The sequence below is a fragment of the Pelecanus crispus genome, chromosome 3 (genome assembly GCF_030463565.1).
Source record: "Pelecanus crispus isolate bPelCri1 chromosome 3, bPelCri1.pri, whole genome shotgun sequence".
NCBI lineage: Eukaryota > Metazoa > Chordata > Aves > Pelecaniformes > Pelecanidae > Pelecanus > Pelecanus crispus.
The window spans coordinates 11,445,355-11,517,443 of record NC_134645.1 but is presented as its reverse complement, the minus strand read 5'-3'; the positions used below and the strand labels follow the sequence as shown (position 1 = coordinate 11,517,443).

The 72,089-nt window shown below is 40.3% G+C and overlaps 1 protein-coding gene across 5 annotated transcripts; it reads left to right on the top strand.

Moving 5' to 3' along the window:
- Window positions 1-12,903: 12,903 nt before the first annotated feature.
- Window positions 12,904-60,507, top strand: AFTPH (aftiphilin). 5 transcript variants are annotated; one of them, XM_075706951.1, is made up of 11 exons: window positions 12,904-12,937; window positions 24,674-26,477; window positions 37,467-37,618; window positions 38,158-38,284; window positions 38,596-38,652; window positions 41,025-41,147; window positions 47,546-47,606; window positions 49,266-49,349; window positions 53,315-53,435; window positions 58,357-58,359; window positions 59,303-60,507. In XM_075706951.1, exons 2-11 carry the CDS (start codon window positions 24,705-24,707, stop codon window positions 59,445-59,447), a joined length of 2,646 nt encoding a protein of 881 aa, XP_075563066.1. In that variant the 5' UTR covers window positions 12,904-12,937; window positions 24,674-24,704; the 3' UTR covers window positions 59,448-60,507. The 5 variants fall into 5 exon arrangements, with proteins under 5 accessions (XP_075563066.1, XP_075563065.1, XP_075563067.1 ...); XM_075706950.1 differs by lacking the exon at window positions 58,357-58,359; XM_075706952.1 differs by lacking the exons at window positions 49,266-49,349; window positions 58,357-58,359.
- Window positions 60,508-72,089: the final 11,582 nt, after the last annotated feature.

Sequence of the window (72,089 nt, the reverse complement as noted above, 5' to 3'; positions counted from 1 at the left end):
AGGTTACAGCAGCAAACAAATCTGACCTGAGCTGTTTTGGGTTGCCAGTTTTGTGCATAGCTTACATTTTATCACTCCAAAACGGCTGAATGCCAGAGATGGGTGAATGATCACTGGCTACACAAAGCCCAAGTCAGCCTGACAGGTGTTTCGGAGTGCTTTACCAAAAGGTATAAACACCAGGTATTAATTATTAAGTGACCACCCCTGGGGGAATGGGACAGAAACATTTTGTTGAGCTCAGTCTCAGCTAGCAACAACGCTATGATGTATGTGAACATGCTCACCCTCCCATAAGGCTGCAGCCTCTACAAAGGAGAGGGAATGGGCAAAGTGCCTGAAAACAGAAAGGGAACAGGCCCGTGCCTCTGCACAGAGATAACAGCCCTCCAGCTGCTTATTTAGCCACAGTCAGAATGCATCCCATTTTGTGAATCTGCCAGCATGCAGGAAAAAAACATGGGCATGAAACCCCTTGCTCAGCAGATGCAGGACACAGGCTTTTCATTTTCTAAGACAATATTATTCTTATATGCAGTCTTAGCTAAACTCAGGAGTCCTGATGTGTTCTTACTCACTTCAAATTCCTTGTCTACTTTGCCCAACTAAAGATTGAGCAAAGATTTGGGGCTAAACACTCTGATGGACTGCAGAAACAGAGGGACAATGATATGTTCATCTATTTTGTTAAAGCTGAAGACTTTGGAGATACAAGACTTTGCATTTACAGGCATTTTTTATTGCCAGTGGGGTTCAGGATGGTGAGGTCTTTGGAGCTTAGAGATTCAGAGCCTGATTTTTTTTTTTTTTTTTTTTTTTTTACTTCTGCCTATTTTATACTCTTCATATTAAGATAATCCACCTTAACACACCCCAAGAAAATGAGGGGAAAACTCTCAGATTCCTAACTAGGTTAGGGCTATACTAACCATTCCACAAGCAAAGATCTAGGCAAGGGAGGTCCTACTCTGCAGAGTGACAGCGCTAAGGATGTAATTTAAAGATAGTAGAAGTCAAAGAAGGAGATGTCAAAGAAGGATTGGGACACAGTCTTTTGCGTTTTAATTGTAGTTGGCTCCTCTGGAGTATCCTCTGAAGGAATTTTGCACAGGAACAGCCCCTTAGCTGTAAAAGGCCACACGCAAAAACCTCAGAGAAAACAATCTTCATGCAGACAACCACCCACCAAAAATGCAAGTATCACTTTCTTTTCTTTTTGTCCTTTGCAAGAAAAGTGTAAATACATACAGCAGTCACACAGATTTATTCCTGACCTTCAAAACATTTTTAATTCTAATGAGTCCAAAGCCTACATATGTGTGTTAGGTAGATATCGCTGCAGCTTGTTGCATTCTACCAATACAGCAACTTACAACCTATAATCCCTTGGGAGACCCCTCTCTTCGAGCAACCATTGCCTTGGCAAAACAGTGATTCTGTTTTTCCATAGCTGAGTGATACCAGTGCAATGGGATACGCAAACAGCACCTTCGTGCACCAAAGAAGGTCTTGTGGTGGTGATGTTTGCTTCTTGGAATGTGAAATGGTTGAATTCAACATCAAGGTATTAGATCAGCCAAAAAGAATCACAGGAATAAAACCGGTACGTAAAAGCTCACAGAAATGCCATGTATTTTCCACACACTAGCACTAGTTGCCACAACTGCAGAGATTATTTCCTGTTCTTTATGGGACTCACTCATTCACCATGATATTTACTCTAACCAAATTATGACTCCCAAGGGAAACCTGGAGACTGCTGTGGAGCCTTACCTAGGGCCAGCATTAGACTGGGGTCCAACACAGCTCTGACCTACTGCTATCTGCTCCCTCATATCAGTCCCAGTGCAGAAAAAGAAATGGTCATCTTTCAGCTCAGGGTGTAACGGTCCAGCCTATCCCACAGAAAGCCAGGCTTGACACTTTTCGCACATGAAGCTTTCCCACAGGCAAGAATGAGCCTCGAGAAGCTGTAGAGATAAGTTTATAATGCCGTGATGACTCCTCCTGTACAATCGGGAAAGAAAAATACACCATGGATACTTACTGCACCAGGCTCCGGGGCATGCTTGTAGCGGTGCAACGCTACCAGAATACACATTAACAAACAGAGCAATAACAAGGTAATAATTGCAAAGGGGGAAGAAACCTATGTGATCCACTCTTAAACTGAATTAAAGGCACCACAGTAGCTTGCACATAACAGAATCTGACTCAGAAGAAACTGGTCCAGCTCTGTAAAAGCAAACCAGTCCCAAGGCAAACTTGAGCACAAAGTGACTCTTTGTCATGCTTTGTATGGGGTTATCACCCTTGGTTTTTTTAGGTAGCATGGAGTTGTAGCTCTATCTGCCTGCATCGCATCTCTGTCAGATTGAGAACGGGGGCCTCTCCAGAGAAGTGGCCTAGCTAGTAAAGGCGTATAAATTGTCAGCCAGAAACAGAGATGTGCAAGTAACACAGGCCTCTCTGAAGACGCAGCCTGTAGGGTAATTTAAGCACATCTTGATGGTGTAGAACTGCAGAGTGGCAAAATCTTCTCAGCATAACCTACTGTCAAACTGCATCTGAAGACATTTACATGGGAAAAAAGATCAGAAGACTCGTGGCCCTGCAGCCATGAAGTGGATGCACCATCCATCCCTGACTGGCTGGCTATGAGCAAGAAAAGAATAGGTCAGCTTGCAACAGCTTCTGCAGCAGGTTCAGTTTACATCTTCCTCATCCCTGAACTGACCCTGCAAAGGGCCATCTGATAGCAGTCGAGCTCCATCAGCACAATTCAGATAAAATTATTCAGAAGGTACAATAGGACATGCTAGAGGCGGAGCAGTCATGTGCTAAAATGTCTACGTTATTTTTGAACGAAAGCTGGTTCGCATCCCACCATCTCTTTGAATAAGCAGAACAAGCATCTGAATGGTGAGAGATCTCTGCAGTGCTCCTGAAACTCCCTCCTGCTCCGCCATGTGATGATATGCACAGGAGTCTTTGTTCCTTGAAAAATCCAGGCTATTGCCAACAGGTTTTGTATCAAGAATTAGTTGCTGCTGAGAAAACTGTGAATGACCTCATAAGCTACAACATTTCCTAAGTGAGACAGGCTGCTGAGGAGACAGAGTTTTGATTTTGGGAGATAGCTGCTTCACTAGCAAAGGTCATGCATCTTGGCTCCTCCACAGAGAAGGATTTGTTGGACACCCAACCCAGTATGGGGTAAACAGTGAGTTACTGAGAATATGCTCTGTGCCCAGGGGATTTCTTGCTGAAGGAGACAAGCCCCTTTGCAGCAAAATATGGATAAATATGGATAAATATGGATAAAATATGGATTGTGGCCAAATTTGGAAATAATTATATCTGCTCTGCTCACATAACATTCCAAACCGGGCAGCTGGACCAATGCCACTTCCATGCAAACTGATTGTAAGTCACCACTAGTCTTTCTAAATCCACTGAACTGCTGACTTTTGCCTCTGACCAAGCAGACAGCAAATACCCTGTGGCCTACATTATAAACAATTCCATAAATGCAAGGAAATCGAGACAAAGTTGCTCCTTTGAAACATCGGGCAATCAGCTTGTGCTGGGAAGATAGGTCTTTGTGCTTTTGGTGCTGTTTGGAGCCATGTTTCCAACTCACTAGAGCTGTGTATGTGGAAAAATGGGCGTATGAGAATTCCTCAACATCTAGAGTTGATCTCAGATTCCTCTTTGGCCAGATGAGGGTACAGAGCCCAAGCTGGTGCTCTGAAAATAGGTCTCTCTCAGCTATGCTGGGAATCGAGGCTCCTTGCAACAAGCACTAGACCCTATAAATTGATAGGTTTATTGTGCTTATTAAACTTTTTTCTAGTTTGGTGGTTAAAAACTGAAAATCATGAGCCAAATTCTCCACTAATGCACATCCCTTGAGTTCAATCTCCCTTGAAATGACACAGGCTGCAATTAGACTGTACGGTTGGTGCAGACACGTGGGGAACGGCAAGGGGAAGCGCTCCCCGGCAAGGGCTCCTGCAGAGCACATCAGTGACACCACATAAGCCTGCTGTGATCATATTTGCTTACTAGAACCAAGGAGCTGGCTCAGAGACAGCACCCTTTTCCTAGCACTGAAACCCAGTTAGCCATGATTTAGAGAGAGGGTTCCTACTTAGAGCCTGGTGAATTTAAACAGATTGCTCAGGCACCTGGATTTACCTAACCTCATCTTTCCTAGCTCTCCTTGTGGCAACAGGGCTGGTTCGGCTGATCTCAAGAGATCTCTGACTGATCCCAGATATTGAAGGGGTGGAGGTTGGACCTCATCTCGTCTGTCCCACTGTCTTTGTCATCCTGCTATTTCCCTCTCTGACCAGCTCCCCATGGTCCCTTCTGCCTGCTCCTTCCCACATTCCCCCTACTCTTGGTACAAATGTCAGGGGTTCAGTCTTGCTTCTTTCTGCTTGTGAGGTAACAGCAAGGGACCACACGGAGACCAACACACCCCTCTGTCTCAGGGCCTCATCCTGGCTGCTGGTACAGCCAAAGACCATTGCATGGCAGGTCTGCAGGGCAGCTGGGGCAGACAGTACTTCTGTTAGCATTGAAAAACATTTGGGCTATTTGGAGCATGGTATTGTCTCTCTGGATTCTGTCTTGTTATTTATAATTTACCTATGACAACAACCCTGTCAACTAGTTTAGGACCAGATATGGCCAATCTCACATATTTCTCATATAAGAGCTTTCCAGAAAGCAGTCCTGTTTTTCTGAGATCTACCCTTGCTATATGCCTACATCCCAGATGCTTTGCCATCACAATGAACATAGATCAAGAAAGCAAACCCATTGCAGAAAAATATGACAGGATAAAATTGACATATTGTCCTGGTTTCGGCTGGGATAGAGTTAATTTTCTTCCTAACAGCAGGCATAGTGCTGTGTTTTGGATTTAGTAGGAGAAGAATGTTGATAACAGGCTGATGTTTGTAGTTGTTGCTGAGTACTGCTTATGCTAGTCAAGGACTTTTTCAGCTTCCCATGCTCTGCCAGGCGCACAAGAAACTGGGAGGGGGCACAGCCAGAATAGTTGATCCAAACTGACCAAAGGGCTATTCCATACCATATGACGTCATGCTCAGTATATAAACTGGGGGGGGGGTTGGCCGGGGAGCAGCGATCGCTGCTCGGGAACTGTCTGAGTATCGGTCGGCGGGTGGTGAGCAATTGCATTGTGCATCACTTGTTTCGTGTATCATTATTATTATTATCATTATTATACTGTTACTATTAGCATTACTATTTTACTTTATTTCAATTATTAAACTGTTCTTATCTCAGCCCAGGAGTGTTTCTCACTCTTACTCCTCCAATTCTCTCCCCCATCCCATCGGGGTAGGGGGAGTGAGCGAGCGGCTGCGTGGTGCTTAGTTGCTGGCTGGGGCTAAACCACGACACATATGTACTGAAGACAGGCATCAGGTATGAGTCTGAAAGACAATGAGAAGGATTTTGGCAAATATCTGCAAAAGGAACCACTTTCCTTGCATGGCAGTTGCATTTGAGACAGAAGTTGTCATTAACCCAGAAAAACCTCAGCCATTTCCATTTTAAAACCTGGAACTGAACACTACTTTCACTTACGTTTAATGGACATTTTGCCATTCACTGTAAAGAGAAAAGGGCATGATCTTTGGAAAAAAATTTCTCAAATTATTTTTATTGATACGCATCACTGCCAGTCACACAACATTGGTTCGTGAGGAAAACTCGTCCAAAACATCTGAACCAGGCACCTGAGTTTCACTGACTGTGTTGACATATACATGTGAAACGAACTTGTGCAATTGCAACAGGATATTGCAGGTCATCTTATATATATAAAAAACCAGCTCTAGAGGTAAGTTTCAATGCTCCTAAACCTCAACCGCCCTGCTCTGAAATGCCTTAGAAATGAAAAAGCCTTAAAATAGATGTTAATAGAGATTACAAGCATATACCTTATCCTGAACAGCTCAGTATGCAAGAGACTCCTGTAATAGTGCCCATCACATACACAGAGTTAGTAGTTTGTGCCTTAGAATTTCCTGCCAGCTGATCTACAAGAGCATTTGGAGGCTCTTGACTCCTGTCATCACAGAGAGGAGCTGACGCACAAGGAAGAAGGATGGCTATGGAAATCAATTCACCTTTGTCCGACAAACAAACTGGATCATTAAAACAGAGTAATGGTTTTCAACCATTTTTAGTACTTTTCATCTTAAATGTACCAAACTCACAAGTCATGCCTCTTAAAGGCAAGGGACTGTCTTTAAATGAATAATTTTGATTTCTTTCTCATTGGCTTTCTGCATTTACAGGCTGTATTGAAAAAAACAATTAGTCACACTGGAAAGCTTTGCTCTGCTACTAAAAGAGCCAGAAATCTTGCCTTCCTGATGACAGTTTAAGTACTCACGCAATACCATCGTCTAGGAGAAGGAAGTATTGTCAGACCAGGCAGGAAATAGTACATGTTGCCTGTACATCATTTTGGCTGTCCACAGCTTGCTGGGCCGCTACACTTGTCAGCTGTTTTTTCCTCTCAGCTTGCCTGAGTAACACAGTTAAATTAGGGCTGAAGTCAGATTGTTTTCAGTCTGCACTCATCTTAAAGTTTGTTATATCTCCTTCATACCTGAACATGCTAGCACTGCCAACAGCTTGCCAGGTTCTGCCAGCCACATTGGTTTGTCTATTGCCTCTTCTGACAAGCCTTGCTGTCATTAAAATGCACAAACACTAAAATACACTTTGCACATGCTGCTGATGAGTTATGTATAAAAATATGTCGAGGCCAGGTGTACGCATAGTATTGCCACACTGAAGTCATTAACTTCTGCCACTTCGAGGATGTGGTCTAGGCCACAGCAGGAAAAATGAGGCTGTTTTGATATTCATGAGCTGGTTAACCCACTCGGTAGCCCTCATATGGCAAGAATGTGAGAATGCATGTTCATTAGAGTCTCCAAATCAGCTGCAGACACAGTTGGGACTCAGAAGGGAGTTCCTTAGAGGAAAAAAAAAAAAAAAACTAAAACCAGACAAAACAAACCAAAAACCCGTCCCAACAGTGTTCAGTGTCAGCAACCCTATCCTTGCCCAAATAAGCCTGAACCAAAAATCAAAGAACCTATATGCCCTTCAGATATAGGAGATTTCTAAGACACATGTAAAATAACTGCCATTTCATCCATTTTCTGTAACTACATAGGGTTCTTTGTAGTTCACACATTTAGGATTGTTCAAGGACAATTCTGGGATTCTTAATGGCTTGTGAATCACAAGAGAATGGGCTGCTGATACAGTAGAGCCTTCTAGCCTTCACAACTATGACTCCAGTAAAGATAGCTAGGGATATTTGTATAAAACAGTAACAAACTTGCACTCCAAACACAAGGCTTATATGCTGCATCTAAAACATACGTTACAATGTTTTACGTTTTATGCCATTGCAACTAGAACAGATGGAGATAGTCCCTTCCTTGAAGAGCTGAGAAAAGCTAAGACACCTTTGTTGGATCCCCAAAACAAGAGAAACCAGTGCCTGGTCATTCTGCATGCCCAGAGGTCAATGCTAATGGAAGCAGCAGTGATGCAGAAGATGTGGGCATTTGAGACATTCAGTACCTCAGTGCCTCCGAACAGATTTGAGAGGAAACAGGGACCACCACATAGGGTTTATCGTAACGGCTAACACCTAGCACAGGGAGGCCAGGCTCAGCAAGTTTCTTTCATGGCCAGCAGAGAGACATGTGAAGACCACATGGAGCAGGAATTAATTCAGACACTGAACTGCAGGGAATGGGGATCCTCAGGATCTTTGCTGCACAGCTAGCTTACAGACCCAGAGGGGCTCTTCACAAGGGGGTCCCTTAGGGAATGCCCCGGGGGCCAAGAGGCACTCCTGGCTCCCTCAACTCCAACAGATACAAGAGCTCTGCAGTGCCCTGTGGAAGAGCCAGGCAGTCTGCACTGGTTCTGGATGGAAGAGCCAGGCAGTCTGCACTGGTTCTGGATGGAGCTCAGGGCACCAACCACTGCTCAAAGAAACACGCATCAGCTACTCATAGATCTGTTTTACCACCTTGTGATGCCAAAGGACAGATCAGCAGTGGACCTTAGTAACAGGCTTAGTAACAGGCTGCTTAGTTCATTCTTTGCTCAGCTGCAGCTTTGTTTAACTTAACTAACAGCAACTACACAATTTTTCTTTTACTAACTGTTGCCCATTTAAAAGCCAGCAGAAAGTGTGTGTTATTTATTCAGCTAGCTTTGAAATGCCCACCTTAAGAAACCACAGCCACAAACAACTTCCATGTAAAGCTTTTGAGGTTGATTGGTGAATTCAGTCAGACAAGCTCTTTCTGCTTGATAATGCCACAGTAGGGGTTATTTCAGCTATAATGTTCCAAGACAAATGTAGTTTTACAGAATTAAAAACATTTCAGAGAAATGTGCCAATTCAGTTTCATGTCAGGATGGGAAAAAGTCAAAACATTCTGTGAAGATAAATTGCAATGGCTTGATTTCCTGTTTTCAATTTGCTTTTTTTTTTTTTAATATTTCATTTCCACAGAAAATTTTAAATTAGTTAGCATTGCATTGACAATAGCACAAATGAAAGCCTTTGGCATTAGTGAAATGAAATGATCTGGTAGGTCCAAAGACCATTTAAAATTCATTCTATGGATAATTTCAAGTCTTCAAATCTCCAATTCAATTGTGGATTAAAAAAAAAAAAAAGAAAGAAAGAAAAATCAAGCATCACAGTTTCTCAGGAAACAGGCTATCTAGTCTCTGATCAGCAATGTTGCCAGACTCAGTAGAGAGGGAAGCAAACTGCCTGAAGTTTGAAGATTTGTCTAGTCTTTGATTACAGCAAGTTTCTTCCCCACACACTGAGCAGAGAAAGCTTGCACTGCCAGGAGCCATGTTGTACTGTACATATTTTTTAAATTGAAAAAAAAGAGAAAAAGAAAAAAAGAACTGCACTATCCGCTGCTAGTGATGCAACATCTTTCAGAAGATATTCTGCATTACACTACTCAATATATGGTACATCTTATCGTACAACTAAAAGTTACATTCAGGAACCATGTTGTAAACTCCAAAATGAGAAATAAAAAGCTAAATTGTTTCCCTATAAATGATCAATTTTCTTGAGAATTATGAATGACTAAGTTTTATGAAGGACATGGATGTAGACCATAACAAGTTCTCCCTGCAACCCTCAATTCCCAACCCAGAAGGAGTGTCTGAGCCTCCAAACCATGCGGGTTTTTGGGAGACAGGCTTTCTGAATCACCTTGACACACCACGATACCTTTTTTCATTTGAGACTTCTAGGAAGGCTGCGCCCTCTCCTGACAGTTCAGGACTCAGCAGCAGTGACTGATAAAGCTGCTTTGCTGCAGCTAACAAGTCAAGCCTTGACCTCAGTTACCAAGACCAGTCCCGCTTGACTTAAAACCTCTGTTGCACTATGCAGAGGGGCTGCACATTGAGATGGATATCTCAAAATTACAACGTTTTTTCACCATGCTGTAAGAAAAGAAATTGCTTGGAAGTATACGCTTTAAAAAACAAAAACCAGGTGTTTGAAAATGGATAGAACTCTACTCTAGAATAACCTCCAAATAACATATGGTGCTTACAATCCATTCAATTTTTTAAAGGAAACTTTCATATGTTGAAAAAATAACCTTGAAATTAGTGTTGTAGCCCATGGATTCCATTTCACAGCACTAATACATAATAAGGCTAATGCTATTATAGTCAGTATGCCTTCGTAAGCAAATGTAATCTCCTTCAAGCAGCAAAGCTTACACAGGAGTGACTAAAGAAATCCCACACATCTTGTCAGTCATTCACACTATGCCTAAGTGAAGATCACCTTTGTTTTTTTATGGGGAACGCTTACCTCTTGTCTGATCCTGCATTCAAGTTAAAATGAATTTTACAGACTTACAACTGCATACTGATTAAAGATTCTGGTCCTAGAAACTACTGAATACCACCAAGGTGGAGAACGAAATTTCCCTCTGGTCAAACTGGCAGGGACCATTTGGAGGGATTTTCTGCCTTTCTTTGTAGCTTAGGATATGAGTCAGTTCCTCAAATCATCTGGGAATTTTATTTAACAAATTTCCTTCTATTCTAGGACCTAATTACTGACACCATCAATCTTTTTGGCTCTCTTCCTGCGGTACATTGTTGTGCTTGTGGCTTTGGTCTTTTCCACAGAAGGGCCTTACCTTTTTTTTTTTTTTTTTTGGGGTGCTGGGGCTCAGGCTGCTGCCTGGGGAGTTTACGGGCAGTGCGTTTATTCCATATGTTCATTCAAATTACTGATACATCAGCTATATAAGATAATTATTAAATTACCTCCTCTAATTATATGATTTACAATGCTGCCACAAGGATGATTAACATTCACGGCCAATGACCATCAACTAAACAGCTGGAATGAGAAATGATTCTTCATGGACTAACACTACACACTGAGGTGTATTTTGGGCCTCTGGAACTTAATGGCTACTGCCAGATATGGGAAGAAACAATCTCGTTTGTCCGTTGCTTTACAACAAAGTATTTCACTGCTTTTATAGATTCTTCTCTGCATCCTTACGATTTGTAAAACACGTTGTTGTACATTGGGCGAAGGTCAAAGATCTTTGACTGCTAAATTGCCCTACCTTCTAGTTCCCTCACTGCTTCTCCTTCTGCTCTGCCAGGTCAGCACAAGCTTTATGCTGCATTTCTGACACTAAGCTGAAAAAAAGAAAACAGCCACCAGGCGGCGAAATGTAATACTTATACAGCCTCATTAATAGTCACCTGTGATTATCTTCAGCTACTGTAACAGGATTCCTAATGTAACAGAAACATTGTATTAACAATATAATTTCCCAGTGCTTTACAAAGGCCTTATATTGCTTATTAAATTAGCAGATTAATTATAATTACTCTTAAATGCATTTGAGGCATTTTTATTCCACAAACCTCAGACTTGAAAAGTTGTACAAATAGCCTTGTTTTAAGCCTTCATCAGCCAAACTACTGTGTGTTTAAACATATGCTTAAGCCTCCGTAGGAACAAAGCTTTAGTATTACACTTTGATCACTATTTTATTACTGTAATTTGCCAGCATGTTGTAACTGCTGTATAGTGTTCAGTTCACTACTGTCAAAGGATGCCATAGCAGGCTTTGCACATTATTTAAAACCAAGTGATGCATTTTTAAAGACCTAATGTGCTGGTATTTCTGACAATATTCATCAGTACAGTTTAAATAGGTATGAGAAAACAACCAAAAATATTTGAGAAACAGCATGCACATGTTGTTATTTCTTATTATTTCATTTAGTGGTTTTGCTGTAAATGTTCTTTCAGCTATGAGGTCAAACCATTGTCTGCTATGCTCCTTGGGAAAAAGGGCAATTAAAAGAGAGAGAGAAAAAGATTATTTTAAAAATAGAGTATTTCCTTGTATCCCTTTTCAACAGTCTTTCTATTCCTTTTTAAGGAATTTGCACAATCAACAATCAAAACAAAACCGTAAAAAGCCAGTTCAACTAAAGCATGATTTGACGGGTGTTGCACTTAGAACTAGCCTATGCACACACCTTCCCTACGAATCCCTTTTTCCAGAAACAAATTTGTACCAAGCTACTCTTTGAAGGTGGAAACCCCGGCGGACCCTGATGCTTAGGAGCCAAGGTTTCAGCACGATGCAGACAGGCCCTCGGGGATTCCACCTGGACTAAGCGGTTTGCAAACTCTGAAGTTGAAGGAACTTACCCCTTAGTCACAACGAGACATAAAAAGCAGAATAGCGGTACGGCAGCCTGTTCCAGAGGTGCGTTGCGGAATCATAGATACGGGATCAGCCTACTCCTCCCCCTAAACTTCAAAGGGGCGAAACTTTGCAGTAAACAATTTTCCTACGCAGAACTGCTAGCCTAACCCTCAAGACTTGGAAATTAAACCCTCCCACAGCGCGGGCTTAACCACGATCGTGTTCGCGGCCGTGAAGCTTCGCCGGGGTCCTCACCCCCGTGCTACCGGTACCACAGCGGGCCCCCCCGCGAAGCGCAGCTCTCCTCCCGCCACTCCCCCGCACCGCCGGCCAGCTGCGAGAAAGGATTCCCCCCAAACTCCCCATTTCTATTTTCGATGGGTTTTTTTTTATGCCACCGCCAGTTTTCGGCACCTCTCCGCAGGCAATCGCCCGCACGGCCCCGGCCCCCCACACGGCATCCCTAGCACCGAGCGCAGGCAGCCACAGCGCAGGGCTTCACCTGGCGCAGCCCACACGACACCCCTGAGGGGAAACAAATAAATAATGACTGAAAAAGGAAATCAAAACACCTCATACTGTCTACACCAGGGCACGGAAAACACCGCAACCCAGCACTGCCCTCTTCCTCCCGAGCTCAACATGGCGGCCGCGGCGTCCCCCACGGCATCACTTCACCCTTCATCCGAGATGGCTGCCGTGCCGGAGGCGGCTTGCCAGCACTTAAGATGGCGGCCGCGCGGTTAAACCACCGACACCGCACCCGGCGGGGGGCAGGTACCGCCGCAACGGCGTTACTCGCTCGTTTATTTACTGATTTACGTGCCCGCCCCGCCGGCCGCTGCCGCTGGAAGTGACGCGGCTCTGGGGGCGGCGGCGCGGTGCCTGCCGGGAGGCCGAGTGGGCGGTGGCGGGGCAGGAGGCGGTGGCCGCCGGGAGGGGGCCGGGCCGCAGCGACGCGGTTCCTGTTGCCGTGACATGGGTTCCCCCTCGATGGCGGTTGCCGCGGGAGGCCTCAGATAACCGGCCGCGTCCCCTCTCCCCTTACCCTTCCCCTCCCTCCCCGCCCGCCGCCATGCCCGCCCGGGCCCCGCCGCCCCCCGCGCAGCCCGCAGGTAAGAGACGCCGCCGCCGCTACCGCCGGCCAGGGGCGGCTCGTTTCCTCTGGGCCTGGCCGGAGAAGGGCACCCCCTGCCCCGCGGCGGCGGGCGGGGACCCCTCGGGGCTTCACCCGGGGGCCGGCAGCGGCCGGGGCCTGTCAGGGCATCGCGCTCTCCGTCCTTCCCCCTCCATCCTCGGGGGGGGGGCGGCGGGGCCGGGCCGCCCTGGCAGGCGGGAGGGCCGGGCAGGGGGTGAAGCCCCGCAGCGCTCCCCTTGCTGGGGCGCCTCTCCCTCGGCTCGTCCCGCCGCGGCGGGGCCGGCCTGGGAGCCGGGCGGCTTTGTCCTTCGGCGGCGGGCCCCGGGCGGGGGTCGAGCGGTGTTGTGCCGCTGCTCGCAGCGGGCGGGCTCCCGTCGCGGCTCCGGGGCCGGCCCGGGGCGAGTGCCCTGCGTTTTTGTGGGGTTCAGCGGGGCCGCAGCTGGAGGAGAGGGCTCGGTCGCTTGTGGTGTGGTGCAAGAAGTTAAACTGTCCTGTTTTTTCCTGATAAGCTTTCTTTTTTTAAGGGGCGTAAAGTGTGTCAGTTGCTGAACACATCTGAAGACGATGCAGTGAAGCAGAGTTACGATTTTCTCTCTTTTTCAGAAGTAACGCCGTTCTAAAGTGGGACAAAATTGCTGAAATGTTTATTAGGACCTGACACTTCAGTTTGCTATTATAAGTGGCTACCTGATGAACCAAATTATACTTTCTCCTTAGAGAAGACATTTCCTTAAACCAAGGGTTAAACCTTGGGATTCCTTCAAAGTGACAGTAAGTTGGCTTCTTGACGGTGACAGCCCCTTCCTTCCAGCTTTAGCACTGAAATTGAAACCTTCAGAAGTTTGACGCTCCTTTTAAAGCCACCCTCTGTTCATAAATGAAGGGAGCACGTAGAAGAAGCATCGTTGGCAAGAGCTATGCTGTGTTGGTTGTACAAGTTTTGTTTTCATGCATGGTTTACAGTGCGATGTGCTTTGTTAGAACTGATTTTTTCAGCTGTCGAGTTCATGGTAAAGCGAGTTTGCTGGATGCTGGTTTTTAACTGGGCTGGTCCTTGGAGGTTGAACAAAATTAAAAGTATTTCCTCCTTGTTTTATTCTCTGGACATATGAACTAGACTTGGAAAACCAATTAGCCTACTTTAAGCATAAAAATGTTAGGTTGTATTGTCGGTGCACACAGAAGTTTGTATGCATGCTCATACAGCTAATGTGTAGGTAGTGGTTCCTCTTCCTGAAGTTGGAGCTGTACCTAGAGGAATATAACATTAACTGGGAGACGCAGGGGAAGAGGTGAAGTACCTGTGGCTACTGAGGGGTTGTTTGTTTGGTTTGGGTTTTTTTGAAACATTCTTTTCATATCCGTGAAAATAAATAGCATAAACTTGAGGATATAAGAATTTAAACTTAAAAATATGAATTAACTGTATAGTAAAGGGACTTCAGAAAAGCTAATGTAGCTATGGTGTTTCCATTTCACATGTTTGCATAAAGTACACGTTGTATGACCTTCTAGGGTCATGTGAAAGTATGACCTCTTCTTTTTACTTCCTTAATTTGTTTATAAGTAAGCAGTTGAAGGATCTCGGCCTCAATAGATCAGTTCATGCTGTCTGATTTTTTTATATTATTATTATTTATTTTATTTTTATTTTATTTTTGCTCAGGTCATGGTTTTGTTTAGCAAAGGATTTAATAGTCTATAAAATTCAGTTATACACAATGAATCATGTTTATATTTCTGTTGATGAAGGCAGCGTGTGATCTTACATTCATACTTAAAAATTTCTTTAGTAACTTACTAAGTTAATGCAAGCATTTTAACACCCTAATTACATGAAATAGTGTTCTGAAACTTTCAGTACTTTGAAAAGACTTGTCTTTCACAGTGGAAATAATAGAGCAGCTTAGGTGGACTTCTGTCAACTCTTTGCACTTTCCTCTTGAAATATTCATAGAGCTCTCCTTGCAGATACATAGTGGTATCAGTTGGAAACCCAGCAGTAAAGAAATTTATGCTGGATCTGTTTGTTTTCACTATACCCAGTGGCATAATCTTAAGACACTCATTATGTTTTTTGACAAAATGTTCCTTCCTTTCTGTGCTATTGTACTGTTTGACAACTTAAACTATGTCTTTGTGAACGTTTCAGTGCAATGACATGCTAACACTTTCCTGGGGATTCAAAATACTTGTAACTTTTCTGGATAGTCCTCTTAAGAGAAGTGTCTTAGATCCTACTCATTGCTAGGTTTCAGAAATTTTGTCTGTTAATTTTATTTTTCCTTTGTGCAGAAAACACACTGTGTAAGCTGCTTCTATGCACACAAAAAAAGGCCTTGAAATGTGACTTGTTTGAGAACTGACAGTCTCATTTCCAATACACTTTCTTCCATGCTAATGTCTTTAGCAATTAAAGTTGTGGATTTATACTGCAAGGACTGTTTCTGTATTGGTACCAGTTGCAAGGTGATGTAATGAGTCTGCTTCTGTAAGGCAGGTAATTTGGATTTTTCAAATCCAAGAGTCCTGTTTTGGAAGAAGCACAAGGAAGGGCAAATCTTGTATTTGCTTTAGTATGTTTGAAAGTAGACACCGGGGGAAGGCAATGTGAAGCTTCAGGTTCATATGTCTATTGGAAAATGAAGGAAAATAGACTTCATTCTTCGGAGTATTAGGTGTGCCTCCTGTATTGTGTTTTTAATATGAGATGATGTCAGTAGGTGGGATAAATGATGAATAACGTAAGCCTGGTTTTGCTACGTGTGTTTGACTTGCTTAAGTCAGGTTTTTTTTCTTTTTTTCTTCTCACCTACTTGTTCTCTGCATGTTGAAGAAAATATTTTTTCACTTAAAAACAAGCAAAAGTTTGCAGTAATGGAAGGAAGACCTATGGTTGTTCTCCCTATGCAACTGTATTTCCTCTGCCAAGCTGTGGGAGAACCTTTCATATAAGAGTGCACCTCTGGGCAGTTGTAATCTACTCTGTACTGTCTGTGAAGTTTGAAGGGTTTATATGTGGTGGAGAACACACTGCTCTGTAAATAAATCTCTGAGAACAGTTGACCTTAGGTAATCTAGTTCTAATACTTTCTAATCCAGCATCTTTTCATCTTAATTTAGAACAGGTTCCCAGCTAACATATTTGAGGGTAACATCCAGAGGTAGATTTTCTCACTGAGTTGAACACTGTTTTAAAAGGAATTTAAGAAATGGTAAGAATGAAAACATCCCAGTTATGTGTTACTTACGACATCTGTCTTTACACATTGTATGAATGTGTGCTGTACATTGGACACAAATATTGTGTTCCCACAGAGCCAGTTTTTAAACCTGATTGACTTTCCCAGCCAGTTGTGTTTGCCTATATGAGTTAAAAACATGCTTGTTCTTACAACATTTCCCCCACAGTCTGTTTACAGATTTAGGTACAGTGTCTTTATCTGCAGCTGTTAAAGCGAGTCAGTAGATTTGAGTTGAAACATTAAATTTTTTTGCTTATAATAGCTTTATAAAAACAACCTGGTCTTTTGGTTTTGGGGAAGTGATGCTGCTGTTGGTTAAAAAAGTTTCATAAACATAACATTTAGATTCATATTTTTCAAATGTTCCTCTGATTCCACAGCTAAGCCAAAATGAAATAGTAAGTGAAACAGCACAACTACTCAGTATGTGTTTGCTTTTTTATATAATCTAACAAGTAAGATTTAAAGGAAGATATCTATATCCCAGGTCTGTTTAAATTTCACATTGGTACCACCTAACTTAGTCTTCCTGTATTGTCAGTGATGAGGGGAAGAGCAGTGCTGTCAGAGAGGTTTGAATCTTGGATAGGCTGAATTGTCTGAGGATGCCTGGTGTTTACTGCTGGCCTGGGGAGGGCAGGAGGACAGGAAGAAGGAGCTGCCTGAGAAAAGTGCCTGAATCCTGATGGCAGTCTCCTGAGTTTTGTTACTTTAATGTTCATTTTACATACAACACTTCCTACTAGAAGGTGTCTAGCATATTTGGTGTTTATTGAAACCGCAGTAATGTACAGTGGTATTGATGAATTCCAAATGCCGAGTAATGAGGAATAAGGCTTAGATGCATTTGCCTTATTGGAACGGCAGAACATTGTTTTCCTCAACTCATATATGTCCAAGCAAAAAAAAAAGTGCTTTGAAACTCCTGCTTTGGGTAATGGACCTTCTGTCTGTAACAGCATTAGATTCAAAATCGAAAACATTGATTTCTTGGAGGCTTTATGAAGTAAACATTTTCTTGCTGTATTCTGTTTGCTGGTAACTTATTCCAAAAATAAAGGTAAGCTTATTAAACCAATTTAAGAACATATTGACTTCAGTCTGGACAGTGACTCTCTCTCTAGAGTGGATGTGGGTTGTAGAAATGCTATTTTAACAGACAGGCTCTCCTTATTTCTAGAAGGGCTGTTGTAAACAAGTTCTCAGATGCAGAAAGACTGTAAATCTATTTTCCATTGTTCATAAGCCAATGAAAAGGCAAAGTTATAATAGAAGAGACAGCTTTTCCTACTGGAAGCCAACATTTTGCTGTAATGAGAAGTCTAAATCTAGTCCTTACTGCGGTATTTTTGGTATCTGCTTGAGGAATTCCCTTGCAGTAGAAGAGTTAAATGTTCTTGGAAAGATCAGATGCTAGCAGCTAATGACTTGAATCCATCTCTTTGCCACTGCAAGGCTTTTACTGTAGGGCATTTCAGTAACACTGCCATTTCTGTCATGGAGATCTTGATTGTGCCATTTCTGATTTTGTTTTCTTTATGCTTTAAGTGATAGGTTTAGCTTTGCTTTCAGAATAATGCACAGCTGAGAGGTTATCCATTGCTTTGCTAACATTCGTCTTATGTTAAACAGAACATTCTGCTCTACAAGTTGTTTCTTCTTTTGAATGTACGTGCCTCAAGTATTTCTTTAGTGATACTCTTTGTGGCTTCACAGTTTTTTAGGTCTTATGTAAGAGCCAAACACGCTATTTCAAGTTTCTCCTTAGAAGATACGTAGAGAGGGAACTATTTATACCTGCTTTTGTGTATTGTAATTACATTGTTCTCTTTGCTGCCATGTCTTTGTTAGACTGTTACTATTATTCTACAAAAAGGTAATGAACAAGGATGTGATCCATGTATGAGGAAAGCAGATATTGTTCCCTATTTACTGCAAGCAAATAAGATATTCTAGTTTGATAGTAAATGTTTTTGAAACCTAGTTAGTGACTTCAGATAAAAGGAGGGTATGCATTTTGTCTTTCCGAATCCTTGCCCTATCAAAACTTAAGTTATCTACTACTCTCATCTTTTCCAGCATGACTGATTTCTGTTTTCTCTCTTGAGTGTTTTAAATTAACCTGAGTTACATTCTTAAATTCTTGCAACCTTAGAAAAAAGGTTTAAACCAAGAGTTGCAGTAACAGAAATGAATCTCACCAAATTAATGAGCAATTTTTTTTCTTTAAAGTAAAATGTCAATATGTACTTGTAAGTGTATTGGTGATTTACATTTATAGTATGACTTTAACAGTGGTCTCCTATTTATGATACTGAAATTTGTGAAATTCCTTCACAATGAATATCAAAGTATGACTATAAAGAAACACATGGAAGCAAGAAGTTAACTAGTGTTTTCAGTTGTGGTTTGTTTTTTTTTTTTTAAAAGCTAAAAGACTGCAGAAAATGGCATCTGAAGTGAACACAATTTTTTAATACTTTTTTTTCTGGAAAATGTTGGACAACTGCATGTCATGAGCAATTATGGAAATACATCATCAGTCTAATATTAAACTACTGTGATCTGAAAAATTTGCTGACGCTTGTCAACGTAAATTTGTGATTGTGGCTAAAATAATCCAGTCTAAACGTGAACACTTAAACTCTGTCAGATTCTTCACTTCAAGGTGTAAGGTCTGATGCCAGAAACCTGGGTTGTTGCATATTACAAATCACAGAAGTAGCTGCTCTGTTATGTGCAAGTAAAACCTGTTATAATTTCCTTCAAAGAAAAATCCTTGCTATATAGTGTGCTAAAAAGTTGGTGGTTTCCATTTGTTTAAAATTTGCATGTTTCAGGAATGTTTAAATGAACAGATAAGTGCAAAAGTGCATGTTAACTTTAGAGCTGACTTTTAAATTTGGGAGCCAATTCCCTCAAAAATATGGGGAAGATAAATAATCTGCGTATCAGTCATAGATTTTGTTCAAATTCTACTTTGAGTTAAATCATGTTTTGGGTTAATCACTTGAAATACCAGGTTTACAAAATTATATAGCCTAATGTCTTGACCAAGAATATGTCTGAGTTGGGTATAAAGTACTACAAAAGATGAAGCCACAGTTCCAGCTCTTAGCCCCTATTTGAGATGCCAGACAAAGCAGGGATTAACTGAAGGGATTAATGAACAAAGTAGTTGTTCTGTCAGACCTGTGGGTTTTCACCATGTTAATATTCCAGTGGACGATAACGAATTTGGTTTAATAGTTTATGGTTGGCAGGTGGAACACTTTTGAAAGTTGAAAAAAGGGATCAGAATGAAATTCTTTCTGAAGAAAACTACATTAAGGGTAAAAATTCCCATGCTGTTTTTTAATATTTCAAGGAGAATTGGGATTATGCCCCATTTAAAAAAAAAAAAAAAAAACAAACAACAACAAAAAACCAAAACAAAACCAAATTACAACTAACTAGTCAGTCAAGGGGAGGGGGAATACTGGTATGACTTTTTTTCCTTCTGTTACACTTTGAGTATGATACTCTTTTGAGTTCTGTAAACAACAGTTAAATTGTGTTGACATAACAAACTTAACACTTGTATACAATACAGATTCATGTATTTTGGAGCTCTAACTTCAGCTTTTAAAATGCAGCTGAAACATCATCGCAAATAGCTGATATTTTTTTAAAAAAATGTACCCAAGTCCATACAATTGATTATGCAGTTGGTTCTTACGGGTTAAACTGATTAAACATGTAGTAGACTATCAAACCTATGATCAGATTTTTGAATGCGCAGTTAATGTTCCTTGCAGATCCTGTTTTGGCAACTGTTACTGAAACATATCTGGAGCAGAGTATTGTGCGACTGGACTGCTGCTGTGTAAATGATCCCTATGATGTTTTGAAAGTGCTTTGAAATGAAAAATTGAAGGAAGTTTCTTCTTCTCTATGGCAGAAATTGCAGCAGAGAAAATTTTTAGATGGTCAAAGATCTTCCTACATGTTTGATTGGGCTTTGGCAGTCTGCTTCACCCCCCGTGCAGCCTCTCCTCATTATCCTTGTCCTGTGCTTGTCCCTACTATTCTTCTTCCTTGCCTTCCTTTTTTTACGTTAACTGGAAAGGAGTCTTGTAGGTAAATTCTCTTTGACTGTGATGCTTGCTGCTCTCACGTTATTCAGTTTGTTTTCTGAATGCTGCATCTTGGGTTTTTTTTAGATCATTCTTGCCCCTAAGGATTTTCTCAACTCTATTATGATTTATTTTTAGCTGAGGTTAAGATAATCATACAGTAAATAGTCAACAAAAAATATGGGTAGAGTTGTTATGATGGATAATATATGGAAGTATGTCCAGCACAGGTTAAGAATTAATTTTTGTCGGCTTTTCTTGCATGAAATCATCTGATGTCAGGTGATGGAACAGTTACTAATACAGAGCTGAATGTGATATTTCATATAACTCAAGTGAAAGACAACTTATACAAGCCTATAAAACTGAGAAGATTTAAAAATAAAACAAAACATGCATGCTTTTGGTGAAACATAGACAAATTTTCCTTTTAGTGGGAAAGTTCAGAAGTTTTTTTCAAGGCCTCTGATTTGTAGTGTTAGGATATGTCTTTGAGATACAGTAAATAAAAGAAAAAAACACTTAGGCTTCGTTGTTTAGTCTGAGTTGTGATGACTGCAGTTTTGGTATTTAGTTTGTTTGAGTAATATTGTCCTGTATAATGCATAAATTAGGAGGCTCATCAGCATCCTCCTGCATCTAATTCCTATCCATAAAGCTATGATAATCTGGGTAGGCCACCGAGCTGGCAGTGCTTCTTAGCCAAGCAAAAGAGTTGCAGCTGTACTTTCCAAGGTTTCAGAAAACTTTAGGCTGTAGGAGTGCAATATGGATTTGTTTTATTACCGAACCAGCAAAACTATACTTTAATGTCATTCTTTATGTACAGCATTGAAAGTTTATGTATTTGTCAGTTGAAAACAAATTTGAGGTTGCTTCTGTCTTCAGCCTTTTCCTCCCCTTCTCATGACTTCTCATCAATAAAAATAAGCTTTCTGGGAGAGGGGAGGCTGGTCTACCTAGGTTTAATCTCCTTTTTACTTGAATATAATTGCTTGCATGACTTGATTATTCTAAAACCGTTTCAAAAGAAGACAAATCTGATCTGTATCCATTTGGAGTTATTTTATATGTAATATGATACTTTTGTGTTCAACTTGATCTTTATTACTCATACTGCATGGAAAGCTTCAAGACTGGGTCCTGTGGACTTCAGAAATCCTTGGTTTCAAAATCAAATGTGTTAACTTCTGAGCTTTAACTTGTGTCAGCACACAAGCATTTGACTTGCTTAAACGTGATGTTTTATAGACTACCTGTTTGAGAGTAATTGAAATATTTGGGGATTTTAGTTGGGTTTCTGCTTCAAATTTCTGTGAGTTAACTTATATGGCTTTTTCTTTCCAATGTAAATCAACATGCTGTATGTAGAACTGTCATTTTCTATTTAAAATCTTTTTCTAAATGGCTTTAGAGATGTGTTTTAGAGGGCTTGTACATCTCTGCCTAATAAAAAATAAAACATCTAATCATGTGATAAAATTACTGTTGAGGTTGCAATGGCTTCAATCGTTGTACTTGGTCTTGTTCAAGGAGCTGCTCATCCCACCGTCCAGTACTATTCCCCAAAAGCCAATCAGGGGTGTTTTTTTGTAGGACTCATGTTTTCACCTTCCTTCTTTCCAGCCATTTCATTGTTTCTGTTCAAGCTCCTTTTACTTCTGGGATGATGAAGATTTCTATCCAGTCAGTGCTGTCCTTGAAATAATGTTGAGGATTTTGTTTGTTTCAAGAACTAGTTTCTTGCCTTTACAGTCTCTTCAGCTTTTGCCACATGGGGTAGCGTAATAAATACTGTGTCAGCTGAATTTTCCAAATAAGTGTAACAATTCTTGTTAAATTTCAGGAGGTTTAATAATAAATTTATGCTGTTGTCTACTGAGATTCAACTGGAGACTCATGAACTCAAATTTAGTTACATGGGATGATTTGTTATAACCAAATAAACCCACTTTTTTTTTTTAAAAAAAAAAAAAAAAAGAAACCAAGAAATCTTTCCCTTTTCCATGAATTTTTTTTGGGGGGGCCAGTGAGTCCTATCCTGATTGATGCAGTTTTCTCTGTCCTTTCTCCTACATGTCAGTGTGTTCCTAAAGAGCTACTGATTCATGACCCTAGCAGTCATGAATTCCAGACACAATGCCATACACTGTTGAACCAGCTCCCCTCTAGCTTTAAATAGTGCTATCCCCAAGATAAGGTACCTTGAGAAGAGCACAGCTAATATATACCAATATGTACCTAACCAGTCTTTTTGTTGTTGTTGTTGGGTTTTTTTTTTCTACAAAAGAACAGCCAGCACTTCCACCTACCAGGGCATATCTTTGTGTATAGCATATGGATCTTCCTCTGCAGTAAAACATTCAGAAAGCAATTGTAGTCTGGATATGCTGGGTGTTTAATCTTAGTGTTGGTGGTTGACCTCAGTAGATTTGGAAATTTGGATATAAAGAAGGAATGGCTGTTCTGATAGTTACAAAGAAGAAATGCTAATACTGTATTTAGTGGATTGAAAACCCAGAAGCTTGGAAGGTGAACAGGTTGGGGTAATCTCAGTGGGAACTCGAAGTCACACTCTACAGACATCTTGGAAAGGATCTTTACATTCATGTATGGCATTAAACAGCAATTGCTAGACTTTGATATAAAAGGGAGAGTGTTCTCAAGAGATGAGGCCTCTGAGATAAGAGAGTGAAGCTCTTCTCTCAAATACCTTGTTAAGCAGCTGGTGCTGAGTATGTGGGAGCTTGTTGACAACTTAGTCTTTATTCTACACAAAATTCCTTTGCAGTCTTCTTCAGTTTGCATGTGATGTTACAGATTACTTCATGGTTTCATCTGATAAGCGTGATGTTCTTTTATAACTGCAAAATACCCTTTAAAAAAAATTGTAGGTATGTTAGTCACCTTAAAGATGCCAGACTTTCCTGGCAAATACAAAGAGTTGTTTGGCTCAAGTGCTGTGGTATGTAGTGCTTGAACTGCAGAGCTTCGTTTGTTGTTGTTATACCTTTTGTGTGCTGCTGTTCAGGTGCATGTACAAAGTTGTTTGCTAAAGATGTTGGAGTTACGGATTATGTTTTATCTGTGTTTCAGAGCTAGTATTGTAAAGTCTGCGCTTATTCTGGTGGTTAGAAATTCAAATATTTGCTAATATGTATAGGTTGTTTCCACTCTTTTTCTGTAGATAATGCTTAGTACAATTTATTAATGACAAGCATCATTTGAAATGGAAAGAGCTGGGTTGTAGCTCCCCCTTTAAGGGCCTTTAGGCATGAACCGGTTAAGTGATGTGTACAATTGTGAATCTATAAATTGTAGGAGTTATTGCTTCATTAATTGAAATATTGAAAAAAATCAAGATCACTCTTTAGGAAAGAAAATTTTCTATGCATGCCTCACAAGTTCTGTAATGGCTTGCAATGTTAAGATGGAGTCCTTAATCTGTTTCTATCTAGACCGTGGGAATACTTTCTTTTTTTTCCCTCTGATTTAGTGATTTGCATTTAAATATTTTATGGATAATCTTGCTCCATTCTGCTTTTGAGAATAAGCTTTGATGGAGAAGTTTGTTTTGCTCTAGGCTTTGCTGGTGCTCATAATGGCATTTCCCAACTGGCGGTTCGTAAAACAAAAGCAGGCTGGTGGCGGCAGCTGTGGAGACAGCGCACATTGGGTCACAGTTATGAAATCCAAATAACGGGGAGACCTAACAGAAACCCATGAATTGGTAGAAAGAAGTTTAAACTTAAGCAGTAGAGCGGCAGATCATAGCTAGTGATTGTAACAGCAGTTCCTTCCTCCATTTCTTCACTGTTTCAAAGCTTAAGGAAGCATCTTTCAGCGTCTTCGGAGCTACTGTCTGAAGGTGCCTTAAGTACATGACTGTTGAGGCATAGTCCATCAGGTGGCTTAATTCATGTTGCACAGTCAGCTGAGCACACTAATGAGCGTGGGAAAAGGTGGACCAGGGTCACTGGCTGTTTTATGAATTGCTGGTGATGGGAGGTAGAGAACTGATGGGTTAAAACTCAGATTAGTTGTGTTGGCATGTTGCACGACAGCTGCAGACAAACATGATTCCTGTTCTGATGTTTCAGCAGTGTCTGCTGAGAATATGATCATGTAGTAGTTTACAAGAGACTTGAACTGTCCTCAGTAGATTCTTTGTGACTTCTAAAACAAAATAATTGGTTAGAAAATGGGTTTGGGGAATGATCCTTTCTCATATCTGATGTGGACGTTGACCTATACGCACACTTTTAAAATAAAACGTGAAACAGTAAAAATAAAAAATACGAGATAACAAAAGCTAACCAAATTCTAATATACTTCTTTTTTTCCGTATTACAGAAATACATTAACTTTGAAGTGGAACTAAACAATGGAACCAGATATTATTCGAATGTATTCCTCATCCCCTCCACCACTAGACAATGGAGCCGATGATGATGATGAAGATGAATTTGGGGAATTTGGAGGATTTTCTGGTGTAAGCACTGCTGGTGTAGCTTTTGCTGATTTTGATACACCAGACTACAGTCATCCAAAGGAGGAGTTTATACCCACAAATCATTTCATTCCACTTCATGATTATTCTGATAATGTATCTAGCATTGCAACTTTCACATCTGTTAAAAATGTTAAAGATAAAGACTGCATTGCAGAGCTTCCTACTCTTACTAAGGAACTTTCTGATATGTCAGCTACTAGTACCAGCAAAGAAAAATCTAAGTTTAGAACTTCAGGTACTGCTTTAGAAGATGCAAACAAAAGAGGGGAACAAAGAGACAACACTGGGAAATCGGAGGGTTTTTCTTCTCATGTCGTTAGAACTGGTATAGCTGTTGAGAGCCAGGATGAGGAAATAGATGCTTGTAATGGTGAGAAACTTCCATGTCTAGAGATTCTAACAAACGGATTTGCAGCATCAGACCCTGTAAATCCTCAGGGAACAGAAGATCTAGACGGTATCGGTGACTCAAAGGGACTGAAAACTGTTAGCGCCCATAGTACTGAGAAAAATTTGAACTCAATGCCTAGCTCAGGTGAAGACTTCGCAGATTTTGCGACGTTCTCAAACAAAAAAACAATCCATTTAGAGGGAACAGGACCTACGATACGCAGTGTTCTTAATGAAAGAGACTCTCTGAGCATTCAGGAGAACAACAGAATAAACAGAGTAACTTGTATTGAAGAAGAGGTTTGCATTTCAGAAATTAGTTGTGAACAGGGTCCCTCAGCACTGGAAGATAATGAATTTGCAATTTCTCATATGTCTCGAACAACTGGAAGTTCAATATGCACTACTGAAAATGGAGAACGCAGCGGGAGGAGAAGACAACGTGGCACGGAAAATGGCAAAGATTTTACGAGGCCTGATGACTCTTTGGGAACAGAGGACATCAAGGTTGATAAGATCCAAAGCCTAAGCAGTGATCGTGCAGGAGAAAAATTGGGTGATTCTGAAGATCTTAAGAATGGTGGAAGTAGTACTGAAGCTGTAGCTTGCAGTGACACGCATGATGATGATTTTGGGGATTTTGGTTCGGTCAGCAGTGCATCTCCCACCTTCATTAATGCTCAAGAATCGATAAATGCTCTAGATTTAGAAGGAACTTCCAAACAGCCCGCACATATTAGTGAACCTAATGATGAATTTGGTGAATTCAGGGACACAAGTACTGTTTCTCAGCAGCCAGCAAGGTTGGATCAAGCTGAACTAAATCAGACTGCTGACACTTTAGAATGTGATTCTACTAGTAAAACTTCTGACTTAGACTTCCAGCATACTACTGAGGTAGAAAATGGTGATGATAGTGAATTTGGAGACTTTGATTCAGTGCCAAAACCTCAAGATGAGAGTGTTGCTTTTCAGGACTCTGACGATTTTGCGGACTTCAGTTCAGCAGGTTGTAACCAGACTACGGACTGGAATGCTTTTGAAGATGAACAAAAAGACAGCTGTTCTTGGGCTGCCTTTGGAGATGAGCAAGCTGGTGAATCTCATCACAGAAAAGAGACGTGGCAGTCACATAGGACAGATACATCTGCCAGGATTGATGGTCCAGTATTACACAAGACTGACAGTTTTGCTTTAGCATCTTTCCAAGGAACTACTAGTAAGCAATCTCAAGAGCCAGCACCTTCAGTTCAGGTAAGGGTGTTCTTGATTTTGTTCAGTCTTGTTCTGTTCTTGTGCATACACCTCTTCCTGGTTCCTGCTTCTGCGTACAACAAATGTTTGGGTAGTCCTTGTTTGTCTTGTGGGAGAGATTTAATTTGGTGGGTGAGATGGGCTGGTATGAAATAGTATGCTGTGTTTGCATCTTGCATCTTTTGCACCATTACTTCTTGCAGAAAAACGAGCAGGGTATGCTGGAACTTGTATGCATTTGTTTTGAAGATTATATGTGGTCCTTCACATAAACTGATCAAAGGATAAGCCATCATAAATATTTCAGAGCCTGTGATAGTTCTTCTGTTGTTTCATAGTTTATCTGCCTTTGGAGAGGGGCACTCTGATGTTGTCTTTTCATAAAACAGTGGTGTGACTGGAAGCTGAGACTACTGGTTCCCAAAATTTTTCATCACCATTCTCCATCACGTTTTCAAAATCTTATTTAAAATGATGGCTCTATTTGTAAATAGCTGCACTCATTTGCTTGGAGCAGAGAGCATGATAAAATACGACCTATGGAATTCTGTCCTTGGTATTCCAGCTCCTGGGAAGTTAACCATTTAAAAGCTATTTAAAAATAAGTCTCTGTTATACATTAATTGCGGGAAGCTCCACGTTATAGCAACATCACAAAAATAGGACTAATGATTTCTTAAAGCTGCTGCTATATTTAATTAGGAGTTTTGGGGAGGGTGAAGTAGATAGGTTTATTTCTTGCCCCCACCCCCTACTGTTTCTACCTTAGTTGCTAAGTATGTATTAATTCCTGATTAATTCCTTCTTCAGTCTTTTCACCAGTCGTCTTTGAGATCTGTGCCTGTTTATACATAGATAATTTTTTAATATTACTTTTACAAAATTCAGAGCAACAATTTGAGTTTAAAATTGTCTTCAGCACTTCTTTTTAATCATGTCATCCCACATGAGTAGTTCAGAGTATGCTCTGTCTTTTTTGAAACATGCAGCGACACCAGCAATAAAGGGTGTTAGTGGTAATATGTGTCTAAAAGGTTTGGATCTTCTCTGGCAGTCAGAGGAAATGAGGTAAGTCCTTTCTTCCAGGACCTTGCGTAGTCTTGGTGACAGCCCTGCCTCTTTCTGTTTCCTACCAGTGACAGGTGAAATGGCTTTTCAGAAGAAAGTTGTGCCAGCCGGAGCTTTGCAAGTGTTAGCAAATGGAAGGGAGCTTTTGGGGCTTAGCTCTGATTTCTTGTCACATTAAAAGGTGTGAACCTCAGCTCCTGACACATCCTTCTTGCTCTTTTGTGCAATAACTAACACACCAAATTCTGAAGTGGCTTCATGAGGCAAAAAAAGACTCGCAAGTGAACCTGCAGGTGGATTTTTGTGCCTATGCAAAACCTTGCTTATCATCACCTGAATGTGTGGGTCCATTTGTCAGGTGGAAAGCACATATCTATTGTTACCTATTCTGTTGGTCATTCACCCATGAAATTGGAGACTACTAAGGTCATTAGTGCAATTATTCTAAAGTGTTTCTGTTGCCACTTGAAAGACTTTCCAGAATCTGACAAAGAAATGGGGTGGGGAGATGATTCTAGTAAATCATCACTTTTTCTAGTTAATCATGCTATTAAGGGATAGTCTGAAGGTTTCAAACATTTATTTTTACTTAATTTTCTGTAATTTTATGATAGCGTTTCAATAGAAAACACTTCTGAATATAGATGTTTATAAAAGCAGAACCTTCAGAGGTTCTGTAATTCTTTCCCCCCTCCCCAAGCCTGCCTTAACAAAAGATAAAAGCCAAGTTATAATGGAAGTTCTTTGGTGATATGTCATGAAGTCATACAGTAGTTTGGTTAGATTGTAAACCAAGTTTTAAGACTTACATATTTTTTTCATTCCTTCTCTTTATACTACAGCCAGTTGTGACTGTTTGGGTATAAAGTGATGGCCAGTGAGGAAGTACAACCCAAAGAATGTTTTACACAAATAAGCTGTAGAGGAAGTTGAGCTGGATATGTTTTCTCTGTTGCAATAGTTTCCTTAGCCTTGTAATGACTGTTAGTTGCTACATTTTTTTTTTTCAGTTAGCTCTCAAAACAGTAGTTACACATTTTCAAAACTTACTTTGTATTCTGTAAGTGCTTTCAGTTTTGGAAGGGTCTACTGAAACCTTTTTATATTTTTAAAAAAAAATGCTTTGTTTTAATATTAAGTAGTAATTCTGGGTTTAATCCATTGAGCCACAGTTTAGTAAGTTACAACTAGAAACATTGAGATTAGTTGAGTCAACATGAGTGGTCCCAGTACTTTGAGTACAGAATCTTAGTAAAATTAGTAAACTCAGATTTTGATTGGTTTCCTTACTTTCGCTTAAGAGGATGTCACTAAGGTCAAACCACAAAATACAGCATTTTAAAGTATTTGCTGATCTTCTGTTTCCTATGTATTGAAGCTGAGTTCTGGAGCTGTTTGAGGCAAAAGCAGAAACACTTGCATGCAAAATAAAGCTAGGGAGAGGTAGATGAACAAAGTTTTTTATTACCCTGACCAAAGAAGGATAGGGAGGAGTAGATCACTTGCATCAATGTATTGCTGACAGATCTAAAAAGCACTTGCTCCAGCAACTTAAAGGGAGCAGGCTGTGCAAAGGAGAAATACCGCATGTGTTAGACACTTGAGATAGATGTGAAAATTGAGACCTTGGCTTAGGCTAAAGGTAGACTGGGATCATTTACAAGATACTGTATACACTTGATCTGTAATATTGAGGCTAGGAGAGTCACTGTAATGTGGTAGTGAAATAATTTTGAAAGGTGCATAAACAGGAAGACTTGAATGTAATCCTTTAGTTTTCGGTTTTCTGCTTTGGTATGGTTAGCCAGCAGCATTGCTGTTTAAATGTGGAAATTATGTATACAGCAGTTTTCATCCATCCAGAATGCAGCATGAAAGGAAAGTTATTATTTACCAGTAGCTCAAGTTCCCTTGCCAATGGTCTCTGCATATTTTCCTTTCTGTTTCTTTAGATTGTGTATTCTGGATGTGGAGGCAGCAACAAAATTTTGTGCTTTCTGCATGTGGGCTTGATTGTAAGGTATATGTCACGCAGACTCTTTTAAAGATCGTGGATTTGGTAGAATGTTTAATTAAAAATTAGACTTTGCTTGAATTCAACTAATTAATCTAGTTTTTCTTACAAAATATAGAATGTAAAAGAAGAAAGTAAGGGGAAAAAGGTCACAAAAATGACCTTATATAGTGACATGTAGTGGCAAAAAGATCCTTAGGTCTTCTCTTCTTCACCTTTGTTCTTAGGCTTTCTGAATCCTGCACATGATCTAAAACATAGGATTTGTAATATGCTGACTTTTTTCTATTCAGTAGGGTTGCATGGAGGGGAGAAGAAAAAGGGCATGGTATACGGTGTTCAGTTAGAATTACTGGAAGAATTTGTAATCCCTTAGGGAAAAGTTCCAGTTTCAAAGGCTGATGGACACAGATAAAAAAACCTGTTATTTGAACCCATATTAATACTACCATATACCTTAATCATTTAATGTCTTTTTTCAGCTGAAAAATATGTAATATTTGGATTCAGTATACCTGCAGGTTTGTATTTGAAATGTGCCTTTGTGTTCATTAAAACTGATTTAGGATGTAGTGGGTGAATTAGTTGACCGAACAAGTTTTGAGTGAACCTGCACTGTGCCATATGCATTAATCCCCTTTATGTGATCACTTAACACACTACTAAGTTTTGTTTGTAAGGAATATAAGGCTCATAGCACAGCTTTTTCCATGAGATAGTGCTGAACATTAATCAGTTGAGGGGGTTACTCTGCTGTATTGTGCATTAAGAATATATACAGGACTTAGGCAGCAAAACATAAGAGCAGTTATTATCTATGGTAATCATGTGGGTGGGTAATAGGGCTGTGCCTAGCTGTGTTCAAGGAATATAGGCATCTCTAGAGGAGGAGGAGATGAATAATGGCTTAGTTGGAAGGCCAAAACTCTTACCTGATTTAGCTGAGAGTTAACAAATCCTGGAAAGGGAGGAGGGGAAACCTGAACAGTCCTCCAAGTGGGTTTTAAGATCCTCTGCTTATTAGAGAGCCTGTACTCACAGGCTTTACCTCTTCAGATTCATCAGACAGTGTGGGTGATGTACAGTTACTAAGCCACAAGTATGCATCAAGACAAAGAAAACCCTGGCTTACTGTCACTTAGAGAGTAGTTTGTCTTGGGCAATGAATGAAGTCATCCTCTTGGAAAAAAGTAATTATGACCGTAAAGACTTCAGCCTCCCTGTTCACTAAGATAAATTAAGATAGTGTTGGCTAAATTAAGTTCAGACAGTTGGATCACAAGGTTGGGTTTTTTTTTGTTGTTTGTGGTTTTTTGGGTTTTTTTTAAAGTCCATAGCACAGTTTTTAAGTGTGTGCAGCTGAATAACAGTAGAAAACAGACCATTAAAAGTAGCCCATAATTGCTGTATTTCAGAACAGGCTGGCTAAAGGGGATCGTACAAAAAAAAAAAATAGTTTGGGCGGGGATTGTTTGAGCATTTGTTTATATATCACAGAACAAAATTATTTTCCATTCTGTACACATAAGTTTTGTCTACTATACTTCTTCTCAGAGCCTGACTGAAAAGTTAGTACAACACCGCTAGCTAATAATAACATGACCAACTGAAATGGGAAGTAAGTTTTATGTAGTCTAGATAAATAACTGTTAGACTTCACTTTGCCTGCATGGAAGAAGCAAGATTTGATACATTCTTCAGCTGAGGGAGAATAAATGTGTGAGGCTTCCAGCAAGGAGGAGGGAGACAACTTCACATTTCTACAGCGGACTTCCTTGTGGTTTGTAACTCTCTCATATCAAGCAGTGAAAAGACCATAGAAGTCTTGTTCTTCTTTCTCAAGGCACTAAATTTTCGGATTTGCTTTGCAGCCGAGCTCAAGATCTTTACAGTTACTGTTTTAAAAAGTTTTGAAAGGATATTTAGAACTATCATTGCCTTCTTATAACTCTTTAAATTATTGTAAAAATATTTATTCTTCAATTCTTATTGGTGAGGATTTTTAGCTTTCGTGGCATCGTACTTGACTGCATCACTACATAGCATGCTCTTGCTGGCTTGTAAATCTTAGTTTAGGACCAGTGTTTCCATTATAAATTACCTGTGGGAATAAAAATTCACTTTTTTAACCTCTAAGAAATTTATGTCACCATCTTAAATGTAACTGCTTTGGGGTGGGAGGGAGAAAAGCCATGATACTTGGATCATGAGAAGTTAAACTAGTGTTCTTTGTAAGCTTTGCTTCTCCTCTTTACTCGGGAGTTTTTCTGCCTGCAGCTCTCCCCTCATTGCTTCTGGGAAGGTGCTGTGTTTGCTAAGCAGAGCCTGTGCATCGGAGAAAGAAAGAAATTGTTGCTATGTGGAAGGCAAACCGATTCTTAGTTTAAGCAGTCCATAAACCTTTCCAAAGAAAAAACTGCCCACATTTAACTAGGAACTTAGTGATTTGTTTATGTGCCTTTAGTTCACCGTTCAGATTTGTTTCTTCATGCTTGAGCCCAAAAGATTTTGAGACCCACAGAAGCTGATTAGTGTGTTCCCCATGGTGAGTTGCATCTGTTGAAATGAGTTTCTCAGCTCCCCTATGTTAACTGCGTGGTCATGTAGTTTAGCTCTTAAAGGAAAAACAAACAAAACCCCCAAAATCCCACCTGTGGTGAAGGCAGGAGCATATGATGACTTAGCTCCACCCAGTTGCTGGAAAATATGGTTTGGTTGTTAGAAAACCCAGCAAAGGGAGTTTCTCACTTAACCTCTGCTTTATTTTGTGAAAATAGTCATAAATACCTGTGTTAGGCACTCTCCAGAGCAGTGGGTTCATGATTTAAAATAAATAAATGAAATCTGTCTGGTTAATCAGTTTCTCTTCTTGGCTTCTGGCCACTGAGCTTTGTTCTGCTGTTTTTTGAGAGCCTTCACTCGGCTTCTGAATTCTAACTAGAAGCTGATCATGTCCATATGGACTTTATTCCTTTCCTAAATTATACATTTCGCATCTTGGATCCTTCATATGCTCATTTCTCATGTTTTTCTGTCAGATAAGACTTGAATATCTAAATATTCTCAAGAATTTAACTATTATACTGGTTTTATTTATTCTTAGGTCTCCCAGTTTTGTCTTCAATAGATGCAAGCAGCCCATCGTTTGAGTGCTGCTTCCTTCATAGCCTCTTTTCCTCGCAGCAGGAAAAGGAGGGCTGAAGGTGACCTCTGCTTTTGACTCTCTCCCTTAAAGCACCTCTGAAGGCTGCCAGAGCAGAGGTGCTGCAGGCTGTAAGCAAGAGTGGGATGGGGGAAATGAGGGATTGCGTTGAGGAATGGGCCTATCCCCTCCAATGGTAAGTGGGGAGGAAGGAGGGATGAAGTGCCACTCCACTCTTGAGCTTCCAGCACAAGAAGTTCACTGGTTGAGCTTTTGTGTCTGCTCAGCAGCTCGTGTGATTCGGACCGTGGAGAGAAGCAAGAAGTCTTTTTTTTTTTTTTTTTTTCCCTCCATTTTTCCCCCCCTTGCACACAGAGTTCCCTGAAACTTCACCCAGAGAAGCTTTACAGAACTCATATGGCGAAAACTTCAATTTGTATCAGCTATTTTTGTAGTGTAGCCCAAGTACCTTGTCTTTATGGCAAGTTTTAATAGCTTCTTTTCATAGCTCTGAGGAGAGGTAGTGACCTGTCACTGTTGAGTTCACGTGGAGGTGGCTGGGGAGGATTTGCTGTGCTGGATGCCAGTGTATATTTGCTGTGTTGAAGGAGGTCATTGATTCTATAGTCTTGTGGTGGAAAAGAGGAGAAAAACAAATTCTGTAAAGCAGTACTTTGGCCTTTCAGCTCTGAGGGATGGATCTTGCCCCCTATTAAAGCAGCCAAGGAGGTAAATTCTAATCCTGTGGTTATCATTCTCTCCTGAAAGTCTGTTACATCTGTGATATTTTTGTTGTTTCAGGTGATGATTACTGTGTCTCTTAAGTGTTTATCAAAAACTTTTATGCTTTCCCAGAAACTATGGGGCTTAGAGTTTGTCCCTGTTTTGAGAATCACGGTTAATGTTTAGAATGGCAGTTGTAGCCTTCTTTCACATCTTCAGTATGTGCCTTTAAGAATTACTCTTCCCAAATGGCAGTGCAGAACACTCAGGTATCAAATATTTTTAGTAATGTGAAAAGTGGAGAAAAGTTCTTGTTTTGTGCCTTTTTTCAGGATTTTTCATTCTGAAAGACATGACACTACTGTGTATGACAGCAGCAATATTTTCTATTGTTCGTACAAAATGGACTATTAGATTGATGTTTGTGGAAGATGGACATTTCTACTAATTTCAAAATCTTGGTAATGCCCTTTATACCTGGGAGCTGTGACCACAGGATTTCATTACCAATTAGAAGAACAAGTTCAGCTGCTTCCTTTAGGGACATTTGCCACTGCCTGGGAGATGTGTGTTTGTACGCTCGTCCCAGAGTCCATTTGCACACATAGAATTAATTACTCTGGTTTGCTATGGAAACCGTTCTTCTCCATCGTATATAAATAAGGGCTAAGCATTTCTGGAAATTTAGAAAAGATGAAAGGAAGTGTAAAGAATGCTATAATTAAACTGTTCCTGAAATTTTGGCACAGTTCTTAAGCTCACATTTGAAATTGGGTGCTGACTGAGATGCTGCTTGGTTCTCAGAGACTTTCTGTTAATTCTTTCATTACCTAAGCAAGCATATTCTTAGTCACTAACATGTTCTCAAATGCTGATCCTTTTCAAGAAATGTGATGCCTTGCTGTTTTCATGATCCAATGCCTTTCATCTGCCTCTTCCTTTTCACTGGCAATATGTATTCCTGCTGTATTACAGAAATGAAGTAAGCATCACCTGTTCATGTAAGATAAGAGCAAGTGATATATTGTAGGCAAAGTTAAGTTTTAAAACTTAAGTAGAGCATGCATTTGCATGCTGAAACATTAGGTTAGAATCTGCAATACTGTTTAGTTTTACTTCCTAATGTAAATAAGTATTGTAACTTACTGTATGGCCAAAATGATTGGGCATTAAGAGGTGATTAAAAGGAAAATTATATACCATAGAACATGACTCGTTATGGTCAGAATATACCAGTGAGGTAATGAAGAGGAAAAGGGAAAAAAAAGAAACCAAACCCCACCTGTGAGTCAGGTATGCTGTGTAATTCCTGTGTAAATCAGATCCTTTGATAGTACAGTAATTATGGCATTTTGACGTTATGCTTTGCAAATAACTGAACCTGGTGGCTGTCCCTGTCAGGCATTTCTTTCACAGGTAGCAAACCTGAAGAGCCGATACTCTAAGCAAGTTAATTTTGCCACTTTTTGCAGTTAGCGTCTGAATAGGGAGAATAGACTGAACAGGCTTGGTTCACAGTTCCCGACTCACCATCTTGACTCCAATACAGAATCAAGATATTCTGAAAACATGGTGTTTGCCTCTGTGTTATGTTTCCTGTACTGTGTTTGCTGATGTACATGGTCAGTGGTTTGCTTAATTGAGCCAAGAGATGAGGCAGATTTTCAGATAAAAATTCAAATGAGAAATGTAGATAACTATTATAATTGTGAAGCAGATGTTCTGGTGCATAAAGGTTTGTCCAAGCTGTATCGGTTGGTTTAATTAAAATACGTAACTCCCACCTACCAGCCTTGCTTCTCTGAACCTTAAATCATTTGTTGTAACAAACCTTCTGAGGTTTATGTTTGTAAATTCAGCTTTGCGGCTGGAATATGCTGCATCTCCACAGGAGGGCTCTGCTGGCAAAGCTATACTAGCACACACTGTGGGATGTTTATGGGGTTTTCGCCTACTCAGTTTCTTTGCTATTTCCCTAGTAGAAAAGTGGGTGTTGGAGCTGCTGGGTACTGCCCTGTGTGTGGTGCAGCAGAGCATTGGAAAGGTGGCTGTTGAGGAACTCCAAACTAGAAAGATGGAAGTGTTCCTTTTGTGCCAGGCTTGCGTCTCTTCTAGCAAGAAGAGAGATTCGGGTGCTGCTGTTAAAAACACATACATTGAAAAAAAGGCTTTAATTTCATTTTTATGAGCATACCTTGCAATTGGTACTTTTTAATAAATGTTAGAGATTGCTGGTTTTTAGTGGGTTTTTAGTTTTCAGTGGGTTGAACTGGGGGGAAAAAATATATTCCATGCCAGTGGTACACCTGATGTCTGAGACAGTTCACAGAGCTATAAAAAAGTTGAAATTCTGTGTCTGTGTAGAAATACAACAGAGAGAAGAGACAGAAATGAAAGGGAAGAACTTAAAAAGAAGAAAGCATACTATGCTTGTCAAAATAAAAAAGGGGGGATTTTTATTTTGGTTTTGTGGGGGTGGGAGGTTGTTTGAGGGTTTTTTGTTTTTAATATTAAATCCATCTGCCAAGGCCCACGTGGCAAGAATCGGAGCATTCTCCAGTGCATGCTGTGAAATTAAAATGCCTGGAAACCATTAGTACCAATATGTGTTGTTTATATTGCTGAGGCCTTATCCTACCCAACAGCAGTGATCGTGGCACTGGTGGAGAGAAAAGCAGGACACAGTTGCTGTGTTATGAAACTTAAGAACCTTGTCTGCCTTCCTCAGATGCTGAAGTTTCCTTTCTCCCAAGGGACACTGAAGTGATGGTGACATCAAGACATGATGGCAACTACAGTGACAAGCAGGAAATCCTGCCTAGTCTCTCAAAACCAGGGAATATAGATCTGTAGCCCTCCTGCAAAACTTCTGAGTATTTGTATTTACATACTCTTGGTGTGAATTTATAATGTAAGGCAGCAGAAAGAAGGTCAGATGAGAGTAACCTAGATAAAGTTGTGGTTGTACAAACCATGCTGCTATCTAGCTGGCTCCTTATTCAGCTAAAATAAAACTTAGTGGGGATTTTTTGTTGTTTTTTAAGTTATTTGGCTAGGATAGAAACATTCCCAAGGTTGGCTTTTAACCTCTGCAGGATTGCAGCATTCAGCATCAACTGTCTGAATCGTGAATGGGAGGAAAGGGAAATTGCTTGGAGGAATGTAAGTCTTCTATTTAAATTAAACAACCTCTAATGTGTAAAAACACACAAATAGGTTTTGGGGCAAGAAATTAAGGCATTAAGTAATTCTTCTTTTTCTTCATTAGTTTTTTGGTCTGGAGAAGTACGAAACAAATCTTACAAATACTTTTTGACAAACATATGTTTAGATGCCTTAGTCTTGGCTCTTCTGCATTATAGCTGACCGGCATGAATAATAGCAAATGAAGCCGGGGATTGTAGTTTTCCTACATCTGAGTCATTGGTACTAACAGTTTTTTAGGAAGTGTGCAGTCTTTGGACTGTAAATGTTTTTTTCTTACCATTTTTGAAGTTGTTCTCACACCATGAGCATGTTACACATCAGGCTAAGTTTTGTGGAATCTGCATACGTCCTATAAGAAGTGAAGCTGTCTTCTGAATCAACGTTGTGTCTCAAGTTTGGATTGCAGTGCATTGTCATTAAGTGACATTATATTGGTTTTGGTTTATATGTCAGATAATGTTCAATACCAAGCTTGCTGAAAATGTGTTCAGTAAAACCCTTAGGATGTGTAGAATTGGAGGCTTAACATATCTTAAGTAAATGTAGCTTTATACTCGTTGCACATCTTTTCTGACTCTGGTAAGAAATGTTCTGGACTCTCTTCTGTAAGAACTCACTTTGCAGAGGGCAAGATCCTTACTGTTTCTCAGTAGCTAGCAGCCTGTATTCGGTGCTTATAAAAAGTCTTGCGATCCTCTAACAGTTATATATTTTGTGGTAAGTGCAACTTTTTATCAGCTATGTGTTGTTTTCGATCTTAACTTATTTTTTTTAATTTTGGACTCCTTTAAAGCAGTTAACAAAACTTGACATAAATATTTTCCCTTTGATATAGACAACATTGCTAAGTCGTCTGGAACGAATATTTGAAGTCTGTTTTCCTTCCATACCTGTTCTTGAAACTGAAGAAGAAATAAGTTCCTTGAATCATTTGTTGGAAGCAGGTGAAAAGCAGATGACAACTGAGGAGACCTTAGGAAATACTGGGTAAGAAGCCACAATGCAGCAAACTTAAAATGAAGTTGAAACGTGTCATCTTTGGGAACTTAAAACATGTAGCAGTAATTCAAAATGAGTTGTTTGTTTCAAGCATTTTGAAAAACTATCAAGTAAAAAATTAGCTGTCTGGCAGAATGCTTTTTTTCAGTGACTACATATACCAGGAGTATTTCACTTAGTGTATCAACTTAGTCAGCAGCATACTGTCTTCTTTTAAGTGATGTCTCTGAGTTAATCAGAATATGTCTTATTAGTTACACTTGATATAAATTGCTATATTTATTCATGTGATGATGAAGTCTAAGTAGGCCTTGTCATGTCTGCTGTGGACATCATTTTCCAATTATAAGTCTGAACTATAATTGTTCTGAGAACACTGTGCAGTTTTAGTTCCCCTGGGTGTTGTGCTTGGGTGTAAGTTTAATTGGAATGTATAATAAGTCACTTGCATTAAAAACTAGAATAAATATTTAAGGCTGCTAAGCTGTTATTCCTGTTGATAACTTGATTTATGATGGGTTGTATAGGGAACTGATGGACGTGTGGACAGAGCTGCAGGATATCCATGATGCATATGGACTGAGATACCAGTGGGGTGGCTCCCACAGCAACAAAAAGCTTTTGTGCTCCTTGGGAATCGATACAAGAAATATTGTGAGTCTGTCAGTAAAAGTTACTTTCTAAATAATGGAGCTGCTTTAAATTTAGAATCAGATGGAAGTCTTTTTGTATGAATGTTTGTCTCTTAATTGCGTAGCTGCACTGAACATGGCTTTTCATGACAGACCATCTGAAAACTTTTTATAAGCCCTATTAATGTTAAAAGTTGCATTAGTTTTTAATCATTGTGTTATATTTAACATAGTATTTCTTCTCTGATATTAATCTTATACAAGTTATATAACATAGAAAAATATCATCACTGACATGGAAACTCTTAATAACTTTTTTTCTTCTTTTGTCAGCTCTTTACAGGCAACAAGAAACAGCCTGTTATAGTACCCATGTATGCAGCAGGACTGGTAAGCTTCTTTTTAGTGTTATTTTTTTGTTATAGTTCCAACAACATTATATAATGAAATACATTAAATGACATTAAGCACCAAGTGTGCTGAAAGATATTTTTTCTAAGTACGGTTATGGCTTAGGCATCAGTAGAAATGCTAGAGAAGTATCATCAAATACACAATTTTCATTGTGTGCAAGCGAATACTTTATTTTAAATGAAAAAAGTATCAATTTACTCATTTCATAAAGCAAGTTATTTATCTAATAAGGTGGGCTAGCTAGTCTAAGCTCAGTTTGAGGCATTTTCTGAAAAAGAAAAAAATTGACTGAAGTAATGTATTAATGTGTATGCAGCAATAAAAAGTTCTTGTTGATTTTTAACTATTAAATATAAGGTATAGGTGTAGAAATGTCAACTAAAACTTGACACGAGAAACTAAATCATTAAATAGTTGTCAAAAATGACAAAGGGACATTGAAACTAATCAAAACATCAATTCACATCAGCATTTGTGGAAAGCCCTGGCACTAAGACCAGATGCTTCAAATGAAGGTTAAGAACTGCTGGATAGTTACTATATTCCATGAAATGTGTGTAGGAGGTTTTCTCAGCACTCTTGAGCATTCCTCTTCATGCAACTGTTTCTCTGACAGACTGTTAATTACTTGATTGCATCTCAATATCCCTAGGTCAAGAGAGATGCATGGTACTGCTTTGCAGTTTTATTGGCATATTAGTAAAGGACCCACATATATATGTATTAGGCTATTTATTTTTTATTTTTTTATTTATGCATACAAAAAGTGTGTATAGCCAGTATTGTTGCATTGCCCCAAGTGCTAGATAAAAATAGCAAGCATAATTTAGATTTCTGTAGATTGAAGGAAACTGAAGTAACCTAGTGCAGTAAGATCAACTGTTTTCACTTAAGCTGATATTCTGTAATTCCTGTTTGGCATTTCAGACTCTGTACAAAGTCTGTAGTAGTAAAAACATTCAGAAGATAAGATTGGCCATTTTTGCTAGTCTGAGCAGAGTAAATATGCTCTTTTTCTGGAAACCTATGTATATATATACACACATACAAACGCACATATGCTTTTATATGGTTATTCACAAATTGAATATAAAAGGATTACAGTTTTCTTTGGTATATATTAAGCCAATTTAATCTGTAGGTTAATTTTGTAAAGTGACTTCTACAGTCAGTTCCTAGAGCAGTTGTTTTCTGATGCATCAAGGTCACCTCATGCACTTCTTTGGATGTAAGCGCAGTATTCTGATACAGTGACAGAAAACATCTCATAGCAATTGCTGTTTTCTTCCTGTAACATATTTGTGAGCAAGACTATGTTTGTACGCAACACGTGCAGTTATTTTTTGCAACAGATTGTTGCTGCTGATTAATTAGGTCCTAAATTTTTTATGTACTTGTGCACACAATAAACTGGATAGAGATGATGGTAGGAGTAGAGTGGCTTGCGGCTTTCTGTTGCCACACTGCTTTGTGTGTTTCTCTGCTGCCCAAAAGAATTGATTTAACTGGTGGTTAAATTCTAAGCTCCCCTAACATGGTGTAGAAACATTTGTGAGACAGCTGATCACGGTGGCTGACTTTCTGAAATTATTTTAAAATACACTAGTTGCAAATCCAGTGGTTTTATTTGGGGGCTTCTTTTCTCATACCTCATTGTTCTGAGGTGCTTTGTATGTCTCAGTGCAAACTTTGGTCTTTCTGTAGATCTCTCTCACCCTCGGTTTTATTCAGGAACACCAGAAATTTCACACTTTTCTTCATAGTACTGTGTAGCTTTAAATAGTTTGTTTAAAAAATAACAATTTTGTTTTAATTATTTTCTTAATGCTTTTTAATGCATTTATTTCCATGTCAGTAATTATTGTTCTTGGTATCATTCTGCAAACTGACAATTTGTCTTGTTTCCTCTGAATTACTTAATTGTGGAAATGGAATGAATGCACTTGTACCATTCTGATGGGCCATTTGATATTTCTGGAATAGTCTACACACAACTGGGAGGAGAAGGCGTCACTTTATCAAGTAACTGTTTCCTCCAGCTTAAATTACACTATTGAAAGTTGAAAGCAAGCTCCAGCTAAGCACTTGGGTTTCTGTTATTGGCTTTAAAATGTTTTAGGCCTAAGGAACCAGGATGATTCTTTCCCCTGCCCCATCTCCTTCTGTCACCCTCACTGAAAGTGTCCCAGAAATGTGTGGTTAACCCCAAGCCCCTAGTTGAGGGTAGTACGACCTAGTAGTGTGTGTTCTATTTTTTTTGCATTTGCAGTTCTTGAAATTATATATATGTGTGTCTGTGTACATGTGATTTTTTTTTTTTTAATTTGTTTCTTTCTTTCTTTATTTAGGGTATGTTAGAGCCTACCAAGGAACCTTTGAAACCAATATCTGCAGCAGAAAAAATAGCTTCAATAGGACAGACACCTCCTGTATCACCAGAGATGAACACATGTACATCTGATCAGTTCCAGGTAAAAAATAGAGAAAAAAAATAGAGGAGAGGAAAAGAAAGAATGAGGGGAAACAATGGGATGCCTTGTCTCTTCCTTTATAGTTAAAATATCTAGATGGTGTGTCCAAAGAGACCTGTATGAAAAGGGCAGGTGTTCCTTGTGTCAGAGTGAAGCCTGCTCTTGGATCTACTTTTCATGTGTGACTGGAAGGGATTCCCTATGATAAGACTGTAGCAGTTGGTGGCCAGCATTTAAAGGTCCTGGTGGATATTTACAGCTATACAATAAGCTGCTTCAAAAGGCCATGGAGAGTTACTTCCACAATTTTTAAATGTAACTTTACAGTTGTCCTTCCTCTGGCTAACATTTTTCATCTTTGCTTTTTCTGAAGCTTATTGTAGGAGCCTGATACATAATGAGTTCAGAGGAGTTTAGGAGTGAGCTTTTGAATTCCATGGATTCTGATTTGTTGTTCTTGTTCTGATATTATGATATTAGAAGACCACTTAAATGCCATGCGTGTTGCAATGTGCGTGGCTGGCAACCAGCTAATGGGATATGCAGAGATATTTCATTTTCAGTGTCACTACAGTGGTACTCAGCACATATTCAGAGAGGCAGCTGTGTCCCCCCACTTAGTGCAGGCCTTGTTTAATCTGCCCAGCATCTTCAGTTACCCGCTATGCTTGTGACTTCTGATTGAAGGCATTCCAAAATGAATTATCCTTGTGTTACACCTAAGCTTAATACTAGGTACTTCTGAGTATAGCAATTTCCTTGCACTCTGCTCTGCCATAGTGCAGAGCTCTAACTGTGACATGCTTGTACCAGAGGAGAATTTTTTTTTTCATTGTGGAATAGCAGTATGTCAGTGGGCTCAGAACTGAGGTTGTTTTGTATAGTAGTATACATATTTGGTGATGTTTCCTGTGCTGCTTCTCACAAATACTGCAGTGGAACTGAGCAGCTTAACTGGGTATTAGAAAGGTGACAGTAATGATTATTGCAACCAGTTTGAGCTGAAGAAATCACTTGTGTGATTTCTATATATGAACAAAGTAGGAAAACTTCAATGGCTTTCTGCAGCATTCGAAGTTCCCTTTTTTACAGAGGGGAAAACATAGATTAAACCATACAGTAAACATAGTATAGAGAGCTGCAAGACCCTGAAGTAGCAGCATCTCTAACATGTGCCATTTTCTCAGTTGCTTGGCAGTCATAGTGCTGAGTGCTGAAAATAAGAACCTCTACTTATCAAAGTCTCTTTTTTCCTCTAATTATGAATTTGTACTTTTGGGTATTCGTGCAGCACAATTTCCCATTACTTGTCACAGTTTGATAATCCTGTCTCAGAGCTCGTTCCGACGAGGCCATCTCAGCTTAATCATTGTGGTCCGTGAATACATACAAGAAGCTTCTATGCTATCTGTCTGCACTGCTGGCCTTAGGTTATTTTTTCCAAAAAGACAAATACTAAAATAAGCTTTTAGGGGAACAGTTGAGTTAGAGCTCTAACCATTAAGAATGCCACACAGTTAAGTGACATTCAGAAAGTTTCAGGGCATGAAAGATCAATTCTCCACCTCAGAGAACTTGTTTCTTTCTTGGCCTCATCTTCTGTTAATGTTTGGTGGCTTCTGTTTGCTTTTGGGAAAATCCAGCTTCACTTCACATTGTACAGACTGCCTCTTAGGAATATTCCAGACTGTAACGGTATTAAGATGATGTGCCCAAACTTTGGTAAACATTTCATTAGGAACTGTGCTAGAAACACTGATAAATATGCAGTGGAAATATTAGGGGCAATTGTAGTGGACCCTGAAACTTCTTATTCTAAACGCAGGTAATTTAGGTACAACAACTTAGGTATCTTTAAGCTTAACTAAGTAATTATACATTAATTAGGTAAAACTTTTAAACTCCTCCATTTTCAGATGGCAGTGATGATTGGTCATTCTTATATTCAGAAACTTCAGCATATTGGCTTTTTGTTGAAAGGAAAGGCTCTGGTTGATAGATTCCTATGCTTTGCTTAACAAAGGAGAACTCTTCTCCTTTCCTTGAAAGCCTGGCATTTATGGGACTTGTATACAGATCAGTGTCTGTGCGTGTGCGTGTATGACTTCCTGCTGAGGGAGTAAGATTGTGGAAGAAAGACTGTGATGATGCAAAAGTAGGAGTGGAAAGAACACTTACAAAAACACAGAAATGCCTCCTTAGTTTTTTGCTTGTAGGCGAACGGAGGAAAGCATGCAGAGATTTAAAAAAAAAAAAGAGCATTAAAAATCAAAAGAATGAGGAAAAAGGCAGCAAATGAGCTGCAATAATTTTTCCTAGTTATTATATAAACTCTGTGTTTTGGCCTCCTTCCCTGCAGAGGCTCTCACTGGGTTGGTTAGACTGTGGAAATACAGTGGACAAATTTCCATGTGAGCCATTTAAGCTGTAAGGGCAAGGTTTTTGAAACTATGATTTCTCCTCTCAAGCAAGTTAAGTTACTGACTGATCTATCATATTAGTTTATTGTATAAAAATGACTTCTGTAGACTTGTTCTGTTTTATATTTGAAGGCAGCGTCTAAATTCTTCTTTGATCTGTTGTTTATCTTGACAATTGGGGGGTTTATTTCACTATTCCTCTGTGCTCGTAACTGTAAGCCAGTAAACAGAATATGAAATAATCTCCCAATTACTGTTGCCTTTAAGCATGGTGTCTCAAAGACTTCGCAGGTCTGAAGTAAAATGCTCTATCAAGGCACATCAGGTGTAAGAGAATGGCTGCTCAGACAGGCAACCTTTGATTGTGAAACCTGAGATGGGTACCCTTCTCTTTGTTTTACAGCTGTAGTGGGCTTCTACGCCGTGGCCAAGTCTTCAGGCAGCATGATTAAAATATATTCAGTGCTTGTTAAAAAGGTTGCTGTCTTAACTTAATGTTGACTGTTTTCTCTTGATTTCATACTGTTCTCTGGCTACCATAGTTTTAAAGTTTATTTACCACCTGGTCTTTGGCTTTTTTGCAAAAAGTTCTCTGGATATTTCTGCTCTTTTGGTATTGCTACAAAGCATCCTGTTCTCTCTATTTAGGACTATGTTTTGTTGGTAGAGCCTTAGTGGTAGCTTTGTCCCAGCATACAGGATAACTTCGGGATTTCTTACCTGCCTAGTTTTGCTTAGTGAGTTTTATATTGGCATAGAAATCTACATTGACCCAGACCTTTCTAGAAGAAAATGACCAGTGGGTGCCTATTACAGCACATCTGCATGCATGTAAGCTGCTGAATTAGAGATCAGTTTATAATACAATATGTATCTCACACTTGCTGGCTATTAGGGTCTGAACCGTAATTGAACCCCATGGGGTGACAGTCTTTAAAAACACTTTTAATTACATAAGGGACCATCAGGACTTCTAACAATGACAGATGCAAACTACCATATTATTGGCCACCAGCCAAAGGCTCCATCATGGAACTGCCCTCCAGTTATACATATGAGAGAGATCCAAGAATATATGTAGCTTTGTTGACAGACAAAGAGAGGAAGATTTGCAGGTAAGAGATAGTACTGAACTTGCTATTCTATTAGATGTGACAGTCGCTTAAAGGTGGTGTCTGAGAAAAATAATTTTTAGAACTGTTGTAATTTTGCCAATGAATACACACAATGAAATGTATGAATTACTTCCTTGTAAACCTTTTTCTGAAATGTTTATGATTCTCATTTGTGGGATCTATGTAAATATTGATACTATATTTGTATTACAAGCCCTTCTATCCCCCCCCAGCTTTAAGACAGAAAAATACTTCCTTTTTTTTTTCTTTGTTTAGTTTTCCTTGGGTAACTGTTGGCTCAGAGACAAACGTTTACATTTTACTCCTTTGGATTATAAAAGCTCTTACATAATACCATTCTAAAATTACTGTGTGAAAACATCTCTCACTTTTATCAAAGTGAAATACGATGCAGTAAAACCAGCAGGCATTTTAGTTTCCTCTTTCTTACTTCCTTAACATTCAGAGCAGTACTCTGACATCTGAGTATGCTTTTTTAATTTCTGTACCGTGTCCTGTAATCTAAGATGGAGGGAGGAGTGAGAGCAGTTTGCCCTGATTCTCAATATCCTTCTAGATCAGGCGCTTTTCCTTAAAGCATGTTATTAAAATACTGGTTGTAAATGCAGTAGTCTAGCAACCTTACAATCTCTGAAAGACAAAACATTATATTCCCATTTGCAGGGCATGTTCCCATTGTCTGAGATTTCAATGCTGTGTTCAGGTGTCCCAGTATAGTTAGTTTTCTTAGAGCTGAGGTCACTAGAAACAGAAAACTTTTCCTTTCTGTTTAATTGGCTTTTGCCTCTGCTCTCTCCTTTCACTTTCTTTGCTGTTGTATAGCCCAGGGCTTGCCAGCATCCTGTATAGATGGGGTCTGCTTTGCTTGCTCTCCCCCCCTGCCCCCCATTTTTGCAAGCAGTTGAAGTCAGCAGAATAGCCTCATCCCACAGAACAGGCTAATATGTCTAGTATACTCTCAGTGATTTGGAGTTGGATTCCCCCCTTTCCTTTCCCGCCCCCCCCCCCCCCCCCCCCTTTTAGGAAGAATTCATCACATCCTTTGTCTTCTCTTTGCCAAATTTGAGAAGTCATTAAAGGGAAAAGCTTAGCCAGCCATTGGTACCACCTTTTCCATGCAATTTTGTCACACTCATGAGTCCTGACTCAGTCTTTTCACACAAAATGTAGTGGGTGTTTTCCTCAGTAAGTGAGAGTTGGTGGGAAGATACTTTGTTTCAATTTGAGTTCATTTTCCTCAGGGTAGAAAGCTACTAAATTGTCATACTCTCCTCTTTTTTTTTTTTTTTTTTCCCCCCCAAACCCCCTTTTACTATATTTTAGGCGTGACAAGTTGCTGATGATAGTGATCATTACTTCATCAGGTGTAGCTTCCACACTGCTAACACTGTGTTTCCATGCAAATAATTTCAATGCCAGTAATTTCATTACCAAAGCAAAGCAAAAAATGTAGCATCAGCTACTTAAGCTCCATGGAGTGAATACTGTTCTAGGTGTGCTCAGTACTGGAAATATTTCCAAGTCATTAGGTAGGAAAGATTTTTCTAAGCAAAGCTTTTACTATAAGTAAATACAGAAATCTCCAGCTCCCTTCATTTTTCTTTCTGTAAACATCTATCACCTAGCAAAAGCCTCTTACAGTTACCTTAATTGTACAAAGCTAGCTCAGGTTGCTACAGTCTTGATTTGTGAATCTACATATTTTTTCAGTGTTGGATAGTTGAATGTTCTAAAAGTTTAAAGAAAAAAAAAAAAAGAAAGCTTGACTTTCTACAAAAGCAAAGAGAAAGTATGTCTCAGCCACAGGAAGCTTGACAACTAGTGATGTGTTTTGAATAATGCTGCAGAGAACTTCCATTGCTTTTCTTCCATAAGTGTGATTGTTCTGTTAGAAGTTGAAGGCACATCCTTTCCCAGTAATTCTTGACAGTTGACTTCACTGGGGAGAGAGCAGAAATGTAATGCACAGAAGTAGAAAGATCAACTTATTTCAGACATTCCTGGTACTGTCCCATCAGTTTGTGTCCTGAGAATATAGGAGGACAGCACTTGCAAGTTACACTGCACCTGAACACACCTCCCCTGTAAGGCATGGTCCCTGCTGCTTGCTTGATTTTACCTGTGTGTGTGCAAAAGACTTAACAAGAAGAAATGAAAAGGCAAGGATGGGCTTCCAGAAGGAGTCAACATTTCCATGCTCCTCTTGTTCAAGCATTGTTACCAATGGTTTGTTTATATATTGGAATGAATTAATTGTTAAAGGATAGTAAGTCACAGGATTTTTTTTTTAAAGGGGGTGGAGTGAGGAGGGTGTTGATAGTTTGTCCCTCACACGTAGGGATTATATCTCTTAAAAGCAAAACAAACCAAAAGACTCATGGGCTATTTGATGGTAATTAACTGATTTTATATATAATCAGGACAAAGCATGGATGTACAGATGGCTTTCACTAATAATCCTATTCTAAATTTGCCTTATTGTGTATTCATAATTTTGTATGCAAAATGCCTCGTCTTCCATGAAAGTAATAGTTTAACTTTCAACTGTGCCTTAAGGTCTTTCTATCCAATTCATATGTTTTAATTAATTTGCAAATCCTGTTTGAGTTAGAAGTTACTTAATCTGTACTGTTAAAAATTTAATGAGACTTCCCATGGTAGAACAAATCTACTTTGAATCTTTAGTGCATATTATGAAAATACACACCTCCCAAAAGTTGGGGCTTGCTCATTTAGTTGTCTTTTTAGTATTTAGACGCTAAAGAATCTGTTGTTTGAACTGCTTTGCATTGTTGTAACCTGAACTGACTATAAAATCTGATTTCTGACTTTTCAACTCTAGGAATCTCTACCACCTGTCCAGTTTGACTGGAGTAGCAGTGGCCTTACTAACCCTTTAGATGGTACGTCTCTCCGTAGAGCCTCTAGCACCAGAGCTAGAGATAAGAAAGCTACAAAGTTCAGACAAACATCTATCTGCTGATTACTTTACTTTTTTAAAAAAATACACACACACATATATATAAAAATATATATAATATTTATTTCTTACTCCTAACTTTGGAAATTCAGGCTTTCTTTCTCATTAACTGTGCCCCTACGTGAAGTATTATGTAGTCTGAAAAACTAAGTTAAGTATTTTAGATTCCTGCCATATGCTAATGACACAGTGGCAATATTAACACTGCATTATATACATAACTGCAGATTATAATGAAACTCTGAACAAAAGAGCATTTTAGATTGACAAGTTTTACTTCTTAAAAGTATTTTTCACCAATGAACTATCTCTTTAGACATCCTTTGAATGACAAACTTGTGTATAGTGGCTACTTCAAAGCACAATATTTTAACCATAAACTGTTTGCAAAAGATACACTTCTTGAGCTGAGAGTTTTCAGATTTACAGATAATTTTATATTTCAAAAATGTGACTTCATCTGTTATCACTTTTGCTTACACTCAAGAGCTAATTATAGCTAATATATTAAATTAAAGAGGTAGCTGCCAACTTACTTGTTTCTGTAAATGTATATAGTTATCGCATAAAAGACCCTTCACCTATGTCTATTTTAATAGCAAAGTGAGTTGTGCCACCACCTCCACTCTCAGAAATGTAAGTGCATGCAAAGTAAATAAAACAAGTTTTGGAAACTTGTTTGATTGACAGACTAGAAACCTGTAAAGAAACTGATACCTTTATGAGGAGCCTGCTAACAGCAGTTAATTCATGACACACAAGTTGTTCAAAAGCAGGCTAAAATAAGCTGCATCTCTTACTGCACTGGTGTTGCCTCATGGTGTTGCTTCAGAACATGTGGGATGTTAAGAGTTTGGATAACAATATCATGGTGCTGAAGGAAAGCCTGGATGGACCCTTTTGCTGTTGTCTGGTGTCTTACTACTTCAGTCAATCATCATGCTTTCTTTTTAACAAACAACTTCTTTAAAATGTATCTTGGTTTGATTTCTGGTTTAGTACTAAAGGGGAACAGTATAATTTACCAGTGAGGAACTGGATATAAGACAGGCATTTGTTACTCTGTGTTCACACTGCTTTAAGATAATGATAATTAATGGCTTAAAGCTGCTAAATAAAACTTTGAAGGGTTTTTTTGGGTGCTTTCCTATCTGGGGATCTGCTAAGTCTTCCTGATGAAAGAATGGCTTTCAATTTCAGTGAGGGGAGAAAAGCCCACTATATTCTAACTATCAATTGACCTATATATTGTTTCCCTTTAACTGATCACATCTTTCTCTCTGGGTCGTGCTGGTTCTTTCATTTTTAGATTGAAATAAATATTTCTATTTTAAAGTTACTAGTGTTGATTTCCTTGCTGCATTGTACATGAGGAAATGTGCACTGAATTAAGTTGTTAACATTTTAGAAGGTACAAACTAATACTGTAAGCATTGTTTTCATGTCAATTTTTAAATTGCGTACTGAGTACTAATTATAACTTGCATGTTCAAGTGTGTGTCTTACCCCTTTTTACACATAAACCCCTCCCTTGGCTTACCTTCTATATGGCTGCCTACCAACACGGTCACTGAATTTCAAGCTAGTGGAGGTTCCACTCTTCTGAACCTTGATTTCTTTGGGCCCGTGGATGACAGTAGCTCTAGCAGCACCACCACAATCCCAGGTCAGCAGAGTGTTAAAACCACAAATGTAATATTATAACGACTTACTAAAAGCATGAGCACATCACTTGACTTTCCTATAAACAAGGAGAAATTTTACATTGCATTTCTCTAGAATGTCTTTCTACTGCGTTTTTCCTTTGATCTGTGTTGTTTTCTGATGTTTTGTATCGAGCGCGAAGTATTTAAAAGGTACTGTCAGTTCTGTATTTGTCACATGCCAAAGGAATGAATGGCTCTTACGCTCTTGCAAATAAGATGTTAAAACATTTGTTTCAAATGAGAAATTTTGAAAGTTAACTTTTCTAAGCACTTAAGAAAAATTGGAAAATGCTGTAGATGTGATGATTCCCAAAAAATGAGGCTTGTTCTCTCTTCTGAATGCTTCCAAATTGTAGGATCGTGACGTTATTGGAAGTTATGTGTGAATATAAATTCATGGGACTTAACATATCACAACCCCGCTGGTTTTTGCTGCTGCCAGGAGGCTGTAAATTTTTTCTTTGTGAACTACTAATATTAATGATAAAGTGAAAAAAGTGTTTTAACAACATTCATAATGGAAAATAAGGGTAGTTGCATGTTTGTGGGGCATCAGAAGTTCATGAATGTTAATTATAAAACCAAAGCACTTTATCTGAACTTACTCCCTTAAAAGGAGACAAAAACACCACTCTCTCTGTTGCATAATACGTGAAAGTAATTGAATTCACTTATCGCATGGTTTTGACACGCTCTGAGTATTTTGCATGAGCTTGTGAAAACCTACACTTAGAATAAATTTCTGCAGGAATTTAAGGGAACATTCTGGGGATTTATCCCAGTACATAGGTTAAGTAGATAAGGCAAATACTCTTTCAATACAATGCCTGAAACCTTGATGATAACAACTTTCTCTATAGGAAGCAGGTTTTTTTTCTCTTAGTGATTTTTAATTTAAAAAATTAATTTTTAAGAGGTTTGGGGTTTTCCCACATTTCAAATAAGTGCTTGTAATTATTATTATATTTTTTGTTTTTCAAAAGCTTTGGTTTTTTAGTTTTGAAATCTGATCATTTAAGGCAATTTTATGGCATCACATTCCAAATGGCTTTTTATTCCACCTTTGAGAAATGTCATCATCAGATGAAAGATGGCAGGTTTGTCGTGGAAGTGATAGGTAGCAAATTCAAGGTGCTTGATTCTTACAGATTCTTTTGTAAGTGCGTGCAAGTCTATCGACATAAAAGTCATCAGTACCCAGTACATGTACTGCTTGTGCAGTCGGGCACATTCTTGTGTCCTGACGGTGTACACACTTGAAGTGATTACTGGAGGGTTAATCTGTTAGCCTCTTATTGCAATTTTTTTTTTATGATGTTGTTTCATTGAGTTACAGGTATTATCACCTTCCCTGGTATGCCCTATAGTGCCTATTTTTGTTTCTTTGGTTTTGGCTTTTCTTTCCTCCTGACTTGTTTCTGGGAAAGTCATTTGTTTCTTGGCTTGCAGCTCGTGTGTTTGTGTGTGTGTGTTTAGGAGCTTTGTGTGGGGTTTGGTTGGCTAACTTTCCTTCAATATCTCATTAAGGTTTTGCAGTGCTTTCCTTAAATATTCTCTAATCATTTCAATAAAATGGAGAATATGCAACTCTTAAAAATAACTAAAATAATTGAAAGACAAATTGTTAGATCTTTTGGCTTAAAGAAGAAACTTTTATCAGTAACGGAAGCTTGTTCTTTCTCTGAAGACCTTAATTTTACTTACTATAGATACATACTGTATTCTTCTCAGTCTGATTTCATCAGTAGCCAAAATCACTCTTTATTAAAATTTGCACTCTATGTCATGAAGAGGGAGTTACTCGTTTCTGGTATGTTCCCACAGATGTAGTGTATTGTTTTATTTTTCATGTTGATGGTTCAACATAAATGTAGCTGAGTAAGAGGTGCCTAAAGAACAGTAAATTGAGCAGTGACATCGCACTACAATGAAAATTAATTCAGGACCGTAAATGTGAATATCTAAATAATGTAACTTACAAGGTTGCATTTAACATTTGTTGCAGAGTTGCATGTCAAAGGACTCCTTGTTTCAATTAGTTTTACAATTTGTACCTTAATGGGATTTCACAGGCTTCTGCAAGTCAAAGTGTATTTCTTCAAGTCTTCCTCTCCCTGTTTGAAAGTGGTATTTTATGGACTAGCTGGGCTCTCTTCTGTTTCCAAGTTCTGTAAACATCTGACAATGCTTAAAGTCTTGGTATACTGGTCTCAGGACAGTACATATTTTGATCTTTTGCATGAAACTGTATGAAATTAACTTTGAAAATCCAGACTTAAAAAAATCTAGATTGAAAGGAGAACTGATTAGTTTCTAATCAACTCATATTAAATGGAACAAATCTTCTCCCCCTCCCCCAGCTCCTGCAGCTTAACCAGATGATTTTCTTAATTTTACTTCTTGGTTGGCTTAGTTTCCTAGCAATAAAAGAGTACTTAACTTGTGCACAAATGACGAATGGTCAAGACACTGCTTGGGGAGAGTTCGTGGAAAGCGGGCATGAGGATTATTAACCTCGTCTGTTTGTGCACATAGTACTGCAGTTACTGGGTGGAAAAGGCAGGACCATAGGCACAGGCATTTTTTAAATTTAGTAATCTTTTGGTATTTCAGGAGGAGTAATTCTAAAATTGTCTTGATCCAGGCTAGTAAACCGGGTAAAATCATCACCTTATCAGTTTCTAAATGCTGGTTTTATATTAGGTAGCTACATGGCATGGGACCATTGTGTTCAAGTACTTGCAGCGTTTGTTCTGCAGTAGTATGAAATGCTTCTGTGTTGTCCAAACCAGTTGGCACTAGTGTTACACTTGTTTAGAATGCAGCTGTCTATAAAACACGATCCTTCTGTACAAAAATTCTATGCTGTTTTTGAAAAATACTTATAATTGTGGATGGCGCATATGCATACTTCATTTAAACCCATGAAGCATAAAATAGCTGAGACTGTAACTAGAAGAATATCACCAATTTAAAATGCTTCTGTGCAACAAAATGTGTTGTAACAGTCTTTCCTCGTGATTTATTTTGACAATTCTAATTCCTAGAGACTGTTTTAAAGAAAACATACTTAATATCTGGAAATTCTAGGACTACTTCCTACTGAGGTGTGATGCTTGATATTAAACAGGTAGAATTTCACCCATACATATGTATTTTTTTGCATGCAAGTTTCCGTTGTTTGCATTGTTTTCAGAATGACCTCTAATAAAATTTGAAATCCATTCACAGTATATGTGGTGTCAAAATTTAGCATCTGACTTCAGTTGTCTGAAACTAGGAAATCAAGGTTGACACATCCAGATACTTGATGCTTTAGAAATATTTGAAAGATGAAAAGGGATCATAGACTGAAAGTTTTGGTAGCATTATACATATCAGTATGTAACTTTTTTAATGCCATTCCACTTGTATGTATCATAAAAGCTGCTCTTCCTCACTTAAAAAAATTTTAACACAGCCTCTTGTGAAAAGCAAGATACTAAATGCTATCTAATGCATGCCAGTGTTGTGTGTAATCTCTCATTAAAGAGTTGGTCCCTGTTAACGTGCAGCATTCTTTTAATATAAACAGTTGAAGTAATTGAAACAATTCATTTTAACACAGCTGACATTTTTACAGCTGTTTCACTATAAAAGGTAAATCAAATTTGTTTTGTTTACTCTTAGACTGAGACCCTGTATGCCAGACTTGATGCAATGTGTGTGTATTTTGTAGTACAACTATAAAAGCTACTGAAAAAGGGTGGGGAGAGAGGACAGTGTTTCAGAAATGCAGACATGTTTCTGTCATGTTCTTTTCATGTATCTTGAAATTATAAATGATGCAGATGTTTACAGAAAACAGTCTCTAGCAAGTTGGTCTGTGGCTAATTATGGCTATACTTGCCTCCAACCATCACTGATTATCATTTTATACTATAAGGTGTGGATCCTGAGTTGTATGAATTGACAACCTCAAAACTGGAAACTTCCAATGCAAGCAGAGTGACTGATGCGTTTGCAAGACTCATGTCCACAGTGGAGAAGGCAAGCACATCCACAAGGTAAATAGTCTTTGTGCTTTTTTCTTCTTTTTCTAAGGGTGACACGAAATGTGATGAGTGACTGTGTGTGCTATTTTGAGTCAGAAGTTCTTGAATGATCAGAAGACTTAAATTTAATAATTAAATTTAAATATGAAATTCATAGTACTGTAGCTCATATTTCAAATTATCATAGAACTCTAAAATAAGATGGGAATCAGTTCATGAGCTGAAAGAAGAAGATCATCAGGACATCGGTTGAAAAGCTAGAGCCAAAGACTGAACTGGGGGAAGCAACTTTCTGAAGAACAGAGCTGATTCCTAAGAATGGAAGGGTAAACTGAACCACACGGTTCAATGACCTAGGACTTTGACAGAGGACTCTCCTCGGTCCTCTGTGTAATTAATAGATACGGAATGTTCCACAAGTAAAATGATAAAACTGACTAATAATTATGACAATATTTGTCCTTTCCCATATGTTTCTAGCACCTGTCAAAACCTCAGCGACCAAACATCAGATTCATTTTGGTGCTCCAAATTAAGGAACAAGCGTGTAGTTGGCTTAGTATGTCCTTTCTGCTTCATGGATCTCATGTGAAGTTCTTCTGTACTTTTTTTTTTTTATAGGTAGAGTCTATATAAAGGCTTTAGGTGTCAAAAATCTTCCTTGAAGTCTGGCCTGTTCAATGGGTACAAGATAGTCTATCCGTTTATAAACTTGTATTCTTTGGGGTAGGATCCTGGACTGTCTTAACATGTAATCGCTGAGTGATTCTCACAAAGTAAACCGTTTCTGTTGTTGAGGAAGTGCATATCTCAACATGCAGCAACTATTAGTTGCTTTGTTACTGTTTATTAGTTGCATATCCTCACTCATAACTGAGCTTTAGGGTTTATTCAGCACTCTAAAACTAAATAGATGCATTTCCATGCAGCATAGCACTTCAGAGGCACGGTTGAAGAGTTGTGGCAAATGTAGTGATTTGTAATGGTGGGAGATAGCTGGCTTGCTTAAAATGGCTAAAACTATAATTTTCAAGAGCTCTTTTAAAACATGTTCTTTCATTGAGAAAACTATCTTGCTAGTTTTCCTGCAGTGAAAATGTTCAAAGTGAACACTGAATAAAAAAGATCAACAAGCCATGAAATTTCAAGGGAGAACCAGTAGAGGGAACTCCACACTTCAGTGCTGATTTTTGTGTCTCGGCTTTTGGATTGCCTATTTTTCTATCCATGGAGTGCATATACTCTTTCTCAAGATATACTACTGCGGAAGTTCGACTTTCACAATTAGAAAACATAGTTACAGTGGAAATATTTTTTTATAATCTATTCTAAGTCTAATTTAAAAGTAACCACAAATTGACAGCAGGACATACAAACTCCAAATGTATCTTTATTAATTATTTTATCTCCACTCATAGATTTGTACCTGCTTGCTTGCTTTGAGATGTCTTAGCTTACTTTTTCTTTACAAAGGAACAGGGAAGTCTGCTTAAGTGAATGTTGACCTTAATTTTTCTGTATTGTTGTTTTTTAATACGAGGGATTTGGGTTTCTTCCAATGCTTCCACGGTGCACTTGAAAGCTCTTACTTGCACTGTTAAAGCTCTTTATCCAGATGTCAAAGTTCTTCCCCCATTCTGGAGAGCATTGCTTACTGATAGGAAGAGATTCTAGATCTGTGCTGTAGCAATATATTGGGCTGTAGGTAGAGGCTGGGGACCTCAGACTTCGCGGTTAAGTTCAGACACACACAAGGATTAGCTGTTTTAAAGTAGCTGTTTTCACTGTTCAATACATCTTGTATGTTTTTGTCAACGCTGAATTTTAAAAATCGAGGTTTTTTTCTTTTTTTATTTCATGCTTTCCAAAAGAAAAGCAGTCTGTCTAGAAACCTTCAGAGATATGAGAAGGTCTTATCTCAGCAGTATGCTGAATATGTTGCAGTATGCTAGCTTTTTCTAATAAAATAGTTTTTCTTTTGATTTTTTTTTTTTTAAATTCTTAATGAACTGGAGACTTTAAAATAGGAGTGTCTGGGTACAGCCAGCTCAGTAACGATGACATTCATGCACCAACCTGGAAATATGGACTGTTAGCCATTCATGATAACTGATTAGGGAAGATGTAGCCAGTGTCAACTTCAGTTGTGCTAAGGCTATCCCATGTCTGTCTGTAACTTCTCTGAACTCAGGATCTTTGAGGATAAAATTTAGAGTGAAAATACCATCGTTCAGCTGTAGAAAGCCATGTGAAGAGTCACCTTTGTCTGAAACAGCCCCATCTTTTGTTTGCAAACCCATCTCCTGAAGCTGGAAAGTTTCTCAGAAGGAAAATGTTGGGAAAGGAGGGGAACTCCCCCCTCAGCTTGAGCCTGAAACCTTGACAGCAGCAGTAAGTGTTGAAGGTCAGGGATCCAATACAGCATTCCACTGAGAGAGACTCTGCAGTCTTGCCCGGTTCCATAGAATTGGCAGAGATCAAAAGTTTATCTGCTATCTTTTTGAAGGAAAGCAGAGCCCTGATACCTTTCCAAGAAATGGCTGAAACCCTTATATAAACTGGAAATACTCCTCATGGGTAGTGTTGGATGGAGCAGGATAACTCTTAATTACAGAGTGATTTTTTTAAAGTGCATTTCTCTAATCAACTCATTTTTGCTATTAGAGCCTGGCCTTGCTGGTGCTATCCACAAAACACTTTGCAAACATGAAAGATGACTGGAGTCCTGAAAGACTTGAATGCTGCAGGAAGGGGCTGGAGTGCAAAACAGAACAGTGAGGTGTCAGTGACGCATCGACAAAGCATTCCCTATTTCTTGCTAAATTTTCTTCCAACAACTTTCCTGCCTGTCAGTCTGGCTAATTTCTTGCAGCTTAGTGTTAACATGCCTTTGAAAAGGAAACTTCGTGCCAACAGGTAGAGGGACTTGCAATTATTTGCTTGGGTAAGAGCATCCCCTCTGTCTTGGGAGGAACTGTAACCTAGTGCAAGGGAAGAGATGGATGGGGGCAAAGTGTTCTGTAAAAGGTAGTTTTAATACCTGAATAGGCCGGAACCCTGTTTTGAGCTGGGTCTGGGTCCTTTAATGGTTTAGTAGTTAAAAGTTCTGGTTCCAAAGCAAAGGTAGTACAGCTGCCGCTGACAATCCACTTGGGTGTCCGTTCTGTAAGCCACAGTTGCTAGAAATCAAGAGTGCATGAGTAGAAGCTCTGCAATGCCCCCTGCTCCCCAGACCAAGGCCTAGCAAAAGAATCTCTTGCCAGTGGGAACATCTTCAACAAAAGTGGTGACTGAAATTAATGGACCTGACATGGTTCTTTCTCTTGCCTCTATCAAAAGGCATCACAGTTATTAGGCAATTTGCTAAGTTTTAAGGGTAAAAACAATCTGCAGTGATGGTGCTACTTTGTCTTTCAAGCTTAGAGAGTTAGTGAGTAATTATTCAGGGTTTGCCCTGGTGATATTTGCTACCGAAGGTGCTGACTGTTACCCAGAAAGGGTACTTGCAGTATCCAGTTTTATTGTCTTCTGGAGGAACCTGCCCCTCTTCACTAAGGAATAGAGACTTTAGGCTGTCTTATCCCTCTCTGCACCGAGATGATTTAAAAAAAGGTTTTGAGCCTTGTTACCAAGTGATCGTATCTATAGCTGTAACTTGGTCATAGTTAAATAACGTTTGCTGTGTAAGTGTGTTAGCTTGTCCTTCTTTATAGATACTTTTTACACAGCACATTAAGTAGATAAATTATTGCAAAGGGCATTCAGCCAGGAGGGGAGCATTCGGTAATCGGGTGAGAGTCACATCTGACTGCGCTCACTGGTGTGCATGTTCTGCGGTGATGTTGCAGAGGCCAGCTAGTACAGCAAGAGCAATAGCATCGTCCTGTGATAAAGGTCCTCAGAGAGCAATAGCATCGTCCTGTGATAAAGGTCCTCCATATGATCACCAAATAAAATGCAGCACTGCCTCTGGGACCCAGAAGTGCTGTTTCTTAGCATGCCACAGTTGAGCAGAGGAGGAAGAGGCATATAAATAGCAAGGAGTGTGTGAGCTCCATCTCGGTGCCTGATTAACAATTACAGGAACTCCTTTTAATGCAGATCTCTGAGTCAGCCCTCTTCCTTTGGCTTCCTCTGTCAAACACTCCTTTGTTAGCTGTAAGTCCTTGATCACCAGGAGTTTGTACCTTTAAGAGGCTTGTGGTAAGTGATTACTAATAGTGGCACCAGATACTGATAACACAGTGGTGGGTGACAACCACATTTCAACAGCTCAGAGATAGTCCTTCGAGTACAAACAGAGCTGACTGTGAAGTTGTTAGAGAAGAAGGCACATATTGGCTCTCTGCTTCTTCCTTCAATAAATCCAGCACACAGCTTTGTTTATCCTCCAGAATTTGGTAATCTGCCTAGTCAGTGGCTCATGAAATTCCACTGCAGCAGAGAAAAGAAAATATTGCTATTCTAGTGAAGGAAAGTCAGATTTAGTATCTAGGCTGCCTCATCTAGAGATCTTTCATCAAGTGGAGTTTTCAAGTAGCAAACATAAGTGATAGTTCAGTGTCAACACAATGATCAGTGATGTCAAGGATGAGTTTGACTCCAGCTCTCTTCTCCTCCTAGCTAAGAAAGTCTGAGACTGCTGCTGAAGCAAACACATAGCCCCTTGCTTTTCCCCAACTCTGATCAGTTCAGGAAACAATCCTGATGGGTGCTGACAGAAGAAAATATAAGTACATGCTGTTTTGTGATCAGAGTGGTGATTGCCCTCTCATGGGCTCAGTTTAAAGCTAAGACGAGATATGGAAAGGAAATTTCTGAAGTGTTCTAGGGAAAGGCAGTTTATTTGGTTCAAGCCTTTTGACTCAGGTTTTTGCCCCGAAGATGAAGGAGCTTATTTAGCTAGAATTTCTGATGTCGTTACAGGGTGCAGCAGGTGTCTTTTTGGAACTGGAATAGTGTTTGATGGAATACTCAGTTTTTCTAGTAATAGGCAGCGTTCTTCAAGATAAGCCAGATGTCTGTAAAGTACGTGTGCTTGGGCAGGGGAGGAGGGTCTTCTGTAGCAGTCTGAGCCAGGCTTGATTTTACTTAGGAAATGTGAGTTTCTTGCATAATAGTGAGAATCAAGCGACGTGGGATTCAGACCTCTTTATTCGCTTGCACTCAGTAATTCTTGTGAATAATGCAAAAGGCAAAGTAAACACCAGTGATTCCCAAACTGCTGTATGTATCATTATGGCTACACATAGTACTGCACTTCAAAGCAAGTAGCTACAAGTTGTGAGCCACCTTTTGCTGCTGATGAGCCCTAGGGGGAAAAAAGGGTTTGTGGATCATGATGTAGAGAGGTATGATGTATAATCTGAGTACAGTCATGTCAGAAACACAGCACAAGTACGTTCTTTTTCTTTTAAAAGTATTAAGAAGTAAGTTGGGAACCTCTTAATGTCCTTTCAAGATTTTTTTCTGTTTTATTTTGAAAGATTATACTGGATTTAGGTAGTTTAGAACTAATGCTTCTATTGTCTTATCCCTAGAATATGGGCATGGTTGTTTCTTCAAGTGAGTAGTCCCAGAATGGCATGCTGGAACCTGCCAGAAAAAAACAAAAATATATAAAAATTAGCATCTGAATAGGAAATCTTTTTTTTTCCTTATTGCAACAATATTCAGGAACATTTTGCTGACTTCCTATGTTAACATTTTGTTGGTAGGCAGGTAGATATTATAACATTAGACTAGCTTCAAGTAGCTTACAGAAGTGCCTGTCAATGGGAGACAAACTGCCAGAACATTGCTTCAATCAGTGGTTCTTTCAGTGATCCAAGGGATATCAGGTACTGGATTAATGCACTTTGTTCTTTTCTTCTCAACAGGAAGCCTAAAAAGGAAGAACATCTTAGTGAAGAGGCTGCCAAGGTGATTTCTAGCCTTCCTGACTTAACTTTCATGCATGCCAAGGTGTTGATGTTCCCAGCCACATTAACACCTTCAACAAGCTGCCAAGAAAAGGTAGACTAAAGTGATGTGAATTGGACGTTTTCTATTGATTTTTTTTTTCTTCCCTCTGTGGGTCGTAAAAAGCAATCTTGCTTTAATTAAAAAAAATCAAGTTCAGATGATTTGTTGGTAAGCAGCACTAGAAAGGTATACATAGTAATGTATATTTATTTACATACTGGAGTCCTAAATTTATATTAGAGAAAAATGTAAATAATTGGGGGTAAATCTTTTTGAAGATCTATTCTTTTTGTTGTGCTGGGGTGTATACATTTATGTCTTTGTGAAATACACTGGTGGTGTCCTTCTTACAAAACTTTAAAAAGTTAAAAAAAAAAAAAACCTAGAAACACATAATGAAAACTTCAATCTTCACAATCTGTGAAGTCCCCCTTAAAGGTTTTTAGATTGCGTTGAGCATCTTTTTCTTTCCTGCCTATATTAAAATACATGTTGCTGGGGAAAAAACCAAAAGGTTACATTGTCCCTTTGTGGGTTTTCAGTTGTTGTTTCTTTAAAATCCAATAATTTCTATTGTGTTCTAACAAGCTTAAGATGTGTTTTTCCTTTTCTCTCCCATCCCCTCCCCCTATTTGGTTGGCTGATCAATTTTTATGTTCTTAAACTTCAATAGTATGGCTCTGTCACTGTATAGCCTTTTGAAAGCTATGCTGTCAGTAACTTCTTGTTCCAGTTATGGATCGCTGTCTAAACACTTGATTTTTTTGGGTCATTAGAAGGTTGTCTTCTTTTAATCAGTTTGATTTGGAAAAGAAGGACCAAAACTATATGAATGTCTTACAATGAAATTTACCTGTTAAAAATTTTTATGTTCTGTTGTACCACTATTCCTGTTTGATTTTGCACAGTGTAAAATGACATAATCATAGATTGCTATGGTTTTAGGCTGTATATACAGTAAAAAACTATGGGTTGTAAATGTCTGGGGAAATTCCTATGGAAAAAAGAGAGCTATGTAGAAGAACCTCTAAAAAGGTCAATGTGCATGCCCAAGGTCTTTTGAGATTTAAGTGTGTAAATTTCCTTTTAGCTTACACAAAATAAAATAATTTAAAAGATACATATGTATATAGTCTGCTATCTTTTCATACAGAATGTATACATTACTCACGTTTCTGTTGATGGTAAAATCAATGCACTGCATTAACAGTAGAACCTTCTAATTTGTCTTGCGCAAGTCCCACAAAACACACCTGTCAGGGTCCTGCTGAAGGAGAATCAGACTTTTCTTTAATTGTCCTGTGTCTTTGAACGTGTTGTGCTGTAGTCTTTTATTTCTGTCTCCAACTTGCCTTCTGGCTTGTAGGGCAATGTGGCTCAAGACATGTTGGTATTTTGGGTTAGAGACTTCTTCGAAGTAATTGGCAATACTGAGCTGTAAGAAACAAATTACAGTGAGGTGAGAAAGGACAACTGGTTTTGCCTACTCCTTAGCTAGAAATAAAGATGTAAACGTAGCATTCACTTAAGTTTCCTAACATGTTAGCTTGCACTGTAGCTCTTTCGGCAACATCTCTTCAGAGGATATCAGTGGACTGTCTGCAGGTAAGGCGTGCGCCGGGTGTTGATATTTCTTGAGGGTGTTTTGCATGGGCATAGACTCTCCCATGTTTAACCTTTACTATGTGCACAGCTCTTTAAACACTCAGTAGTCACCACCAGTTCATCACTTAATGTCTAGTTCTGAGAAATCTCCAATGCATTTTCTTTCCTCTTCTTTGAATTCTTTATCATCTGACAACACTTGGGTCAGAAAAGCTAAAGTTTGAGTCTGATATCATTAGGTGGTAAGCTGAAATGTCCTGCAAAAGGAAGCTTTTTCCTTCTTGAAATGTCCTTGAGAGATGAGCACTGGAGTTCCACCTTTGTGAAAGCAGGAGTTTCAGTGAGAGGTGGCTACTTAGAATTGAGACAGTAGCTCCTATAGTGGTGATAAAGTTAATTTGTAAAGGCTAAATTGGCTCCTTTTGCCCTCTAATTAGTACTGCAGCGTACAATGCCGTGGTATCAAACTGCACCCTGTTGTAGCTGAAAGGTTTATGCAAAAGCCAGCTGCTTTACCATGTAGCCCCAAAACCATTTCTATTTGCTGCTTCTGCAGATTTTTGTTACAGTACTGACTTCATGCCTGTTACATGTCAAAATTAGCTTTGCTAATCTCACAGGTTTAGGATAGCATTCTTTAGTGCATGCTTATTATATCATTCAGTTCTGGTGTTGGGCTGCTGTAGGTTCAAATCGGTCCTTTTGTTTTCATAACTGTGGCGTGTCCCTTGGAGCCAGAGTAGTGGTATAGCTGCAGCAGAGAGCTATAGCTATTGTTTCAAGGAGAATATGTTTAGGAGCTGACTCATGATCCTTGTCTGGCAGCAAGTGGACTGAAGTGTTAAGGAGAGGTGGGGGTGGAAGTGCCAGCTGCAAGTTGATCTTTAGTCTCCTCACAATTGCCTCTAGAGGCAGCTGCCCATTTGTCTTCCAGTCTCCAAGTGCAGTACTGGTGGCCCACTGTAGATGGGGGAGGGGGAAGAAGGAGATTTCTGTTGTGACTGATGTGCCAATCTGAAACTTTGTGAAACCTGGTACTACCTAGCTTGTGTTTATGGGGGTTTTATGTTCCTTCTGCCCCCCCAAAAAAGGGGGGGGGGGGGGAAGAAAATTGCATCCCACAGACCTTCACACTGCTGAAGACATAAATCTTCCATCTAAAGTCAGCCTTTTGAGGTGGATGCTGCTTGCCTTAAAATGTAGCATTGCTTTTTGTCTCCTAGCTTAAGCCCCCTTCTTTCTTGTTGATTGTGGGACGAACAGGCTCCTCTACCTCTCTCCTCCTGTCTGGTACAGGCAGCTTTGTTCTTACACAGAAAGTTTTGTCTAGCAGATCTGGCTGCATCAGGGTTGTCCTTCTGTGCTGTTCCCATTGACGTGGCATGCCTTATCTAGTTTAGTCTTGCCAGTAGGTTTATCGGCAGGATGGTAATCAATACTTTCTGCACATACGTGTTGCTGTGCATTGTCATCAGACATGTCAATGTGTATCACATTCATGTGAGAACTAGTGTCACTGAATAGTGAGGCGCTTATGTGCCCATCCAACAGAAGCAGCAGAGGACACTCGGTTCAGATGCAATTGCCTGAGTTGGAACATAGCCATGAAGCAAAGTCCAACACTCCCACTGTGAAGCGAGCTGCAGGACCCTGAATGACTGCTAAGGAGAGCTGGACTCTGCTTGTCTTCTCCGACAGACTGCACTCCCATGCTCAGTGGTTCAGCGCTGACTTATCGGGAGCATTACCACCTGCTGCAGGTGTTAGCAGTGCTGTACTTCCCACAGCACTTGAAATGTTAAGACCTTCTCAGAATATCATTAGCTTGACAGATTCATTTTGAGATGCCAAAAATAAAGCTTGCAAATAATGTTCATAGATGCCCTCACATGCAATTAGCGTGTACTGAAGTTAACCCTCATCACATCGGATTGTTGTACAGAACTTTACCTGGTAATGAAATCGGCATGTGGCAAGTTTTGTTGTTGGACTGGAGGACCACTGCACTTGGGCTGAATATCTGCTAGTCTTTATAGGATGGGAGGGAGACTTAGCTCGGTGTATATAAGATGGATCGATCAGCCTTGGCCCAACCACTTACATCTAGGTGCAACTCTTTTGTGCCGCTTCTGCACCTCTGCATAATTATGTTTTAAATTTCAGAGCAGTCTGAAAATACAGGATAGTTGCAAATTGAGTGTAATTTATGAAAGCGTAGGACATCTAACACCTGCTAGGAGTCTCTGCTACAAAAGCAGAGAAGTTTTTCATAATCTGGCCTCTGTGCTGTGCTGGCTGTGCACAGCCACTAAAGGCAGCAAGCAGCCTGGTCTGCTCCCTTAGGTGAACCTGGAGCATGAAAGGAGATGGGGAGAAACGACACATTCAAACTCAGAGGGCTAAAACAGGGTGAGGAGAAGCTGGAAGAAAATATAAAGCAAGAGCTCCAGAGAAGCTCTGAGTCAGGGAAATAAGAAGGTGAAGCAGGACTTGGAGTGTAGGCAGCTGGGATAGCTATAGGAAGAGCAGGTGGTGGAGAAAGTGGGATACAAGCAGGAGGAGCCAGGGGCATTTGGAGAGGAGAGAAGCCTGGGATGGATTACAGGTGCACACACTGTGCCCACTGTCTGTGTTTCTCCAAAATCTGGAACTGAGCCTCAGAGACCCAAGTCTCTGTGTTACTACACTGTAGAGAAAATGTGTCAAACCCATTGTGTAAGTTGCACACGTCGCAACAGCCTGCTATTGCTATCAATTGTTTTTGCTAGAGAGCCGGACTGCAGGCATAAGGGTTTAAATGCAGCTGCTGGTGCATGTTTTAGCATTGATACAAGTCCAGATGTTAGACGACCTATTTTAAAAACTATTTTTAAATAAGGAGGTACATTATAAATCCAGACTGTAGGTATAAAATCAAATCCTCAAAAGCTAAGCTCCACTGCTGTGATTTGGAACTGCAGCTTCAGTCCTGTCATGCATCTGCAATGTGACAGTTGTTACTTACATATCATCCTGTCTTCACCCGATCCTTGCCTCATGCCCTGCGCAGATTTATTCTCTGAATCAGCCTAGTGCAGTGTAACTCTTCTCTGCAGGGCCCCTGCTTCGTATAGCTAAAGAGAAAGGATGGCTTTATGTGGAAACTATGGAGAAGGCGCAGTGGAGTGCGATGCTCTCCTGGCTTGAAGCAGCTGACCGTGCCGGCTTTTTTGCAGGAGGTCACTTGTGCATTTCTGTCATTTGGTGCCCAGCATGAGTTGCCTGATTGGGATGTGCAGAAATGCTAATTGCTCTGGGATGTAGCTTAAGCAGTTAGAAGCTTTGCTTGTTTGATATACAATCAGGGCTCTGCGCCACCGGGGGTCAGGTGCATGTGCTAAGCACCCAAAACTGCTGGAGCTCTTGTTTTCATCTTGTCAATGTGTTCTTAAATCTGTAATACGTGTTGTTATCCCAGTGTTACAGCAGGGTTGCAGAGATCAACTGTCTGAAATGCCGTGCTCCTCTTTGTAGTTTGTCAGTGACATCTGAGAAGGACTCATCTGATACAGGTGTCACATCTCAGAGGCATAGGGGAATGCTCACTGTCTTAACATCTGGATTTGTTATATGGTCACCAAAGAGAAGTATGTTCTTAGTTTAGGGGCCCTGGATCTTCCTCTGCAGATCCACTGATTTTTGTCAGGACCATACTTGCCTAACATTAGGGCACATACCTGCAGAGGTTCCTAATACTATACTCCATATAGGAATTAGATTGTGTGCCTTATTTAAAAGGCTTGGGACTACTTGTAGAATGTGAAGGGGCAAAAAAATACTTCTCATTGAACTGAAAGAGACTGTGGTCCTGTGGAAAACAAAATAATGAGACTCTGTAACTAAAGACTAATTCGAAGGAGAGTCAAATTAAGATGGTATAGATATTTTTGAATATTTGCCTAGGCAGACTTAATGATGCCTTTTAGCATGGTCTTCCATGTGCTTAATGATCCTTTTGGCATGGTTTTGTATGTTGAGAATATGTACCCATGTGCACAATAAACTGAACTGAAGCATCAAAATGAAGCTGACCCTCTTAGGCTATATGCCCTAAGGTACTCTGCTGGGCTTCCACCTGTGTCTTCAGTGTTTGTGTGACCAAGGTGGCATTTGCTGCCTACCTGCTACACCTGTGCTAATGCTGGGAATTCAGCTGTTGTGACTGATCCTTACTTGTTAGAGCTGGACCATCGGGTTTATTAGTACACACGATGCGCGGTCCCGTGCTGCAAGCATTTGCATGGTTGACACCAGGTCTAGCAAGCAAATCCCCTCAGAACACAAGTAGGTTTCTACTGGGATTGTTGTCATTGTGCGAGCTTTGCCTCCCATATTTAAAGCAATGAAGTTATTAAACGGGGAGGGAGGGGAAGCAGAGGGGCAGTTTCAGCTCAGCAGCCTTGTCTGTGTCTTTGTCTCCACTTTTCCAATGCAATGCGTCTCAATTGTTTTTAAATCTTTAAGCGATAAAACACTTGGTGTTTGTTTCCCTCAGACAGTGAAGAACTGCAGTGAGGGCAGCTTACTGAAGCCAGGTGTGGTTTTCAAGACAGCCTTAATCTTATAAATGGCAGGAAGTGTTGTCTCGCCTGAGCTGGTCTTCAGAAGGCATTATACAAGGGGAGAAAAGCAAGTTCTTTGGATCAGACCTTAATCTGTTGACTGGCCTCCAGCTGCTCAGGAGGATGCCTCATAGGAAAAGGAGTTGTCCAGCATACCTTAGGCAGTTGTGGCCTTGTGCCATAATACAGAGAGCACCGCAAACCTCGCTGTGGTACAAACCCTAAAGACCACTGTGGTGTTCAGATCTGTCCTAATGAGCCGTGCTGTGTCAGAGCTGGGCTGGCCCTGTGGACGGGTAAGTCTTTTGGACTTGTATGTTGGGGAGAACAAGTCCTCCTATCCCACCTCAACCACTTTTGGTGGCGTTGTTACAGCACCTTGTGCTTTTTGGGCAATTTATGTGTAACGGAGTCCAACACTCGTAGTAAAACAAAGAGACAAATTGGCTTCTCCAGTGCTAGTCCCAGTGTTATTTCTAATTAACTGCAGCCTGGTCATCTAAACATCCAAAAGAACATGCTAGTCAGGATCTGCCCTATTGCTTGGGATAGCAACAAGTCTTGGCCACAGTGACACAGGGAAAGGGAGGGCAGTCCTGCTGCTCCTGCCACGCGACTTCATGCCAGCATGCTTTTCCAAAGTCAGTGGACAGCTGTATGGTCAGAGGAGCAGGCTGATGTACGGTGGGACGTGCAGGAGACACGTGTGTGGCCATGGCAGCACTGGCTCCGTCTAGTGTCTATTCTAGTGTCCCCTTGGGCTGTCACTCAGGTCTGCAGAGCTGTGATATTGACTGAATTGTAATTTTTGCTGTGGTTGGAGCTGGTTTTAAGGTCTCCTTCAGCTGGGGAAACGAATGGTTTGAGAAGACTGCCTGGAAAGAACAAGTGAACACTGGCAGCTGTGTGCAGACAGTCCATGAGTAGTTGGACTGCTGATTTTCTTACTTGTTTATGCTCACCAGTCCAAGGAGTTTACAGAAGACAAGGCAACAAGTTTTGCTGGATCTCTTCCTAAGGCCCTTCAGATCACAGCAGCCTTGGAGAAGAGTCCTGGAGCAGCTTCCACAGGAGTTCAGAGCAGAGTGGAAAGTATCTAACAGGCTCTTCCAAAAATGCAAGGGCTGGCTCAGGGTCCATAAGGCCTTTTCTGATCACATTTTGGCTTTTAAACTACAGGGAGCCTTAGCACAAATTCAGAAGCGTGGCTCTTTTGGAAACAAACTGGAAGCAGACTTGAAGTGTCTCCCGCACACACCTTCAAACCCTTCCTTTCCTCTCCCCGCCAGCCCCCAATCTCATCAAATGTTTTGTCCCAATCTCAGCAACTTGGACCTGAAACCTGTTTGCACATGAATTCTACTACGAAAAAGGGTTTGGGTTTTTTTTTCCATGACTATTATTTTACTGAGTGCAGGGACTGTGTTTTCATTAGGAGCACTAAAGCCTTTTGTCACTTAGTTAATGCTGAAGCAAGTTAAGAATCAATGTGCAGCTGGCGATGGGTGTTTTGTGGCTGTTAGGACTATTGCAGGTCGCTCCACTTTCTTTTGGACTGAGCTGCCTCCCTCTGACAATGGCAAAATGAGCAGTTGCATGGCTGCTTTGTGCTCTTAAGGGTACAATTTTCCCCCCTTTTCTATTTAGAGGGGGTGTCCTCTCCCTTTCTCTATATCCTGGCCCACCTAGATGAAGTCTGTTCTGGCAATATTCCTCCTCCTTTGGCCAGGGAGGAGGAAGCAGGGCGGAAAGGGAGGAACAAACAGCTGTCTTTTAGGTTTCAAATCAATGCAGCTCCTTAGCAGGCTGGCAGTGTGAGCTCAGTCATTAGGAAAGCTGCTCTTTCATTCAGGAGGTGGCCTGAGCCAATTCTCCCCAAGTCCAGGACCAAAGAGGTAGGGAGTTTGGTGCTTTCCAGCTTGTAGGACCATTGCAGCTGGCACAGGCTCCTGTTCCCAGTGTTTCATTCATGCAGTGCACTGGAGGACCATGTTGGCGCTTTGGAGGGTAGCCTGTCTCAGGCAACTACTGAAATGTTGCAGTGTGTGTGCTTGAATTCCCTTCTTGTCGTGAAAGCCACCTTCCCCTCAGATTGGGAGTGGATGTAGGAAGGAGATCTGGACTTCCCAATTGAGCCCTGCTCGGGTTAAACCTCTGAGTTGAGCAGGTTTTAAAAAAACAAGATGGATGGGGTCAGCCCCTCAGGTGCTATTAGTACTGCAGTTCCCCTTGGCCTGCAAGGGCAGTGCTGCATAGCAGCCGGGGGTCCTGCGTGGGGACCACACGCTATCCCTGTGTAGGGATAGTGAATACCTGAAGCTCCGAGTGATTTCTGCAGGGCTTGCAGACCTTACCTCAGTCCTGGGAGAAAGATGGCATTTGCCTTTGCCTTCTGAAATGTGTGCTGGTCCCCTTGCAGGTTTTTTTTCTGTAAACTGCACGTGGATCGTGGCTATGCTAAGCTGCTGTGTCGCATGTTGGGTTGCATTGTGTCATTTAAACGTGGAGGAAAGCATTGAACCCCCCAGGAGAAAAACAGTCAGACCAGAGTTGGACTGATGCACACTTAGACTAGACCCTCACCAGCACTGGTGAGGTTTAGCACTGCCCGCGCCAGTCTAATGGCACTGCAGCGTTACGGGAGAGAGCTCAGGACTTGCTGTCAAACTGTTTCTGAGCATTCTGATTTCTGAAGTGTGTTTTGATCTCGGGGATGTGAGTGGGGAGGATTGCAGCTGAAATCTCATTAGCAAATAATAGGCCTTGTGTGCAGAAATCTGCCTCGCTGACATCTCGATCTTATTCTGCCACTTCTGATCAGCAGGGTTGAAAATTCATTCTGGTTTTGCAAGTGTGAACACAACGTCACTGCCCTGGTTTACAAGTGATGGTGGAAAGAGCTGTGGTATGCAGTGGCAAGGGGGATTTTAGCATGTTTACAGAAGGAATTCTGCAGGTTTCCCAGTGTTGTTGTTAAGAGAAGCTCATTTTCTGAGGGATACAGAAAGTGCTGTCTACAGCTATGGGATCTGAACAATAAATATGCCCCTAGCAAGGCAGCAGACCCCATTTAGCTGCAGAAAGGTTGGTTAGTGGAAAAAGTACTTTCTCAGTTGTTCTGTTGTTTTCTCCCTTCTGCCACCTGGCATATGGCTGAGTAGTCCCTAAATCAGTAATGGTCCTCAAATCTGAGAGCTCGCAGGGTGATGACATCACGATTGGCAACAGATGAAAAATGAAGTAATGCAATGCTATACTATGCTGCCCCAAATTAAATATTTCCACCTTCAAAAGAAAAACCCTACTCTCCAAATTTTAAAGAAACCTTTCAAGATGCTGTTGTGCTGCAGGCAGGGACATATTTGTGGTGTGTTTGAACAGCGTGAGATGTGCGAGGAACTCTAGACCGTACCTGAGCACATGCGTCCCCAACGTAAAGTGGGAGGGGAAGCTGTACAGCTGTGGGATTGCATCACATTATACACGTGCATGTGATTTTCTGGCCTTGCAAGCCTCCTGGTCCTCTGCGCTTGGGCAAGTTACACTGCTGGAAGATGAATATTGATAGTGCCATTAGTTCCAGGTGGGCTTTCCTTGAATTTGCAGGGTTGTAAGTGAAGGTGGGCTCTGCAGACACTGAGATTAGCAGGGTGGTTCTGATTGCAATGAACTCCTATCAGCAGCTCTCCAGAAGGGTGTTTTTTTTTTTTTTAAAAAAAGAGGACAAAAAAAAGAAAAGGGGGTGGAGGAAAGCCTGTTTTTTCCTCTGTAAGGGCGGAGTTGGTTCTGCAGTGACAACGGTGTGACAGGCAGAATACAGCAAAGATGCGCTAAGGGTTTTTCTCAGCCCGCTTCCCTGCAGCGAGGCTAGCACTGGCTTCCTTGGAGCAGAAGCATTAGGATAAAGCTGAAGTGTTGGGAGGCGGGGGAAGACTTTGATTTATGTACTAGTAGGGTCTGTTCAGTCTTTGGCCTGCCTTGTTCTCTTATTTTCTGTCTGCGTTGCTTATTTTTGTCTCCCTGGGTACTTCTCCCAAGACTTCTTAGCTCATTTGTGTTTAATCTTCCCAATTTGTCTACAGCCTGGGTTGTTCTAATCTCTGCAGGTCACTGTGCAGTTTGCATGTTTGTTACTCCTTGGCTGTTTGCTGCGATCAGCACATTTGATCATGGATGAATTTACATCAAAGGAACACCTGACAAAGAAGCAGGCCTGATAATAGGCTCTGGTTTCTTCTCAGCAACCCAAACAGGTAGAGGCGGACGAGGGAACGCTGGCAGGATCACAAGGGAGTTCATGCTCTACTTTCAACGCGGCGCGCTTTGCTCTCCTGCCTGACAGAGCACTGCAGACCCCGCTGCTGCTGTAGGTTCCCCAAAAATAGAGCTGCCACTGGAAGAGAGGAAAACAAGACAGAGGTAGGCCTTGCTCTTCTCCTGCAAAACAAACCCACACCTGGGAAATTCTAATTAACTAGAGAGAGGGCAGAAAAGGCTCTCCTGCAGTTGCTGTTGTAGCTACGGAAGTGCAGCTCACAGATTACAGGTGCCCTTTCCCTGCAAGGAGAGTTGGCTCAAATGCCAGGGTCAGGAGAGATGCTGTAGTCGCAGTGTGATTGTTTCCTGCTTCTTCAGAGTTGGTCAAAGAGGCGGCCGATAAATTCAAGACTGGCTTCTCTAGCAAAACACTTCAACTGAAGTGTTTAAAATAGGGGGGTTGCATTTGCTTTGCTTTGTATAATTTATGCTGCCCAGACCATTTTTTCTGTCTGGAGTTTGCTGTTAGGAGCTGATTTTATATAATGATCATATACGGTTCTATATGGTTATACACACACAAGGATAGATACATAGAGCTAGGCATATGTGACATTTGGTGCAGTTTGGATTATTCTTTGAGGTACCAGATGCTGTTTAGGTTGGCGCTAGGGTCCAGTACAGAGGCATCTCATGAGTGCACTGCTCAGGGTTTTGCAGCACGTGGGAGATGCTCATCTTCGGCGTTGAAATGGTGTTTGGGGAGCTTACAGAACCTCAGCCCTTTGTCCTCTGCTGAAAGGAAAACCAGTGGCACCACATCACATCTTCTGTAGGTTTCACCTGGCAGTGTTCAGCAGCTGGTGCTCTGAAAGGAGGCAGTTCCCCAAGAAATGTGTGAGTCTAGACTCTGATCAATCCTGGGAGGCTGCGTGTACTTGCCCTGGCCTGGAGACCTCTGACAAGGGGAAAGCTCAGCTTCCTTGGAGCAGAGGGATGTCTTTATTCCCCTGGCACAGCATGCAGCAGCTTTAGGATAGGAGGCGTGAAACCAGGAGTAAGTGCAAGCCTGTCTGGAGGGGCAGACGTGTGTGTGCTGGGAGCTCCCCGCAGCTTGCCTCTGCTCCTGGGACATGGCCAAGGACTGCAGAGGTCCTGGTGTGCAGGAACCCCAGCTCTCCGTACTCTTCTGCGCAGAACCAAGCATTCTTATTCTTTCATTTACCTCAGGCTAGCAAGCTACTGTGTAAAACCTGGGTGTTTTGTGGGATGCTGTAAACTAGAGTAGGGAAGGGATGAGATCCTGTTGTCTTTGGCTGAAGAAGTGGTAGCTGGAGCTATCTGGTGCTAGAGCTCCCTGGGCTTCCACTCCGAGTGCACAGGGCTAAAAACAACATCCCCCTCGGAAGGGTTTCCAGCTCCTTTCATTTGGAGCAGGGTGGGAGATGGCTGGTTTCTCCGTGGTGTGAGTGCTATTTCCCGGGAGGGCTGAGGATGGATGAGCACGCCAGCCCTTCGCACCTCACCTGCTGGAAACACCATTGCTTAATGGACCAGAGGTGCCGTGCTGCCTAGCTGCTTGCCTCTAGCCCTGCTGTGCCACTGTAGTGCTGACAGCCAGCCATTTGGGGATTAAAGATGCTATTAAAAAAAAAAAAAAAGCCTGCCTGCAGTGTTATGTAGGGACTCCAGTACTCAAATGAACTCATGATAAATGGAGGTACTGGCTCATTAAAAACTGCTTTGGAGTTTGTCCTTGGAAGGCTACAGTTTCATAGTGTAGTTGTGATTTGAGATGGTCCAAGTTCTGTTTTGGGTTTGTTTTGGTTTGTTTTTTTCTTCCAAGGATTTCTCTGGGTTCAAAGCCACTTTCAGTTGTGAGCTGTTAAAACAATTTCCAGCAAACAATCACTGCCCATCCTTGTGTGTTTATGAAATAGGAAAGCCACTTTTATTTTGTTTGCTACTGTTTTAAAACCAGGCTTGGGTGTGACATTTGGAATATCTGCTCTTTGCTTTCTACGATTTCCACTGAGGAGCGTGGTGGGGTGTCTGGAAGCTGTGATTTACGAAGGCAGGCTGTGCTAAAGCCCAGCTTAACTTAAAAATACAGCAGCTAGAAAAACACGTCACCTTGCTCCCACTTCTTCCCTGTCACATAAAGAGATCGTATTCTGAATGAAAACATGGATAAATCTGGATAAATCCCATCTGTTTCTCTGGGCTCACGTGAAGGGCA

Coding starts and splice junctions, on each gene's coding strand:
- AFTPH (XM_075706951.1), top strand. CDS start 24,705: ATGGAACCAGATATTATTCGAATGTATTCCTCATCCCCTCCACCACTA. Junction 47,607..49,265: donor CCTTACTAACCCTTTAGATG/GTACGTCTCTCC, acceptor CTGAATTTCAAG/CTAGTGGAGGTTCCACTCTT. Junction 49,350..53,314: donor CAGCACCACCACAATCCCAG/GTCAGCAGAGTG, acceptor TTATACTATAAG/GTGTGGATCCTGAGTTGTAT.